The sequence below is a fragment of the Canis lupus genome, chromosome 6 (genome assembly GCF_048164855.1).
Source record: "Canis lupus baileyi chromosome 6, mCanLup2.hap1, whole genome shotgun sequence".
Lineage (NCBI taxonomy): Eukaryota > Metazoa > Chordata > Mammalia > Carnivora > Canidae > Canis > Canis lupus.
In genome coordinates, this window is record NC_132843.1 from 29,923,142 (window position 1) to 29,995,230 (window position 72,089).

At 37.5% G+C, this 72,089-nt stretch overlaps 1 long non-coding RNA gene across 1 annotated transcript; it reads right to left on the reverse strand.

The window, feature by feature from the left end:
* Window positions 1-4,628: 4,628 nt before the first annotated feature.
* On the reverse strand, window positions 4,629-50,446 carry LOC140635176 (uncharacterized). Its single transcript, XR_012032511.1, has 5 exons — window positions 50,265-50,446; window positions 37,113-37,264; window positions 36,487-36,613; window positions 28,764-28,846; window positions 4,629-5,020 (listed from the first exon to the last, which is right to left on the reverse strand). It is a non-coding gene; the product is annotated as an uncharacterized lncRNA (long non-coding RNA).
* Between the last annotated feature and the right edge of the window lie 21,643 nt (window positions 50,447-72,089).

Genomic DNA, 72,089 nt, shown 5'->3' on the forward strand with positions numbered 1-72,089 from the left:
AGAATTTGTATGTTGAAAACTATACAGTGTTGATGAACAGAAAGATCCAAATAGGGAGACATGCTGTGTTCATGAATTGAAAGAAGGACTCAGCATACTAAAGATTTCACTTCTTCTCAAATATATATACAGGTTTAGCAAAATTGCTTTCAAAATTCCAGCAAGATTTTTTTTTTTGTAGATACACACAAGATTATTCTAAGATTTCTATGGAATGGCCAAGAAGTTGAAATAGTTAAAAATTTTTGATAATGAAGTACAAAGTAGGAGGAATCAATTTACTCAAGTACAAGTCTTCCATAGCTACAATAATCAATATTACATGGTATTATTAGAGAGATAAACATAGCAAAACAGTCAAGTGAAGAAAAAAATGGTACTGGAGAAACTGGACATACATAGGCAAAAAAATAGTAAATCTCAATTGAGGTCTCTTACTTCATACAAAAATTAACTAAAAATGGATCACAGACTTAAATATAAGTTGTAGAACTAAAAAAATTTTTACCAAAAAAGAATGCATCTGCATGATTTAGAGCTAGGCAAAGAGTTCTTAGACTTGACACTAAAAGCATAAATTGTAAAAAGAAACATTTATTAATTTTACTTCATCAAAATTGAAATCCTTTGTTCTATGTAAGATCCTATTAAAAGGATGAAAAAGACAGGTTGTAGATTGGAGAAAATATTTGTAAACCAAATAATCTGATAAAGAGCTACCTACTATCTGGAATATATAAAGAACCCTCAAATTTCAACAGTGAATAAAGAATCCATCAGAAAATGGACAAAGAAACAGATATTTCATAAAGAGGACATGAAGATGGCAAATAAGCACATCAAAATAATTTCAGCATTAGAGAAATGCAACTGAAAACCCCCATGAGATATCACTACACACACACACACACACACACACACACACACACAAAGATATCACTACACACCTGTCAGAATGAAAAAAAAAATCACAACAAGGAATGTTGGGAAATATGCAGAGACACTGGATCATTCAAACATTACCTGATGAGAATGTAAAATGGTATAGCTGCTCTGAAAAAGTTTGATACTTTCTAAAAAAAAAACCTGACTACCTTAAGACTAAGCAATTGTAATTGCGTTCATCGACATTTATCTAAGAGAAATGAGTATTTCCGTATAAAAACTTATGTGGAAATGTTTTTAACATGTTTATTTGTAATGTCTTAAAACTGAAGCGAACCCAAGTGTCTTTCAAGGAAAGAACAGTTACATATTACAGAATACTATTCAGCAATGAAAAGGAATGAGCTACTCATACACAAAGCAACCTGAATGAATCTCCAGAGAATTTTGCTGTTTGAAAAAAAAAAAAAAAAAAAAAAGTTGCATAAAATAACATGCTGTGTGAACATTCATTTATTGAACTTTCATGAAATGACATAATTATAAAAGAACTGGTGATAGGTTTTTAGGAATCAAGGAAGGGGGTGGGGTGGGAGAAAGTGAGTGTGACTATAAGAAGGCAACATAATAGACACTCACTGTGATGGAAATGTTCTGTTTCTTGATTGTGTGGTTAATATCTTGGTTGTGATATTATAATAATTTTGCAGGACGTTATCATTAAAGGAAACTGAGTAAAGAGCACAAGAGCTCTTGCTGTATCATTTTTTACTCTTTCTTATATCTAAAGTTGTCTTAAAATGTCTGATTAAAAATATAGGGTGTCCAATTGAAAATGAAAATTGTATGGAACATACTTTTAATAAAAGTATATTGTTTATCTGAAATTCAAATTTAACTGGGAACTCTATATTTTCTCTGGCATCCTTGGGGCAGAAGAAATCTGTTCAGTGTTTCAGTGGCATGGAGACCATGGTATGTTAAGAAGTGAAAACGTGGACATGTCCAGGGTACAACAGACAAATAGGGTGTGTTTAGCTGAGTTGTTTAGTTTCACCTAAACGCAATATCTGTTTTGAGACTGGAGTATGTGAGTTAGAGCACATACCTAATAAATACTCTTTTTGTGACATTTCTTCACAGAAAAGTGCGATACCCGTGTAGGTTTGTGCAAAAGTATTTCTTTTAAAATTATTATATATTTATATTATAATGAATATATTTTATAGATTTATATGTTCCATACTTTTATATCGTAGTATGTATAATTTAATTTTTAATATTAAATTATTAAATTATTTCGTGCACAGACTTCTTGGTCATTTTTTATTTTGTTTCTTCCTAATAATTCTCTAAAGCTAGTGCTTTATGCCAGCAGAATGTAGAATTGAAGTAAAAGCTGGGTTAAAAAAATAATAATTTCTGTTTTATTCCAGCTTGTGCCTTATGAATTATATATTCCTGCTTTAATATTCCAAGAGTTTTCTCTTTCCCCAATTGTTTGTAAATCTCTTTCAGAACTTTAGCTTGACCCTAGCATTCTGGAAGATGAGTCATCTAAACTCATTTTCTAGCTGTTTGCACAGAGGTCTCCTGATCACAAACCTATCCTTGCAGTCTGGGAATTCTAGAAACGGTATAGTTGAGGGCAGCCAGCCCCTTGAAGGCCCTACAGCAATGGCTTTTACTTTGAGAAATGGAGCAAGTACGTCTTACCAGAGAGTGCTAAGGCACATGTGGGAATGAATGCAGAGGCATCTTCAGCTGCTGTTCATGTTGGAGGTGGTTGGAGTATTCCTGCCCTCCCAGAAGTGCAAGGCACAAAATGTCATGTAGACATCATCAGAATGAGACCTTGGTTTATCAGATATCTTTGACACTACCGAGTCTTCTGAGTACTCTGTGCATTGGGTATCTCTCCTATCTATTCAGCTGGGCCTTTCTTTTGTAAAAGCAACTTTCTTTTCTTTGAGCTATTGCTTGCGTAAAATTTTCATAATAAACTTGAATCAAAATGAACCGTCTGCAAAGAATAGAATGACAGTGCATTGTACCTTCTCATATTTGAGTCACACAAATAATGAAGAGTGGGCGATAACATAGTGCACATTGTTACAGAGCTGTACAAAGGAGCCTCATAGAACTTGTGAAGAAGGGGACCGGTGAGAGTTGTGAACACTTTGTGCTGTTCTGTACCGTGGCTATTATGAAAAATTTATAGCAGGATGACCAGATCCTATAGTATGTGCCTGCAAAGAAACAGTGAATAGAAACATGTTTCTCTCTTCACTTTGCTAGCTGGCCACAAGGAACAAATCTTCTATCCTCATTACCTCTGTGGTATTGACCTTATGGAGTATATTTTTAACTGAGTAGAAAAGCCTTTACCTGGAAGTAGCAATTTTTTTATTAAACTAAAACTTCTGCATTAATTTATTATCTAGCGGGTAGAAGGCATTGATGGTAAAGAAATTGAGGGACACCCGGGTGGCTCAGCGGTTGAGCATCTGCCTTCTGCTCAGGGTGTGATCCTGAGCCCTGGTATCAAGTCCCATATCGATCTCCCTGCGGGGAGCCTGCTTCTCCCTCTGCTTATGTCTCTGCCTCTCTCTCTCTCTGTCTCTCATGAATAAATAAATAAAATCTTAAAAAAAAAAAAAAAACTTGAAAGAAAACTGAGTACATTTTGAGGCTTGGTCAGAAGAGCCAGTGCATTGCCAAAAATAATGAGGGTGATGTCTGATACTGGCATTGGCACATGGTATAGATCCTCAATGTTTGCTGAGTGAGTAAGTCAGAAAAAAGTATAACTCTGAAGATACACTTCCCCCACTCTGTGATTTTGCTGCCACCAAGCTTACATGAAATTGTAAACACTTCTGACTAAAAACAATGTTTTGCAGCATCTGTAACATTACATTATTAGCATCTGCATTATTGATACCTGAATTCCCTTATGTCCAATACCATATTATTTTTTATCTGCATGACTTGATAATTTCCTAGAAATGCCCCTCATTCCATTTTTCCATTTTTTTCCCCGTTTTGAGCTATTCATTCTGGAGTTGACTTTCACAAAGCCCAACTTTTTTACTTCTCATACAATTTTGCATAAACATCAATGACTTTCACAACTGCCTTGGGGACTCTGCTTCATAACTTTTTTGACTTTCACAAAGCCCAACTTTTTACTTCTCATAGAATTTTGCATAAACATCAATGACTCCTATTTGCCTACAGGAAATGGTCTTTAGGATAATCTTTATATGCCCTGTAAACATCTGACTCAAACTACACTACTAACTATACAATTGTTCACACATTGCTTCTAAACCAAATTTACCTTTCCCATCCCTGTTTAAAATCCTAAACTTTCTATAAATTTCATCTCTCACTCATCTCTCTTCTCCATTAGATCTTTTCCACTTCCAGTTCTCAGTACTTTGTGATCACTTTCCTTTAGAACTTCTGTAGTGTTTACAGTTGCACTGCTGATGTGGCATATTTTACACCTTATCTTCCACTGCCATGTATCTTTAAAATTCTGAATTATGGTGCCTCAACTAATTTATAAGCACCTGCCTTGGGGATTCTGCTTCATAACTTTTTTTAGCTCAGCATAATTTTACTCATTTAATAGGGTCCCCTTTTCTTACCCCCTCCCCCTTTTTATAGCTCATGATTCAGTAAGACACATTCCCAGAAACATCATTGAAAATGCATGGCCCACTGGTGACAAGAAAATGATTTTATCTTTGGATGTGCTGACAGGTGGTCAGCTCTCTGGACCTGCCACATCTGTTACCAACTGATAGTCAGGAATCCCATTTCTTGTGCCTGCCTGCGCTTTAGGGACATGGAAGAAGAGGTACCAGCTCAGAGATGCCTAAGACTCCATGTGCCGAATCATATCTTAAGTGTTGCAGTGAGCAACAGGGCTCAGCAGGGGGATTTTGTTCCCAACTGAAAGCTTGACAGCAAAGAAATCCTTCATGCTTGTGCATGCGATGCAGACCAGTGAAGCCTCAGTCAAGGTATTTATTTTCCCCTTGGAAGCCACTGCCGCTAGATTGAATAATGTAGGAGCGTCTCGGTGGTCTCCATACTGATAGGAAAGTATGCTGTTGTCTGTATTCTGTAACAGAAAATAAGAAAAGGGTGTGGGAAAGTCGTGGCTAAAATCTCAGATTTTTTTTTCTTTTCGTTACTATCGTTTTAGACTTTTACATGAATTACATAATTTTTTTATGTGCTGAGATATTCAGTAGACCAATATATGTCCCAGATAGTGTATATGTAGGGCTGTATGCTAGACAATAGGGATGGGGGAAGATCTGGAGGGAAGAAATATCTTCTACATTTAAAACAAACAAAAAACACTTGTCAATACATATAGAGAAGTATGAGACAGATTTTATAGAGAACTGAAATGGGAGCCCACAGTTCTATGCTCTAGAATCAAGAGTCTAAATTATGTTCTGCCTTGAACTTACTGGGAGGCCTTAGAAGAACCAATGACCTTTCCTGAGCTCAGTTTCCTTAGTTCTGAAACAGAAATGTTATTAACCTCCTTTACAAACACATAGGGTTGACAGAATTTGATGCAAGAATAGTTTTTGAACTATTACAAGTAATGTGAAAGTAAGATCTTATATTTGCTGCTGTTTTGCTAAGTACTAAGGGTCTAAACTAGGGGTTGTCCAAGCTGGGAAGCTTTAGAAATGAAAAGCTCTTTGAAGCAACAATATTTAGGAAGAATTTCTGAAAATACAAATGTTTACTATGTCCGTAAAGAAGAGGAAGAAAGACATTTTAAGCTGTAATTCCCATCACAGAATTGTCCTGAAATGGTACATTTAATTTAACGAAGGTTATGGTGATGATTCTTAGGTATCAGAAAACAATCAACAAATAACTTTATATGGTTTCAGTTTATTGCTGGGTGCTAACAAACATGCTGATGAACCAAGCATCATTTGGCCTCAAGGAGTTTACAGAGAGAAGGAAATCATTACACTAAATGAGATAGTTAGTCTAAGTTTGACCAGAGGGGTGAAAATTTGAGGATGTGCACATTTGAACTTCTCATTTCATCCTGCTTATATTTAAATACCAAATATTTCCAATTTAATTTAGATTTAGTTTAATTAATATATAATTATATTTAATGCATATTCTATATAACAATATATAATACATAATTCAATTTAATAATTTACTTGAATTCCAGTTGTATTTTTCTCAGTTTCCTTTTTTTTTTTTAAATCCATAGATCTCAAAGACTATTCAGGCAACGTGAATTTTTCACGTTGATCAGTAAATGATTATTATAAAAAAGCCTTTACCAGAACCTGGAATCTAAAACGTAATTTTGAGTTTTATAAAATATACTCACAAATATTACTGCCAGACTTTGGATCATACCAGAGTGAACTTTAGCGCTATGGAGTAGATTGGAAAAGATCAAGATCTGAAATAAATGTGCCCCTGAGGTTAGAGAGGTTCTGCCAAAAAAGATATTCTATACTCAACATCTGAATGGTCTGTTAGAAGGCATGGGCATACCCAAATAAGTTAGTAGAGAACCATATTGGACATTCTGGCAGATTTTTCTCAACATTTTGAGAGTCAAATGGAATAGCAGTTTGGTACAGTGGGTAGAATCAATGTCTATCATTAGGAAACTCCACCAGGCAAGGCAGGCCCAAAAGCTGGAAGAGCCAAGGTGCCAGGCAGGTCATCTGGACCCAGGCCAGGGGATAAGTTAGAGTGAACTTTTTGCCTTTCAGATTAAAGTCTCATTCTGTGCCTTTTCTTGTGCTATTTTCTCTACTATCTGCCACACTGTTGTTGACCTTCTACTTCCGCCCTGCCCAAATCATTGTCCAAGAAGTTTCTCAGAGCATCTGCCAGGCTGACTCAAGGCCTCTTTTCTGTGGCCTCATAACATCTTGTAAATGTACCACTTTATTTTGTCTTTTTCACTTGACTATATCTCCCCCCTCTGCATCCCAGGACCTAACACAGTGTCTAGCACACAGTGCCACTTAACTTTTAAAGAATGAGATACATGAGTAGATGGGTGGATGAGGGGGTGGGAGGATGGACAGAGGAAACTAACTGAAGAGGACTGGAAAATAAAGCTGGGCATAAAGGCAAAATCAGAATTGGAATTCAAGGTTAAGCCCAGTAGTCCCCAAAAGTGGTGTTACAGTGACTTTCAAAATACTGTGGCAAGGCTCAGTAAATGTATTATTCTCAGATCAGGATGAGTCTAAAGGGCACAGCTGACAAAGTTAAGTGAGTTTTCAAGGTCCTAGAGCTGGTAGGTGGCAGAGAAGTATTCAAATGCAAGTCAACCTAACTCCACATATTCATATTATCCATTCCCATGCCATGTAATTTCTCTAGGACAGAGGAAGCATAGCACATTCATGATTATCAACACCAAAAACCTCAAATTATACAAATTTGTAATTTATAATGCCAAAAATCATCATTTTAAGGAATATTCCTTTTTGAAAATATTAAGGAAGCATACTAGTCAAAATAAGCCAAGTAACCAAAATATCCTTCACTAGATTAATGAGTAAATAAACTGATACATGAGACATGGGTGATACATGAGACATGAGACATATTATTCATTGGGGTGATAATACTGGAAAATTTGATCAAATGAGACAGTTCAGGGCCAAGTATCTTGATATTGGAGAAGTTCTAATTATTGAAATAGAGAAGACATATGAATTCTAGTTACTAGACTTGGAGGTAACAGTGCAATATAAAGGAGATGAGAGAGAGATACAGTTAGGGGGAGTGGAGATGTGTGCACACAAGTGTGTGTAGGGGAGATGTATGTGAATTTCCTGGCTGTATCCAGTGAAATGACCTGGGAAAAGCAATAATGCCAGTATCATGGAGAGCCAGTATCTTGGCTTCTAACTACTATTCTCCAACCAAAAGAATCAGGAATCTTTGTAGAAATGCCTGATTCTAGGACTGGGGCAAGGGAAGTACAGAAGGAGGCTGAACAATCTTCTTGCACAAGGAGAAGATGTCCTCAAAGAATGATGACAGGTGAAAAAGGTAGAGAAGCCAACTCCAGTGAGCATCCACTGGGCAATCTGGGGCAAGTTAAGTATCAAAATAAGTGATAGTAAGAGATTATAATCTCTTAAGTAAAACCGATGACCATGAGTCTGTAGTGGTATAAATTAATTAATAAAAAGATTAGTGTAGGATGCGATACTAGTATAGTTTCAAATAATCTCCCTTCAAAATACTTATTTACAATGGGAGAATATTATCTTCATAGTGGAAAAGCTTGGCCTAGTCTAATTAAGGGGTCAACATGAATATCATCATTATTGGTACAAAGTATGCTACCTGATAGGTTGCTAAGAGAACACTGCATCACTTTCTTTTAGTCCAGTCAATGATACATAACCTCATCTAATCATGACATGAGGAAGCCTCACATCTACTCTGAGGAATATACTATAAAATACCTGCTCCTATAGTCTTAAAATTGTGAAGTTCACAAATGTCTGGGCTAAAGTAAGGAACTATTTCAGACACAAGTAGTTAAAGAGACATGAAAACTAATGCAGTGTGATTCTGGACTAGATCTTTTAGCTATGAAGGACATTAGGGCGATTCATGAAAGTTGAATGAGGTCAATATGAAATAGCATTGTATCAATGTTAATTCTCTGATTTTAATTGCTGTGTTTTGGTTATGTAGGAGAATTTCCTTGTTGGAGGAAATAAATACCGACATATTTGGGGCTGATGTATCGTCTGTTTGGCAACCCATTTTGAAATGGTTCGGGAAGAAAGTTCTTTGTACTCTACTTGCAAATTTCAGTTAGTTTGAAATTATCTTAAAAAAATTTTTTTTTAAATATTTTATTTATTTATTCATGAGAGACACAGAGAGAGAGAGAGAGGCAGAGTGGAGAAGCAGGCTCCACGCAGGGATCCTGACGTGGGACTCGATCCTGGGTTTCCAGGATCAGGCCCTGGGCTGAAGGTGGCGCTAAACCGCTGAGCCAAGCGGGCTGCCCTAAAAAAATTTTTTTTTTAAAGCAAATTGCCTTCAGTCTCCAAACCCAGACACATTTAAAACCTTGATAGGTGTGAAAAGTTGATGAGCCTTTTAACTGGCTCTGGTCTACATTTCTAAAAGTTTGTGTTTTGATCTGGAACTTTGTATTAGTACCTGATATTTTAGGATTTTGGGAGAAATTATATGTTATCATATTTTTACATTCAAATAGTAAATCCAAAACTTAATAAATCCAAACAGAAATGGAAATCATTAAGCATTTTAAAATATCAATTTAGGCTTGATCAGTCACTTGTTGGACTTTTCCCTGGCAACTGTGTGTTCAATTTTGAGTTAATAGAACAAAATAAAGAATGTGTACAAAATACTGGGAATATAGCATTAACTGATCAGTGCTCAGGGTGGTATTGTTAATCAGAATGCACAATCTGCTGAGTTTTTATACACACACATACACACACACACACACACACACACCTGTGAAACTTATACCACAGTCAAGATAATGAATTTATCCATCTCCCCAAAATTTCTTCTTTCCCCTTTGTAATGCGTCCCTCCTACCCTTCCATACTCTCACTCTTTTTGGGTGGCTGTGACTTGAACACAAGAGAAGTGGAGGATAAAGTTGGGAAAATAATGAGCAATTAGCAGGTAAGGCAACAGGAGTTTTCTTGGCTGGTATGCTTGAGTGTGCCAGTCTCAAATTAATTTTTCCTCAGTTTTTGGGGGTGTGAGAAATGGAGTGAGGTGGAAAAGGTCCATCTTAGTTCTTAAATGTAAACCTTGAGGTCCAAAGTAACAATTGCCCATAGAGACCAGTGCTCAGAGTAGTGTTGTGATTCCCATTCTTCTACCCATCATTGTTCAGGAAACTTGATTGGGTTAATGGTGATTGAAACTGAATACAGGCATTTCTAGGTTCCAAGTAGTATCATCAGAACAAACATAAAACCTAAACTGTATTTCCTAGTATGTGTTGTACACCTGGAGAGCAAACTGATCACTAAATCAAAGTTCATTGATTTGGTTTTCAAGTTTTCATTTAGGATTATAAAACTTCAACATCAATCTATAGGTAGATTATAAAGGGATTACCCATTTATATATAACACATTATGATTATATACTTAAAATTTTTCTTTTGAACAAAAGATTGCCTGGTTTCATTGAAAAATTATATGCTTCTTGTGGTTCTTGCCAAAGGAGGAGACATCTTTAAATCATATAAACAAATGTATCTATATGCTGAGACATCTGGAAGGAAACAGCTTGAGAGTCGTTTTGCCCAGAAATCTAGTAGGGACTTTGGATATGTAGAATAGGCATTGGAGTCTTACAATTGCCTTTATTCTTGAAATGGGTCATGTTCTGGTATCTTTCTGGTATATTTTAGCACAGATGGGGAATTATGGAAACCCATATCATAACAGACATCACAGTGCCCAAACTGATATATTACGATATTGGCAGAAGAGTTTATGAATTGTTTTATTGTTTATTCCCATCTAGATAAATTTAAGTATATGTCACAAATTGTACTTTGCCTTTTCTAATTCTTATCAATATTGCTTTGCTTCGAAAACTCAATATTTTAGACTCCTAGCTTTTCCCATTATATGAAACCTTAGAGACTACCAAGGCCCAGTTACTCATTTTATAGATGCTCTTTGCCTTGTATTTTGTAAATGAAGTTAAATTGCATGTTTGTTTCTTCCTAATCTTAATATAGCAAGTTTCTAAAGGGAGCAGCTAGGTCAGAGCTTGAAATTCCAGGGTGTTCCATAATGTGTATTGTTGTCAGCAAGTCTTCTTACTCAACTATAGACCCCAACAGTAAACCAGAAATAGGCAAGACCACTTAATTCTTGCTCTAAAACCTATTATGCTTATTTATCACACTTTCTTGAGATATTAAAGACTGTTTAGAATGACTGGAACATTCCAACCAGCAGAACAGAAGAGTCCTGATAACAGAATTCCTAGAAGACCATACCCCACATATCGCCTTCCTTGCCCAAGATCTTGGGCTGAGCACATACCAGCAACTCCTACTCTAGATCATGTGCTCTCTTGCACATTCCCCTCTGAACCTCTCCTTATAAAACTCTTAGGTGTCCATCTTGTGTGTGGACAGGTTGGTTGTTAAGGCTTGAGCCTGCCACCTTCCCCATCTGCTGTCACCTTAAATAAATTTCTCTTTCTCTTTTCCAAACCCTCATCTTACTGAGTTACTGGCTTCTCTTGTGATGAGTTTTTCCCAGGTTGTTCAGCAACAGCTTGAGCAAACCCAGCTATGAAGTATGCTTTCAATTTGCCCATCCCCCTGGGGATTCCCTGGGACGGAGCAGTTGGCTGTGGTAGCACACTGCCTGACCTGTTCCTTTCTGTAGTTAGTGACTATGGCTCTGATAGGTTGATCTATAACATTGTCAGGGAGCCAGAATATCCTGTCCCTTTTTTGCAGAGCAAGAATCCCTGTCTCCTTCAAGGTCCTTCTAACTGGGCTAAAAATAAGATTGACATGGCACTGATTAATAGGCAAAAGTCAAATTTAATAGTGTTCATACAGGGAACCCATACAGATGCGGAAATTCCAGACAATCAGGCAAACCGAGGTATATATGTCATTCTGAACTAAGGAAAAGGTAATAGGGATCTGGGACTTCAAAAGGAAGGATTGCAATTCACAGGAAGATTAAAAAAGTAATGTTGGTAAACAGATGTTTGCTCTGCCATATAGATGGCTTACTCAGATCAATTTTATCTCTTGTCATAAGCCTTATTTTGGAAAGACCCTCCAATTTAGATCCTTTCGTGTAGTTAAGGGAGGACAAAAGTTTCTGTTGAGCCAGCAGGGTCTCAGTTGCCTTCAGTTCAAAATAATCCACATGCCAAAATGGCCCATCTCGGAGCAGCCTGCCCTTAGATGCTACAGTATAATATAGGAGATTGGAAGAATGACCTAAAGAAGGCTTAGCAATATGGCCGAGAAGTTTACGGAGATGATTCATAGTAAAATTCAGCTTGTAAGTGGTTTAACAGTTTTGCAGAAACTTCTCCCCATCCTTGGGTTAATATAGTTCCATGTCTTTTTATGATTCCTACTGTAACCAAACTAATGTGAGTTTGCCCCTTGTTGAGTCACAGATAGAAGCTAAACCAAGTTGAATCACACAAAGTAAACATTATTTGCAACAAATAAGGAGGTCATGGAGAATAGCTCACCAAGCAAGGGTGAACGGGTTCCTTTTATTTAGGATTAAGGGGAATGTTTAGATAGAGAAGCCTAGTCATCAAACAAGGGGGATGGGATAAGATTGCTCATGGTCTTAAGGAAACATGTTTATGCATATATTGCATATTATGTAAATAAGGCTTGTGCTCCTCCTTGGGTAGACATTTTAGATGATAATGAGGTCAAGGTAATTATTTACCTTTTTTTTTTTTTTTTTTTTTAATCTCAGTAAGATTATTCCAGAGGTTACTCTATGGTCCATCTGTACAAGTGCAAGTTGGGGGTTGAGCTTAAACTGGGTTGTCTGGGCTGCAGGAGCTCTTCCTTTGGGCAGTCTTTATTGCTTTAGGGGTAGTTTTGATTTCCATTATGGGATGTTATGCTCACAGGGTCTTTTTGCCTGAGTTAAGGAACTTAGAGAAAAATGTGGGACTGAGGTCATTGGGTACAAGCAGGTGAGCAGTGCAAGTCAGCTCTTGAGGTCTAGCTAGTCACATTACCATTCAAGTTTGAGGAACCTTCAGTCCTTCAGTTATCTTTCAAAATAGTATGTCCAGGACTGAACCACACTATTGAAGTTTTAGAATATAGGTGAGGTCAGAGCCAACAACCAAGAAAGAATTCTTTGGTGCAAAATGGTGGTTTTATTAAAAGCACAGGGGGACAGGAACTGCAGGCAGGAAGAGCTGCTGCCCCAGGCTTATGAGGGGTGGCTGATTATATACCTGCAGAGTTGGGGGAGATAAGGAAAAGGGAGATTTCAAAAGGATTTTCATATGGTAAGGAGGACCTACAAAATATTGGAGGCCTTGCCATTGTCAAGTTAAAGATTGTTTCTCCCTCTGCAATGCACCCAACATTAAGACAATTGGAAACTTCCTGAGGAATGTCACACATATCCCACCCTGGGCAGGGGTCCTTTGTGGTTTATCAGCTTGTGCTTTGTCCCTTAGCTAGCCCTGTTCTGGCTTGATTGGGTCTAAAAGGAAAAGGTTGGTACTGTGCTTACTTACCTCCCTTCTAAGAAGCCTCTCCTTTTGTTCCCTGCCCCAGAATCATTAATAAACAACTCTACAAAAATTCACTTCTACTTGGAAAGGACCTCTCGTTCCTGGTATGATGCTCAAGGTCCAGAGTGACAGTGGTTAGAAGATTTGAAAATGGTTTTTTATTTTTTAGTGAAGTATGTTTCCTAGCTGGTTTGTTTTGCATGTATAGGGGAGCAAAATTTGCCACCCCAAAATATATCTTTTTGGCATAAGATTATGTTAGACTGATTATTTCTAAGAAACTGCAAGCATAGAATAAACTCAAAAAACAAGAAATTATTCTTTTGTAAGAGACATTTACAAGTATAAGGGCAATCTTTGTAAGGGTGGTTCCTTAGCTATACCAGGAAGAGGGAAGAGGGTGACTCTGAATCTCCAGAAATTCTTATCAAAGGAAAAGATAATAGCTTAAATCTGCATAACAACCTTATCCATGTTTACTGTCTTTTCTTAGTAACCTCCCTCAACTAACCTTCTACCCCCAACATATTTTGTCTTTAGCTGAAAGTGGTATTTAAGGCAATGACTTAGCCATTTTGGAAAGTGACTCAGTTTTCCCGGGATTCTTTCTTGTATACAGTATATATACATATTATTAGACTTTTGTTTGGTTTTCTTCTGTTAATCTGTCTTCTATTAATTTAAGTATTAGATCAGCCATAGAACCCTCCAAGGAAAGAAGAAAGAACTTTTGCACCCCTACATGTTTTTTTATAGATTGTTTCAGCAGCAGCAAAGGGGCTTGTCAACTTGGGTAGAAAATTTCATATAAGACAAAGACTTCCAAAAAAAAAAAAAGACAAAGACTTCCAGAGCATTCTCATCTTCATTCTAGTCCGGAATTTGTTTATAAATTGATGTGATCAGCTTTTACAACTTTGTCCTCTTAGATATCAACATAAAATGATTAAGGCCCAAACCTCCAAAGGTACATCTTCCATTATCAACCCGGAGAGTGGCCATCATGACTGATTTTGTATGAATCTTTCTAGGAACTAAGTGTATTTTCCTTTGCCTGCCTTTCCCCAGTGTTGGAGTTTAGTGCCCCTTGAGTTTTTAACGTAGATCTTCATTTGATTTGACAAAAAAACAAAAAAAACAAAACAAAAAAAACTACTTCTTTCACATTTCAACAGGTTCCTCTGAGACCTAGTATTAGAGATTTGTTGAACAAGCCTGTGCTTAATCTTCTGCCCCTTTTCTGATATTTTAGATTTTAATTTTAGATTCTACTCCTTTTTCCAATTTTGCTTCCCACCCTTTCTTTCTGTTTCTCACTGTCTCTTTCGTTTTTTGTTTTTTTGTTTTTTTGTTTTTTTTTAGCCCCTCTCTGTCTCTATTTCATTCCATCTAAAGGGCACTGCACATAACATTATAGGAGCAGACACACAGTTTTAATCCAACATATATTCACCTGCCCACTTCTGGATTAAGGAAGTTCCCTGGGTCTCAGACTCCCTCAGGCTGCCAGAAGTAGGGGACTTGTTTACTGCTTTCTGGCTCACGAGCATGGAGGGTTTGTTAAGTGAAATTGGAGTTGGACTCACTTTAAGCCTTGACAACTTCTTCACCTATGACCAAATATAATCTGTGATATTAAAAAGCATGCTCTATGGAATCTTGACAAAGATAATTTGAGAAATAAAAATCTTTGACAGCTTTCTCTTTGTCCTTGTGGTTATTTGCAATCTCTAAGACTTGTGAGTGAGTCAGATGAATCTATTGTCTTGTTTTTTAATAAGTGTACTCTGAGACCTTCCCCTCTTCCACACTTTTTTTTTTCAGCCCCACTCCTCATGCGTGCTTAATGTCTTCTCCTAGGGAGTATTTCTTGTCTTTCTCATGTTTCAGAGTTTCAGAGGGGAAAGTTCTTTTTCCCAAACCCCTAACACCACAGGTTCTAATATTTCCATGGGTACATGTTTATCGTCCTCTCGGCGAGCCACTGCTCTCAGCTAAGAATTTTTGCTCTTAAAAACCACAAAATACTAAGGTATTAGGAAGTATTCAAAAAACTGTATCTTTTGATATTTTCATCCTGCAGGAGCTTATATTCTTTCTATATATTGCTAAGATGAAATAAAAAGTGATTTTAGGGGTAGCTGGGGTAGCTAAGTTGTTGAGCATCTGCCTTTAGCTCAGGTGGTGCCCCCAAGGTTCTGGAATTGTCCTGCATTGGGCTCCCCACAGGGATCCTGCTTCTCCCTTTGCCTATGTCTCTGCTGCTCTCTGTGTGTCTCTCATGAATAAATAAACAAAATCTTTAAAAATAACTATTTTTGATTTTGTAATTTACAATCCTTAACGATTTTTAAGATCAATTTATAAATTAGAGTCTTTGTTATGAGTGGACCCTTTCCATTAATGTAGAAGTTTAGAAAGACTTTCAAGAGACTGAGAAATAAACATTTTCTCATTTCCATGTAAGGAATGGTAAACATGGACTCAAGTGTATGATCATCATTAGGAATTTCTGAAAAACTTCTATTTCTGTACTATTTGCTTTTGTTCTGTCCTCAACTAAAAGACAAAATTTCAGACTTCATTCCTAGAAGAAAAGGATAGTTAGACTAGAAGGAGCCTTAAAATTTAACTGAATTTCACAAGTGATAATGAGCCTGAGACCCCAAAGCACGTCCCCACCGCCCACCCCACCAAGGTCACATATCACTCTAACAAGGTCTCCTTTTTCCAGACTCCTGGGCTTCCATTCTGTACACTACTTTTCTGCCCTGGAGAAAGTGGCCTGGTGAAGGAAGAGTATCACTTTTCATTGTGACTTCAGCTAATTCTCTGCTTCTCGGCTACCTTTGTTTTGTAAAGGAAGGTGGAACAAATAAGCAAAGAGTTATCTCAGTATTTCAGAAGCTTATAAAAAGTTTGGGGTCAAGCATAGTTATAAAAATGGATTAACATTTGAGTGCTTTCTTATGTAAACCTTTCCTGTTTTTGCAGTCCTTGCCTGCTGACAGTGGTACAAAAGATGGGTTTTGCTTTGTGGTGGTGTTGTTCCAGCCCAGCAAAAGGTCTTATGCCTCAAAATTGCACAGACTAGATCTGTGCGTGGCATTTTTCATTGCCAGCAAAACAGCAGATCATGCTTGGGAGATGTCACTTGAAAGAGAAAAGGCACAATAGGTTTAACTTTTCCTATCAAAATTCCCTTGGAAATGAAAGCCGAGTTTTTAGAGACAGATCCAGTTTGTTTTGGGTAACGGTGAGACTGCTTAGTGTGAAGTCACACTGAGCATATGGCTTCGTACTTATTGGACATTTGGTCATTTCTTTTTAAGCTCCTTTGCTTGTCAGTCATCTCTCTCCAACCCTAACCTACCCCATTCCATTCTGCACAGGTGTATAATCAAGAGGGGATGAAGAAAGAGAGCTAGCAGGGCAGGATGAATAATGCAGTTTTGGGGAATAGGACAGAAAGGAGGGAGGATCTGAGTACTGAGGCAGTAACTGAGGAGGTCACATACACATAAGGTCAGAACAGGAAGAAGGGTGCCAGCAAGCAGCAGGATCTCAACACCCTTGTGGAAATGAAACTGATGGGAGTTCTGATTTATCTGCTTTAAAGCTTTTATTTTATTTTAGAGAGAGAGAGAGTGCTCATGGGATGGGGGAGGGTGAGGGTCAGAGGGAGAGAACCTCAGGCAGACTCCACACTGAGCATGGAGCCCAATGTGGGGCTCAATCTCAAGACCCTGAGATCATTACCTGAGCTGAAACCAAGGGTCAGATGCTTAACTGATGGAGTCATGCAGGTACCCGTACTCTGATTTATCTGCTTTATATTAGAGTACAGGTAGGGCTGAATGACTCATACAGATAAGCTTGAGCCAGTGTAATGGACAAAATTAAATAATGCAGAGGTGATTCAGTTGCTCACAATCATGTGGCTTTTCATCTAGAACACAGGTGCTTTTTTTCATTAGATTGCTTAGCAGGGGAGGAAAAATTTTTTGTCTACCCTTATAGGTTCTTTGGCTGATCTAATAATTAAATTGACATAAGACAGATTAATAGGAGAAAAATTTAATTTCATATGTTTGAAAATATGAGACCCAGGGGCAAGTCAGGCATTTGAGGGTTATATGCCATTTTGAATTAAGGAATAGCTTAACTGGGGGATTCAAAGTTTGGGTGGTGGTGGTGGTGTTAATTTATAGGACAATAAGAAGAGTAGATGTTGGTAATTAGATGTTTGTCCTGCCATACAAATAGGTCATTCTAGTAATAGTTCTTTTTCTAGCCCTGGCCACCTACCTAAATTCTTTTAGGTAATTTAGGGAGAGGTAATTTTTTTTTTTTTTTTTTTTTTTTGTCTACTGGGTTTTGTTTACCTTAAGCTCAAAATAATGCACATGCTAAGGTGGTATATTTTGAGGTCACCTATTCTGATCCTTTCAGTTTTCATACATTTAAACATCTGTAAATGCATATGAAAATGGCTTTGCTAAAGAAAGAGTTTTAAAATATTTTCTTTAGTATGTTGTATGAAGTGTATTGTATTATGCAATGAGGTGGACAATTGTTTATGATAACTCTGCAGGCATAATTGGATATGAACAAACAAAACTTAATAAAAAATACACACATCTAAGCAATTTTTATATGCAAGAAAAATACCATTTATTTTGGATTACCTCGCAATCATAATGTCTGCATAATTAGAGGGACTTGTTATAAAGTGAGAATAAAATAATAAGGGAGATGCAGCCAAGGGAAATTGAAATAAATAATGGATAGTTTATATAACTTGTAGTTCATGGACTAGCAGCATTGACATAATTTGGGAACTTCTTAGAATCTTTGGCTTCACTTCAGACTCAGTGAATAGGAATCTGCATTTTAACAAGATCCCAACTCATGCATATGCACATTAAAGCTTAAGAAGCATTTGTCTAAATGGCCAAGTGAATCAAAGAAATGCTGAGGTGATAAAGTTATTTGGTCTTTTTTAATAAGAGAATTTTATTATGACTCTATTCTAGCTGCATTATGTCCCTGAGGTTAGAGAGCTATGTATAGATCCACCCTGGATAAAGTGTTAAGGATAGACAGTGCCACTGGGAGTTGGGGTAGTGATGACATGGGGAAGGGATTGTCTGAAAAGCTGTTCATAGTATCATGATAAACAATGACTATATTAAAAAAAAAAAAGAATTTTAGATTGGTGGTCAGTAGTACTAAGCAAATCACAGGCTAAAATGGAGGGGTTCAGGAATGCAGTAGGTGGTAGTTGTACAGTTGATTATTCAGGGGGATCCTAGAATTAACATGAAGTTTAGGGTGGATAAATTTAGTCTAGGTTGCTATGCTCATCTTTGAAATCCAGACACATGGTGGGGTCTTTACTGGTAAAAGACTGGTTCCAGAATGTGGCCAAATAGATAGATCCAAGATCATCAGACAGTTGTCTAATTCCCATCTATGGATGCTGTGTTCTATGTCTGTGGGATAAGAATAAGTAACATTTGTGATTCAGGTCAACAAATAATATTGTCCAGCTTTGTGATTCAAAGCTGAATCTAAAGTTCATGCTGCAAAGTCTGTGGTAGAAAATTTATTTGGAGACCAAATTGCTTATTCCAGAACTAGAGTTTTGAGGTAGAATTTATTATGGTAGAAATTTACACAGTAAAGCCTTTCTAGGTCTCACTGTTTATACCAAAAAACCCAGAATGACAAGGTTGCGGGAAACAGAAGAATAGTAGGGAGTTAAGAACTCTTCCTGGGATGGGCTGTAAAAGTTGGTGAGGCTTAGAATGAAGTGGAAAATAAGAGGGAGAGTTTAGAGAACCATGGGATTAATACTGAGGGATTAACCCTTCTTTCTGAGACTATCAAGGAGAAAGCATCAGGGAAGAGCCTTACATTAAAAATGAAACAGGCAAACAGATTGGAAGGGCATGTGGGCTGTCTTGGGAGAGAGAGAAGGAAAGAGGAAAGAGGAGGAAGGTGAGAGAGAGACAAAGAGAGAGAGGGAGATACAGATTTGGTTATCAAAGCTGAGTCATCTTTGGCACTTGAGAGCATGGAGAATATGTACGGAAGTATCAGTGAACCTATCATGAGAGTTTAAGGAAGCTGAGACCTGAGTCTCTGCCATGATATATGGGGAGAGGGCTTCTTAGAATGGACTGAAGGAAGAAGCCAGGCCTCAGAAGATGAGCAGCAAGAGACAAACTATATGGATAAATCAGCTGCCCCAAGCTTCACTCTTAAGAAATTCCCAGGTATGACACATGCTGAAAAACCAGTGCATATGCATAGGACTCTTAGCAGTACCAACCAGTATAGCAGTGATCAGAGGTACATGGCCCTCCCCGTAAAACACCTACCCTCCAATCTAAGAAAAAGGGAAGTGAAGGAATAAGCAAAATTGAGCTGGAAAATGAAAATTTCCACCATTTTCATGGATGAGGCTCAAGAGCAAAATTAGTGTTGATTGTAGAGAAATAAATAAATTTTAATTTTTATACCAATGACTTTTATTACTATATATATATGTATATGTATTGAGCCTGCTACAAGTGTATTTTGGGGATATAAAAGTTATTACAATTCTATATTAGTGAGGTTCTCCAGAAAAACAGAACTGATATAATACATGAGAAGATTTTATTATAGAAATTGGCTCATGTGCTTATGGAGGACAAAAAATCCCACAATCTGCCATCTACAATCTGGAGAACCAGGAAATCTGGTAGTAAAATTCAGTCTAAGTGCAAAGTCCTATAAACCAAGAGCTCCACTATGTCAGACCAGGAAAAAAGGGACATTCTAACTCAAGAGAAAAGAGAATTTGCCCTTTCTCTGTATTTTTCTTTTTTTTCCCATTTGGGCCCTAGATACACTGAAGGATGCCTACCCACATTGGTGAGAGCAGATCTCTTTAGTCAGTCTACTGAATCAAATGCTAATCTCTTCCAGAAATACCCTCACAGACATACTCAGAAATAATGTTTTCTCAGATAGTGGGGCATCCCTTAACCCAGTAAAGTTGACACATAAAATTAGCCATCACAGACCTCTTGAACACTCTGTAATCTTTTGATTTTCAAGCTATGTTCATGGACATTTAGAGCTCCATGGGATGATCACCGTAAGCAAAGAGGTAGGCCAAACAATTGGGATGCTGCCCAATCTTCTTCCTCAAATCTTATAATAACTCTACTTCCTAATACTGGAAAACTTCTAATCTTCCATAAGTACTAGCTTGTTTGAAGATAGTGTGTTCACCCATGGCTGATAGTTCTTAAGTGTCAGAAGTGTACCCAATAGCTGTGTTTCTCTCCCCTTTAGCCAGTGCTCTCCTTACTTTACTCTTTGCTAGACTTGGCTCCTGTTGGAAATGCCTAGGACACCACCATTTTTCAGAGCTATTCTTGAGAGTCTTACATCTTCATATAGATAACTCCACATGTTGCAAGCTGACTATGTTCCTTATTCTGACCCAGTCCTCTGACCCATACCACCACCATTCTAAGTGTGTGACTGCTTGGCTGACCCCCTTCGCCCAGGATCTAAATTCTGGTTCTCCCAGGGATATAGGCTTATTGGAAATCAACTTACTCTGAACTGCTGAGTATCTCTACCCCTCAAAAAAGGAACCAGTGACAGTTCAAAAATAGAGCCCAATGACATTGAAAGGAATGTGTCCAGATAATTTAAAATTCTTTCATTGACTCTAATGCATCATCTTCTGCTCCTTAAGACCTTAGGTCTCTATGGAGTCTGCAAAGACAATAGGTCTGTTTGTCTTGGTGACTAGAATGGAAGTTAAAACGCAAATTGTAAAGGGATAGAGGGGTATATACAGGGAATGAGTAAAAGAAAGAACAAGATGAAGTTGAAGTCATGGGAATTAATTTTATAGGAAGGTTGTTATTGCCCCCTTTAGCAGCTAAAATTCACATACAGGCACATCTTAAGTAATGTGTCGAGCTGTCCGAAAGATAATTTGAATCCTGTCAAGGCAAACAAGAATATGCTCACAAATTCAAGAGCAATATATGTGCAATTTGCACAACATCAATTTCTTTGGTTGTTTTTGGATGGAGCCATCACCATCAATTAAGTTAGTGACTCTTTGATTCAAATTACTTTTTGACATGTAGTCAACTAAATGGCTCACACAAGCATTATTTTCTGCAGGGTTCCCTAGGCAGCCATATAGTAAATGTAAACAGGTGGGAAGGCAAAAAAACACTGCTGCAAAAGCAGCCTCCTCCCACTGCAGCAGGGAGAATAATAACATGAAAAAATATAGGGACATTATTAGATGGCCTGGAATAAGGCTTCTGAAAGGAGAGTTTTGCATATTTACTATATTTTGCTTCTGATTTAATATTTCTCCAATTGAGTTTGTGTCCTTAGCCTTGCACTGGACTGTCATAATCAGGTATCAGAGGTTAAGAAAGGGTAAGGTCACCTCTTGGACCATAGCAGGATGGCATTCCATGGTATAGACTTGGATTTGGTAGGAGTGTTGATGGAGAAGAGTGATATTATTGACAGTATCACTGAAACAGCTTCAGGAGTCAACATGTTTTTAGGGACGCGGCAGTTAGAGAGCATTCTTTTAGAGGATAATGATATTTAATGTTCAATGAAGAAATATACAGAATTGGAAATTGGCCTCCACCATGATTTTCATTATTACAGTCAATATCAGCATCGTAATCAAGGCCAGTTTTATCCATATTTTGGACAGGCCTGGTTGAGGATTCTAAAAGATGGAACAAGTTCTCAGATATTTGGAATTACTCAGTCCCATGCTAAGCTGTCTCCATATTGAGATGAGGGCAGGAATTCGTTTATTTCGTTCATAGCGCTATTCCCACAACCTATAACATATCTGGCACGTACAGATGAGAAAGTATACCACAAACAAAACTGTTGCATAAGTGTATGAAAGAATCAAGTAATGAAATAACTTTACATCTGGTGATCAGCATGAACGAAACCTAAATTCTGGTTATGGCTTCCTATTAACCAGCTGCATGACCTTTGGAATCGCTTCAGTTCTGTGGGAACTCTTTTGTACCTCTCTATAATATGATATCTAACACAAACCTTGACCACTGTGGACCACTGGAAAGATAACATGATAGAATCCATGATAGAATCCATAGCTAGTTGGCTGGACAATCGGGACACTAAACAAAGTAAATCACTGTTTTTGTTTTATCATCACTTTCCACAGACATTGGTTCTTAAATAAGAACATTTCTAAAGGGAGGAAACAGCACAAATCCCTTAGCTGCCTATGCCACAGTCCAATTTGATATTTCTTATGCACAAGATAAAATGTTTCATGCTAAGATATACAATTCCAATACCTTTGTGTTTACTGGTTTATAAAATTCAGGAGCATAAAATCCCAAGTTTCCCTGGGTTTTTGCCAAGCACAGAATACAGATGGAAAGCTGAACATTAAGCCTGTTATGCCAAACTTAAATTTGGCCATAAATTGCCAGATAGTTTCAGTTCAAAGAAACATGGCAGTATTATCTTTAGAGCAAATTACAGCTGAAAACCAGAAACCAGGGCAGGAAAAAACTGACAGGAAGGAGAGAAGTGTTTTCAAAGGAAACAAGGACAAAGCAGGGTCCATTTTCAGCTCAATCTGAATGCTCATTTATGTTATCTTATCTGTCCTCTTCTACTAAAATCACTTTTATTCATTCACTCATTAAATAAACATTTATACAATGCTCCGTAGGCCCAAGGCCTGTAGAGGTCATAATTAAAAAGGCATACTTCTCGCTTTGTATCAGTTAGAGTCTCTTTGTTGTGAGCAAACAAAAATAAGGAACACAACCCAGCTAACTTACACAAGAAGAGAACTTGCTGTTAGGCTACACGAAAGTTCTAGAATTTGCTTAAAGACTATAAGGAAACTCTAGATTTTAGAGAGGATACAGAATGTGTGTAAAACAGATGAGAATCTGGAAGTCAAGTCTAGTAGTTGCTCTCCATTTGCATCCAGATCCTATTGGAATGAACAAACATGTCACAACCATGGCCTGCCTCCATTTTTGTGGTATTCTTTTTAAGATCTAAGATCATGAATAAAAGAGACCAACTAAAAGCTTCAATGTCTTTACTCCTTGACTAAACCTGGACAATGAGCAGGGTGGGATCTGGTGGAAGGGTGCAGTAGGAATATCAGCTTTTATAGCTGAAAGGTAGCCTTTGGATGGACACATGTGCTGAGTGTTCACATGAAAGCAAAATGGTGATTCCTTAAGAAAACTAATGTGCGGGATCCCTGGATGGCGCAGCGGTTTGGCGCCTGCCTTTGGCCCAGGGCGCGATCCTGGAGACCCGGGATCGAATCCCACGTCAGGCTCCTGGTACATGGAGCCTGCCTCTCCCTCTGCCTGTGTCTCTGCCTCTCTCTCTCTCTCTCTGTGTGACTATCATAAATAATAAATAAAAATTAAAAAAAAAAAGAAAACTAATGTGCTGTCAGGACAAGGGGAGGTGCCTACGCAGTGAAGGTACTGCCTGCCCTCACAGACCCTGTGCCTTCCTCAAACAGGTGACTCCAATAACATAGACAGGTATAGGCATGAGTAGAACAGATCAAAAACAGTGAGTCTTAGAGCAGAATGGGATGCTGGAGTTTAGAGAATAGAGAAAGAAAGCTTCATTGTGAAGGGTGATATTTAACATCAGAAAATTTTAGTCTCAACATTAAAAATCATCATTGTTTATTCTCATTTTGTTGGTTTTGTGTGTTCTGACAGTCTGTGGAGATGATTTTATTCACAGTCAGAAGCAACTCATTCCTAACCTGTCAGATGGAAAACAGGCCCCTTTTGGTGCTGTGTCCTAGACAGCTCTCCCCTTACAGATTGCTTTTGTTGGGGTTCTAGAGTGGGACTGCTGTCCAGTCGAGTCTAACATGCTAAAAAGTAGTCTCAGAATTGAAGTACATGAGGTGATGAGAAATGCTCATGTTATTTTAATTTTACTTTGTTTTCCCTTAAATTTGAGGACAAATGTTACATACCTTCAGAGCATTTTAAAATTCAGGATGTTTAGTTGGACCAATGCCCTTTGAGATATGTGAGGTAGAAATAGACTGGAAGTGATGGCCTTTAAAAGCCAGTGAAATCAAATAATATAGCTAAGGAGTAAAGAGGAGTCCCTAATATAAATTCTGATACCACCCAAAATGAACTCAAAGACTTTAAATAATATTAAGATCCATTTATTCAGCAAATGTGTAGTGACCGCCTGCTAGTGCAAAGCCTGTGAGGAAAAATGAAGGGGGGCAATTGATAACATCTAGAGTCACTCTACTTAGGGATAAAGATTTAATGTGCTGAATGAAGGCATTAATGAAAGTGGTAGTGGCTTCTGGGGGTTGCTGGCCAGCAGCAAAGAATGTTGGGAATGTGAGGTGTCCTGAAGTAAATTCTTTTTTTTTTTTTTTTTTTTTTAAGATTTTATTTATTTATTCATGAGAGACACAGAGAGAGAGAGAGGCAGAGAGGCAGAGACACAGAAGGAGAAGCAGGCTCCATGCAGGGAGCCCGATGCGGGACTCCATCCCAGGACCCCGGGGTCATGACCTGAGTCAAAGGCAGATGCTCAACCGTTGAGCCACCCAGGCGTCCCCTGAAGTAAATTCTTAAGAAATGATGATTACTTCAGAATAAGTGATAGACTGAATCCCTTTTGTTTGGGGGACTGCAAAAGAGTGATGTGGATTACAGAATGGCTCTAGAGAAGTGGCAGTATCAGAGGCAGGCCTGGTTTCACATGTAGCAGGGAAGCAGAGAGAGAGTCTGCATGCAGAACTTAGAAGTGGGTAAGCAAAGCATAGAGATTGGGGGTACTGCTCCAGATAGGTGTGGGAGATGGAAAGGGTATGGAGGGGTGAGGAAAAAATGCATTTCTGAGAATAGGCAGAAGTGAGAGGATGAGTGATGGGTGTTATAAGCATGTAAGATTTTTTTTTTAAATGTTATTTTTTACATTTTACAAATGAGAAAACTGAGACTCAGAAGTTTATTAAAATGTCTAGGCTCCTCCTACCTAGAGTGGATAAATAGTATTTGCTCATTTGGGGCTATGTGGCATCTTTTTTCATTCTACTGTCATTGCATTTTTATTCTCCCCTAATAGATATGATCTCCTTAAGGAAACTATTTATGTTTTACTGTTACTCATGTATTTAGAATATAGTATAACATTTTGGATTTTTCCCAAGAGTTGTTTTTGTAATGGTGTAAGAGAGCTCTGAGTTTTCTTCCGAACTTATTCTGAAACTTTTGCCCTACATTTTACCCTTAACCATCTGTAGCCATCTTTACCTTTCTTGGTCTTACCATACTCGGTCAGTCCATCATGGCCTCTATCACCGTCTGGTACAATGTATTACCACCATCCTCCCAGAGCTTCCAAACTGGTCTCCTATTGTCTCTGTATAGTCTAGTCTCAACTCAGCATCATTCATTAGGAATGATCAAATGAAATATGTCAGAAAAATATGTCAGATACCTCTCTGCTCAAAATCCTTCAGTGTCTCCTCAAGTCCCTTAGGTTCAAAGCCCAATCATTGGCTTAGAAGGCCTTATATCATTGACCCCATTTCCAGCTTTTCTTTCTCATCATTAAGTGTTTCCTCATGCTAAAAGGTAAATACCCACAGGGAAGGAATTTTTATTTTATTTTTTTTCCTACTATAATCCAAGTGCCTAGATTTTGCTTGGTGCATATTAGGTGATCACGAATTTCAAATGAATGAATGAATGGGTTCTTTCTTTGGAATAAATTAAAATAAATTTCTACTCTCTTCCAAATGACAATTTATGGATTCTAAAGAAGGCATCATAGACTTATCACTGTCTAAGCACTTCTCTCTTCTCCCTTATTCTTCATATGAGTTGGTTTTCAGGCATTCTTGTCTGAAGATTCACTCCACATTTCTCATGCCCCCTCAAAGAGTGGCTCTTCAAACTGAACACAGCAGGTATGACATAACCATTTTAGAACTGATCAGAGTTTGGCAAAGTGACTTAAAAAAATCAGTTGTGGGGATCCCTTGGTGGCTCAGCAGTTTAGTGCCTGCCTTCGGCCCAGGGCATGGTCCTGGAGTCCCCGGTATTGAGTCCCGCCTTGGGCTCCCTGCATGAAGCCTGCTTCTCCCTCTGCCTGTGTCTCTGCCTCTCTCTCTCTCACTCTCTCTGTGTCTCATGAATAAATAAATAAAATCTTTTTTTTTTTTTTTTATGATAGTCACAGAGAGAGAGAGAGAGAGAGGGAGAGAGAGGCAGAGACACAGGCATAGGGAGAAGCAGGCTCCATGCACCGGGAGCCCGACGTGGGATTCGATCCCGGGTCTCCAGGATCACGACCTGGGCCAAAGGCAGGCGCCAAACTGCTGCACCACCCAGGGATCCCAAGTAAATAAAATCTTAAAAAAAAAAAAAAATCAGTTGTATGCCAGAGTAATCATCACCTGGATTAAAAATTGAAATTTTTAACTAATTTTTGAATCCATTGTTTATTAATTCTACATGATTATTATTGTAATTTTTTAGAAATTGTTTAATTGCCTCCAAATGCTGACTAGAGCCTGTTTGCTGTAAAGGTTTTACCTCTGACTCTGTGAGGAGGAAGGCCTTATATATAGATACCTATTCACATATATCAGTCTTTTACTCCTCATTGCAATGTGCTGTATTTATCACTAACATACTTCAACAAAGCAGTATCTGCATGAGGATCCAGGACAGGCTTGGTGGGGTTAGTGTAAATATTTGAAGATTCTGTGGAGTAAAGGTGTGGAGGCTGAGAAAAATTAAGGCCATCCCACCTAAAGTTTAGCATTAGCACAAGTACAGCCATCTTAGGTCCCTGTGAATAAGAGCTGAACTTTAAAGGGAAAAACTGCAGAATGTCCTCAATGTCCTCGGCAGGTAATCCCATATCAGAAAGACAACAAAGCTCAGAATTGTCCTCGGCAGAGAATCCCATATCAGAAAGACAACAGAGCCCACGCCCATGGTAGAAAATCCCCTAGACCAGCCTAATTCTTCCATCCCTTCTGGAAATCCCCTAGACCAGCCTATAAAAAACCCAGCTGTAACCCACTTCGGGGTCCAAGTCCCTGCTCTGCTGTGTCAGGTATACTTGGACCCAAGCTCGAGCTTGTAAATAAACCCTTGTGTGTTTGCATCGGTGTCGACTCCTCGGTGGTTTCTCGGATTCGCAATCTTGGGCACAAAAAAGGCCCTTAGGGAAACCTAGACACTGTTAGAGGGTCCACTCAGCAACCAAACCTTTTGACAGGTGACTGACAGGTCATGTTACTAAAAGGAAGATACATACGGTACACAAATGTGTGCTGATTGATTAGAATCAAATGGATGAGAAAGGGCATGATGTATGTAAAGCAAAAATGCAGTTCTACCCCTCCCCCAAAGATGGCCTTGATTAAAGTAAATGATAGGTATGGAAATGATAAGTGATCATAGACCATTGACATGAGGCTGTGTACCTGAGATTTAGATGAGATGAAAACCTTTTTAGTTTTTTCCCCAGCCAAGATGAATTAATCAAAGCAGAGAACATTAATTAAAAAAGAAATGTAAATTGCCTTCATAAGGACAGCGCACCACATATGGAATCACTGGGGCACAGTACACACATGTGAAAGAATACCTGCTTTTATATCTGGCTCTTTTTTTTTTTTTTAAGATTTTATTTTTTTAATTCATGAGAGACACTGAGACAGAGAGAGGCAGAGACATAGGCAGAGAGAGAAGTACGCTCCCCATGGGGATCCCAATATGGCCTTGATCCCGGGCCCCAGGATCACACCTTGAGCCAGAAGCAAATTGCTCAACCATTGAGCCCCCGAGGCATCCCTACATCTAATTCTTAATAATCACAGAAGGCAGAAATTATTCCAGACCTTGTTGGGGATGGATCTAAGTCTTAACGTGTGCGAAAGAAACTGGCAAATGTCAAAGATGGGTTGATCATAATATATTCAGATAAGAAATGTTATTTAAGGTATATGTGGATAAACAGCATCTCAAAAAGTTAGTGCACTTCTTAAAAAGTTTAGTTTTAAGAATGCAAAATATGCCATAAGTTGAAGCAAGTAGAACAATATCAACAGTCATGAAAACCTACTACCATGAAAAACTAGAAAATATTGCAGCTGTGAGAAATGCATGCTAACTAAAATCATCCTATTAAAATTACAGAATTCAAAACCACACAAAGACAGGAGATGGCAGAGTGCGAAGAAGGTGTACTCTCAAGTACTTGAAAAGTTCAAAGGATGTGGGTGGGCTGGAAATACAAGAAAAGTATCTAATGCTTGCAGAAATAAATGGAATGAAATTACTTAAAAAATAATTCTCCCATTACCACACTTCTTGATGTCTTTACACAATTGAAAATCATATGATGAAGTTGATAATGAACATGATGTATATTCTCTATGGTTTCAATGGTAATGCAGATAGATTATGGTTTATTACCTAAATATATTCTCCTTTGGTAGAAGTTTGGTCTCTTCCAGAGGAATCACATCACGGAAACATGGAGTGACTAAATTTCTTGACTATGATGTGTTTCATATTAAATGGGAAAGAAAGAGAATGACATTAAGGATTTATGTTTAACAATGAGTCTGTTATCTTGCCTTGTCTTATCCCTCTATTCAAATTATAATTCAAATACACATCCAAAACTTTACTTCCTTTGAAAAGCCTTCCTAATATAACTCTTGTGGTTTATGTTCATAGACATATGTGTGTATACAATACAATGCATCCACACATACTAATAAGTATACTCCTTATGTGTTTCTCATCCCCATCATTCACTTACTGTTCATTTTTCATGCCTCATGTAATAATGCATTCTCATGAGAACTTCTGCTGACATCGTTAAAACATAATTTTTTCCACATAACCCCTCCAGTGGTTTCTCATTTCACTCAGAGGAAAACTCTTCCAGTGACTCACAACACCCTATTCAATCTTCACACTTATCATTCTGTGTCCCCTTATCCTTTCTGATCTTCTCTGTTTCCTACTCTGGCCTTTGTATTTGTCAAATGTCCTAGACATGTACTTGTCTCAGCTTCTGCCAGTAGCACTCTTTTCCCAGATATTTACAAATTTTCTTCTCTTTTTTTTAGGTCTTTGTTCAAATGTCACCTTCTCAGTGATAGCATTCCTGACAAAATAATTTAATGTATTCTTTCTCCCAACACTCTAACTCTGGCTTTGTTGCCTCATCTCTCTCCTTAGCTCTTACCTAATATTCCATATATGTTTCTTATATATAGTTGTAGTTTATTTTTTGCTTATTCTCTTTTCTTATCTTCTCTCACCCACCCTTTCCCCTTTGTGCCACTAGAATGCACCTCCATAATGACATGCATTTTTGTCTACTGTGCTGACTATGTATCTCCACTGCCTAGATGAGTACATATTCATTGAGTTAGTTAAACCCATCTCCCTGCTCATACACACATACAACATTGTAAGAAGGTGGTATAACCTGCTTTTCACAGATTAAGAAAGGCGACCTAGAATATAAATAACTGGCCTCAGATCACAAGGGGGTGAATTGAGATTGAAGCCAGGAAAGTCTAACTTAGAAATTGTACTTACATGTTTGCCAACATACATATTCTAGAATGCTCATAATGATGATATTTGTAGTAACTCCAAACTGGATATTCAAGTGCTTATCAACAGTAGAGTGAAAATATTCATACAATAGAATACTATAACAGTGATGAGCTTATTTTGAAGAGAAGAAGCTAGAAACAGAGCCCATATTGAATGATTCAAATTATATATGTATTTATATGTATAAATCTAAAAAAAAAAAAAAAAGCAAGAGAGAGGGAAAAGGCAAAGCCAGTTTCTTTTATTAGAGGTCAGGATGGCAGTTACTTACCTTGGAAGGAGGGTAGTGCTGCTAGAGAACAAAAGGAAACAAGAGACAAGTTTCTGGGGGTGCTGCTCCTTTTTTGAAGCGGATGTCAGTACATGTGTGTTTAGTTTGTAAAATTTATTGATTTGTGCCCTTATGATATATGCACAGTACTGTGTGTATTTGTCACAGGAAGAATTCTAAGATGTTTCCCAAGATTCCAGACCCTTGTTGCACACACCCTGTATAACTTTCTCCCCTTGAGTTTCGTGGGACCTGTGATTATGAAAAGATAGTCATTCACTTGTTTGGGTTAAGCTAGGTTAAGATACCTGACAAAGATGATGGGATAGTTAATCTCATGATTGTGTTTCCTTATATAAGACTTTGTTATATCTGATTGGAGAAAGATTCTTCAGCAGACTTTGAAGAAGTAGCTGTAGCTGCCATACTGTTGCTAGTACCTAGGAACTGAGAATGGTATCAAAGAGCTAAGAGTGAGTCCTAGCCACTAGTCAGCAAGAAATTGGGATTCTCAGTCCTCTAGCTATAAGTAACTTAATCTTGCCAACAACCAGAATGAGTGATAATAGTAGTAGCTCAGGCCTATGAGAGTCAGGTACTAATGCTGGGAAAACAAACATCACTGATCCTTTCTCTCCCACATTGGAATTTTTTGCATAAGATCTTTGTATTTAGATAAAATGAGTCACTTGAATATGAGAGTGTAAGTGAAGCTGATTCATGGAGAAAAAAAAATAGGGATTTTTCCTGATAAATAAAATTGGATTTGATGTTATTACTTAAGACTTACTAAGAATTCTGACTTTATTTTGTATTCCAGATTATTGAATGGAAACACATACAGATTATTAAATTATATTCATTAATATAATACCTCCATGACCCAATAAAACATTCTGAGAATTCTATGTAGTTGATGAGAGTCTGATTTAAACTTTGAATTAAGAAATGGTATGGCCCATTACAAGCTTCATGGATCCAGTGACAAATTAATGAGGTCATTAATGTGAGCCAGTTGGGCTTTATCCTGATGTTCAGAATCATGAAAATTTAGACTAGGACTGATAAGAGCCCTAGCTAGTTAAAGAGAGAGATGTGTATGTTCTTTCCTGACCCCTCAAACTGAAATTTTGGGTCTTTCTACTTCACATTGCCTTGTGTTAATTCTCTAACTATGTAACATTATCTAAGATTATTTGTGCATCTTTCCTTACTTTCCCTTCCCTTTCTTTTCTTTTCCTGTTTCATTTTTTTCTTATTTGCTCTTTTTTTTTCTCTTTCCTCAGCATTTCTTATCAAACCCAGTAGAATGGGGGTGTTGCAAGGGAAGCTCCTAATGCATGGATTCCTTTTCTGTCTCATCCTCTGTTGTATGGTTAGGACCTGACACTTGGCTATCTGTGGAAGAGACAAAGGAAGCGGTGAATAAATGAATGAATGTATGACCTATCTCCTCTGCTAGTAAGACTTGGGCCTGTTTAGAGGGATAGCAGCTCCATCCAGTGCTGCCCATCTGTTCAGATTCCAGGTGGCTGACAGGTCTCCCTTCCTGATTGCCTTACCTCAGCCCCCCTGGTGACAGTGATAGAGTTGACAAGATGTCAGCCGACCCTTATTGATTATGCATGATCTCATTAGTAAAACCTCGGCCCAGTGTGACCTAATCCTTGCTGGGAAAGACTGTGATATATGAGGACCAGCACTTTGTCACTTGAGGTTAGGCAAACGGGAAGATCACTTACTACCAGTGGTACCCAAAGACATATGCCCTCATGCTTTGGGAAAGCAGCTAGGAGAGCAAAGCACACTGAAGCTATGTGGGTCAGACAAGTCACTGAGAGCCCATCCTGGCTGTGAAGCTAGTTATTTATTTATGTTTTGTTGGCTGAAAATGCATCTGCTCTGGTAGTCCTGGGACACTTGTCCCAGTAAATAGCAAAGTTAGAATTGGGGCAGAAAGAGGCATGCTTGGACCAATCCTGATGATTTCCTTGAGGTCTGAGACTTTTATTCTCTTCAATAAAAAAAAGCATGTTCTAACCTGCCCTTTTCCTGCTCCTGTTCTCTGCCCCTCAGAAAAGCAACCTTGCCACCATGGGCTGGTGAGAGAAATCACTTAACACATGAGACCTCTGAGGACTATGGAACAGGAGGAGTAGCATAGAGGTCTCTGACTGACCAGATATCAGAGCCACTGCTAGCACCTACAGTGCTATTGTATGAATTATAAAAAGGAAATCCTTCTTCCTCCATCTGGAAGATCTGTAAAAAGATACTCCTTTCTCTAGACTGAAGCAACTCATTGGTCTGCCCCATTTGCACTATTTTGTGGAGCAGCTTTGTGCATTGCATAGACTGTGCAACCGTGGTCTTGAGTTCTGAGTTCTGAGCACAGTGTGCCTGGTCCAATCTTATCCTGGGGAACTTAGAGTTCCCCATCTGAATGAATGGCAGGGCATGCTGATCCACTGTAGACAGTGACTATGGAAACATAGTGTCTTGAAACTGGAATATTTCATCTGGAAGCAGACATTTGGTGCCATCCCTGCTGTTTGAGGCAACAGTCTTGGAGGGAAACAGTCTTAGAGAAAGCAATTGCCCCATTTAAGTTATTCAAAGAGGAATAGGGTAGCCTGAACAAAACAAATTCACCTCGAAAGTGCTTAGCTAAAGAAAAAAAAAGTGTGTCCAGGAATAAGGTGGCTTTCCCACTCTAACCACAATCATTTAATGTTATTAGAAAAAAACATTCCTCCCTTGTTTCTGTCATCCTCTTTATTAGTACTCTTCCCTAACTGACTCAGGGAAGAATCATAACTAAATATTGCTTATTAAATGCTTGGGTCAGGTTGTCTGCATGTCAAGTGGAAGGGGTGGGCGTGCATTGGGGCCATTGTTGCTGAGTGAGCATTCTTGACTTTTCTGTGTATACCTCTGCAACACCCAGCCTTTAATAAGCATTGTGTTTGGTGCGCTTTTTAAAATGATTGAATTATGGCTTTTTATGGCTCTATAAAAGCCTTTATTAATTTTGGGAAGCTGCTGTATCTTCTGATCCTGTCCAGTCCCTGCCGGGAGGTTAAATTATTCATGTGGCTTCCAATTGGCTATGTTGATTGTGTTCTTTTTTTTTTTTTTTTTTTTTTTAATTTTTTTTTATTTATTTATGATAGTCACAGAGAGAGAGAGAGAGAGGCAGAGACATAGGCAGAGGGAGAAGCAGGCTCCATGCACCGGGAGCCTGACGTGGGATTCGATCCCGGGTCTCCAGGATCGCGCCCTGGGCCAAAGGCAGGCGCTAAACCACTGCGCCACCCAGGGATCCCTGTTGATTGTGTTCTGAAAGGACCAACAAGCAGGACTCTTTGTTTTCCATGAAGGCTGGTGGGGAGGGTTATAGGGGGATGCAAGAAGAGTATGGGTATCCTGAAGGGCTTCACTGGAAGGGCCTCCTGGGGTGAGATGAGGAAGAGACCTCATGGTGGTCAAGGGGATTTTTGGATCAACTTCTCAGCCTATGGGAAAGGGACAATGAACTTCAACAGTGTCCCTTCTGGAGATGTGTCCACATGTGTATACTCATGTATATGCATGTGTGCTAGTTTTTCCTCTGTGGTTTTCTGTTGATGGTTCTGAATATGAGAATAAAATCTTGTTTTTATAGTGTTCTTTCTAACTTATAGTATGCTTTCAAAACATACTATCTCATTTTCATATTGAACCCCCTTAAATTATATGCACTGCCGAAATAACTATTTTTTCAATATTTATATCATAGATCATACAGTCTGTCAAGACAGTGGTATGGCCAAATGCTGCATAGCTTCTAAGAGGCTACTCTGAAAAGCAACTAGATCTTTGGTTCCAATGCTAGTGCTATTTCCATGATAGCTCTGTCCTCTTTGCTGCCAATTGAAGAGTTTGTGGAAGGAATGCTGTTTTGGGACACTTCCCAATGTCATTCCTCACTAAATTCTCCCCCACTTCCTATACATGTGCACACACACATGCACAAATGCACTTAGAGGTTAAATTTATCCATCTTCATCTCTTCTCACTTCTCTTACAATCCCAAACTCCTAAAAGGTTGCCCTGCCCTCATACATGTTATTCTTAGACCCTGTATCATGCTAATTACTCCCTTTTCTTTCTGTGCTGCAATCCTGCTGTTCTATTGATTCCTTCAAGGACCTGCTTGAAAGTCACCTCTCCCATGTTCCTTCCCTAAGTAACCTCATCTCATGCTGTGACCCTTCTTGAATCAGAAGAGATAGAGTAGAGCAGGATCAGAAAACCCATGTGTTAAAGTTGACTAAGTCTCTTCCCCACTATGAGGCTATAATCCATGAATCAGGACTACCCAGTCTGCTTCCCAACATTGTTATTAGGGGCAAATGAGATTACATTGAGAAAGGACTATAGGAACTACAAACCATTATGTACATTTTATACAATTATGACCCTTTGCTATGAGAAATAGAAAATAAATAACAGGGAGATCTAGAAGTTAGATTGTGTCATCAAAGACCCTAATAGTTCTGCTGGCTTTGGAAGAATGAAGGGCTGTGAAGATATTCTAGACAAGGGGAAGGCTGTGAGGGAAGGAGCAGAGGTGGGGGCTAGCATGGGAGATTGGTTTTGCTGAGAGACTGGCAGTTAACAGGAGATGCAGTGATGAGTTTCAAGACTGTTGGGAAGCTACAGGTGACTCTTCAAAGAAGCTTCTGAGTATAGGGTTTGAGTAAGAACAAAAAAACAAGGATCTAGGTAGAGTAAATTGGAAGAGCCCTTGGCTGGGGGACTAGGAGAAATCTTCTTATCAGGACTAACATAAAGCAGGTAAGGCTGGTTTGGTGCTGAGTTGAGCATCCTGATAATTTAGGGCTCCTCAGATATTCTACCAAGCTAGGAGGAGGGTTGGTTTTAGATGGGAGCAAAGCCGTATAAGTGGGGTAGTTCTATAATGTATGGGCTGCAGAATGACCATGGGGCAAAGCCAGGCCCTCCATCAGTGCAGTTCCATGAAGATCACAGTACAGAGAGAGCCATTTTCCCTGAGTGTGGTCTCCCTAACTCTCCACAAGCACATGCACATGCACATACACACACTGAATAGAGATAGCTCCATAGAGTGAAAGGAAACCTGGAGACAGGGCTTTGGAGAACACAAGGTCAGTTTAAAAATGACATTTTCAGTGCTTACTAGGTGCTAGTTCTAAAAATTTCCAGCTTTATTTTCAGCTACTCTATAGAACAACTGCTTTAGAGAGACTGTAGTTTCTTCCAATACTGCCAAGCCCTGTGTTTCTTCCTCCTGTTTCCATTTTGTCTCCTCTCACTCTTTCCCCACTTAGTTCTTGGTTATACTTGCTCTGTTACTTCCTATGTATAACATTTCAATTGGGCTACCTGCTTTTTAACCCCTAACCCTTTATGTGACCCAAATACTACTCAAAAGCTACTGCCTTCCTTAGTAACACTGAGAAGCTGGTCACTCTATCTCTGCAATCTGTCACTTGCTTGTGACCCATAGCCCTTTTCCCAGCATCCAACTTTATCCTGTGGCAACAGCCCTGGTTTTACCTGCAGAGATGAAAGATATGGAACACACCTTTTCACATTAGAATATTTGGTACAAATGAGTGTTGTTCAGGAATAATTAACATATGAAAAAAGAACCTAAATTTTTTTCCCTCCAGTACTCACTGAAGTCTAAATTATGCCAGGCAATAGGGACATGGAAATGTTGCAAAGCTCACATTTTCCTGGTGTTTAGATTCTAGTATGAGAAGACAGACAGTAAAATGACAAATATATCAGTTCTCAAATGATGGTATTTGTGACATCAGGGCAGAAATCAAATATTTCTAGCTTGGGTAGAAATCCTTTTTGTTTGGTTATAGCATTCTTCGCATGGGCAAGGTTGAGTGAGAAAGTGAAGGGATTATTGGGCAAGGAACTTTTCTGAGATTGAGAACATAAATTACACCATCATCTTCTTGCTCCTTACCCAGTTCTGCTGGTTACTCGTTTATAGATGTGTTTTATGTCAAATTGAGCCCTGAGAGAAAGCTAAAGCTTCAGCATAAAATGTGTATGTCAAATCGCAGTAAAAAGGTGCTTTGAGATTATGAATTCTAGAATGACTGTATGTAGAACTGGTCAGGTACAGGGTAAAGTTGTCTAGTCAGTGACTGCTTAGAGGGTTCCCTTTACGTCCTTCCCATGTTTCTGAAATTTAGAAAATAATAGGGTGTTTGGCAAGTCAAATATTTTGAGTCTGCTTACCAAATTCTTGTTCTAGGTCCTTTTATGAGGCAGTCATGCAGGAGAACATGGAACTGTAAAGGTCAGTTTGAGACTTGAAGGACAAGGAGGCCGCGCTGGCTCTACATGAACACTGAACATCTGCCAACTAAAACCAAAAGAAAATATTTCTTTCTAAAATGATCTAAGTCCTTAGGGGAAAAGGAGATTCATTTAAAGTCATTTCATTCAAAATACTCAATTTCAAAATTAATAGACACTGTGAGATAACACTTCTAAGTCACTCTCTTCGTCCTCTAGAAAGTCTTAGTGTGGACACAACAGAGCCAGTGAGAGCTGTTCTGCAAGTGCAGAAGTCCAGAGCTGGACAAGGTCTACTGGCAACACCTTTCAGAAGAGACACCAGAAGGAAAGGCACATTGAGAGAGAGCAAAGGACACAACCCCTTTTTCTTTACGCATGGCAAATCAATTCAGTGTCTTTCATTACCACCTGAAAACCGAATGCACATGCGAACAATAAACTTTAATCTGGTTGACAACAGTTTTTTAAAAAACGCACTGAAAGCAAGTTTCAGCAGCCTGACATACTTTATGACACTTATTAAAAAGACACACTTGTAAGTCAATTAACCTGGCCAATGGTACCTTTTAACTTGTTTTCTAAGAGGAAAGGCAGCAGCAAAAGGGCAAAGTTTCCATCTAGAAGGTTCTAAGTTGATTTCTTTCCTCTTAAAGTAAAGCCGGCTGGCCTGAGTTCCAACTAATATATAGGTCTGCAGTTCATCTGCCTCCAACACCTAAAAAGTTAAAAGGAAAAGCTTATGGGTACTTTTCTTGGTGTTCACATTTTATTCAAAGAAAAATTGAGGCCTTACCAAGAAAGAAAGAAATGTATGGTAAAATAGGTAAAATATGGGAGTTAAAATAGAAGTATGATGTACATTAGTCAGGAAACATTTGTACTAGAGTTTACAAATGTTTATATTGTATTAGAAATGCTTATATTGGGGGGGGGAAATCTATGTACTTTTAAAAATTGCTTCTAAAAACATGACCCGCCTCCTCCCAACCCCTAAAAAGTAACTAAATAAGATCTTTTCTGATTTCTTGTACTTTTTTGTTTTGTTTTTCACTTCCTTAAATTTTATGACACATGAAATATTACAAATTTATTGCTTCATGCTTTCTGAAAATGATTTTAAGTGCAATTATCTTAAAAGACCAATTTATTAAATTATTTAAATTCCATAGATCTGGCACCACAAAAGTAGTAGCTTCCCAGAAATGCTTGCTAAGAGTATTTTAGTTGCATGCAGTTTTTAAACACAAAATCAAATAAATTTTGGCCTTAGGGGAGCACTGTCTATATCTATCTGTCTAGCTAGGTAGCTACCTAGCTATCTAATTTTTTTTTTTTTTTTGTACAAAAATGAGAACAAGGGTTTCAGTATATTCTTTGTAGTGAACTTCATGTTCTTGACTTTTGATCTAGTCTTGTCCTTCTGACTAAACTTTTAGGAGTTGGAATTGGAAAGGCTCTGGCAGAAGTGGCTTATTCCTACAGAGATTAAAAACAAGGGGAGGATTGGCCTATTTATTTAATAGGCCTAAAGGAGGACTAAAAAAGGATAAGAATGAGTTTAAAGAATTGAGCATTTAAAGATGAATTGGGTGCTACCTCATGGCCCTGTGATCAGAAACAGATGTCAAAATACACACTAGTTGACCATAGGCCATTGTGTCTATAAGCCCGGACCCCCAGCTACATTTACATTTATCTGAATTGAGGATGTAAAACACAAACATTCACATTTTTTTTTTCACATAGCCTTTGTAAACTATAATTGAATTCTTACTAATATAAGGTTTTGTGACAAAATCAGTTGCCTGCTGGGATGCAGTGTGGTGGACAGTTAACCCTGAAGAGTAGCCAACACTAAATGTGTTCATCTCATAGCCTAATGTTTATATTCCAGCCAGCCACTGAACCAGGTTTCCCTTTTCTCTCCTCCTATCAGCAAAATAGTGGAATTGTTGCTGGGTCAAGCAGTATTTCAGTTACAAGTTATTTTCAGTTTTTAGTGTATAGAAATACATTCTTGTAGACTTCAAGTTATCGTGGAAAAGAAAAAAAAAAAAGCAATTCTCAAAATCCTGCCTATTGAAATGTATATTTTTAACTATTGCTAGGATGACCTCTATTTCTAAGTTGTCTACAGAAGCCATAAAGGAAAAGATTGACAAATACAAATAGAAACTTTAGAATGGCAACAGTAAAAGCAAAGTTCAACAACAAATGACAGATTTGGAAAAAATGCATGCAACAGTTTTCAATAGTTTTAAATGATGAATATCTCTAATATGCACAAGCTTACACAAATGAATTATAAAAAAGGAAAAAACTTAAGGAATAAAAGTAATATGAAGAGATAGAAGTACCAACGTGCATTAAGTGCATGGCTAAGATAATCACAAAACAAAAATAATAAGATAGGATTTTAAATCTTATATTGGCAAAAATTAAAAGAACAATAATATTTAATCTCATCAAATAAACCTCTTTTCCATTATCGGCAGGACAGTAAGTTGTCAAACTTTTTTTGAAAGCCATTTGTAGTGTCTGTAAAAGTCTTAAATACATGTAAAAATTGGCCATATAATTGTACTTTCAGATGCCTGTCTTATATAAATTATCTGTAGAAATGGGTAAGATTTTTCAACTTCACATTCTTTGAAATAATGCACAATTAGAGACAACCTATTTGTCCATCAGTATGGGAAAGGAAAGCTGCATTAGAGCACATCTCTAGATGTGCTAGATGGTCTAGAGCCACCTAACAAAAGGAGGACAGTTCCATGTGCCATAGTGAAAGATTTTCATTATATTCTGCCAATTCTGAAGGTTAAAAAGACATTTTTCTCAATAGTATGCATTATATGAGCTCTTTCTTTTGGAAAACTATGAGTGAATAAGTGTATCTGTCTTTTCAAATAATCAGGGTTGTAAATGGGAATTTCTGCAGGGTGATGGGAGATTACTTTTTCTTTATCGTTTGAATGTTTTCTTGAGTCCCTACTACATTTGTAATTAAAAAAAAAACACTATTAAACTTCTCTTTTCTCAGGGATATGTAAACTACTGTGAAAAAAAATCCAAATTACTAACTCCATTGTTCTTAAATCCAGATATCTCTTTCTAAAACTGCTTTTATTTTAGCAGCACAAATATCTACTCAGTCAACACTCTCCAATGCTCAGATATCATCCAATATGCTCTTGGTAGATCTCTCATTATTTTCGTATAGAGAAAATATGATACCTGAAGATGAAAATAAAAAACTCATACAGCTCTTGGAGTACTGTAGGTTTTGGAATATCCCAATAAATAACTGAGTTATAAACTAAACAAGTTTCTATAACTCTATGAGCATTCTTACCATTTTCTAGCAGACACACTGTACGTCATGCTCTTTTAGATACAAAATATGAATAGGTTAAGGAATCTGCACGAGAAACACAGTACAGTACTGCATCCTATACTCTTTAAGGATGGATGAACAGATGTCCAGTGAAAAAAAATTATAACCTGGGATAAATGTCCCCTGAGGTTTTAACAGAAAAATTGACTCAGGAGAGAGTGAAAATTCTGTAATGTTGTAATGAAATTCTGCTCCAACATCTGATATATTTTAATCAAAATATCTGGTGTTTTATTGAATAGTGATAGTGATAAAACATTTGTTTTGCTGACTAACTCAGGCAAAGAAGCATGAAAGAACTCTCATAGATAATAATAAATGTCTGTGTGCTTTTACGAAAAAAGAGTTTACAAGTACTTCTTTGTGATATTCCATTAGACACCTTTTCAAGGAGTTGCAGGAAAGTTAAAAAGCAAGGCATCTAGTATTGAAGCTGCTACTTTAAAGAAGCAGACAGAAACTAAGGATAGTGAAGTTGAAACTATAGAAATACTGGATAGGATGGAGTGATGTCTTTTGAAAATTTATTTTTAAAAAATCTACAGAATTGATTGTTAACAAAAGAAATGAAAAATGTCCAGAGTTTTAGATAACATTATACATACCCTACAGAAATCCCCAATAATGAAAAGCCAAGTTCTGGTTCAGACAATATATAAACTCTTTCTCCCCCCTCAGAATGTTTACTTACAACTACAGAAGAAAATAAATTGGAAATCTTTACTTTAAAATAGAAAGAATTTTGTTGTCAGTCAGTTCATGCTGCTGCATATATTCAGATCAGAAAGCAAAAAAAGTCTACGAGCTAGGGGCACTATTACAGTATTTGACTAAACTGAAAAATAAAGTGCTCAGTTAGAATTGGATGTCAGGAAAGATTTCAGAAATGCTGCAGCATGCAGACTGTTAATAGGATTGGGTCCAAGCAGCCACTGTTTTAAGGCTCCCTGTGTAGCTCCCAGTAAGAGGTCATTTATTTTGACCTACTCTATGTTTCTTTTTATAAAGTTTTGATTTCTCTGTTTGTTTTAATTTTACTTGTGTATCTTTTTTGCTATATTGATTAAAGTTGAATTGAGAGCTTTTTACTGATTGTGAGGCTGTGGTCCCTCCATGCCTGGATAGTGTTAGTGTCACTAGTCATTCTCTGATGCTGATGGGTCCTGTCTTCCTGCTCTAATGATGCTGGAACTGCATGTTTTGTGAGATCATCTAGTGAGCCAGAGGCAGATGGTGGGCTTTGAATCACTTTGAAAGGGTAGGGGTGACTCTCTATGACAGTCTTTCCAAGAGCAGAAACTTAAAACACATTAACAAATGAATTTGTATACATATTTAAATACTTTTGTTTGAGTCTCAACACTAACTACTTGCCAGATGCTAAATTAGCCTATAGTGACTGGAACCTCTGACCTTTGGGAACAGGAAAATCAGGGATCACACAGTTTCAGAAGCACTTCAACTAAATTTATTGCTGGAAAAAATAAGTGGTGATGTCATTCAGAACCAAACAAGGCCACTGAAGAAGAATGGTTGGAGCAGGCCTGGAGCAGGTGTGAAGAAAAAATGACAGTTCTGATTTCTAACTCCTAAGCTTAGAGAGCTGAATTTCTCCCTTTAGAAACAAGAAACAGCTCACCAGGTGGATTTTCTAAGCCCTAGTTTAAGGGGGGAAATAACCACAAACAAATAGCACCAAGCATTTCTGACAAATGGATGGCTCTGGCGCCTGAGGTACACAGGAAGGGAAGGGAAGGATAAAAATGGACACAAAAGTAGAAAGGGACCCAAAATGAATAATGAAGAATGAAAGCAATCTGAAAAGAACACCTGCTAGACTGACAACAGAAGAGGAACAGGAGAGCAAAGTAAGATAAATGCTCATCTTGGAGATATGTAAGATCGAAGGAAGGGAAGAAGAGGCAGGTATGAGCCAGTGATATAAATGAATTACACAGTAGCAGCCTTGTTTCAACACACACTTGAATCAATGCTATGCAAAGATCTATGATAACAGCCCCACCGTTTTGTCGATGTTCAAAATAAGCAAGAGTAATCAGGAGGAGTGATGGTAAGGCCTAGAAGTTGGGTCCATCTGTCTTTTCCTTTGCCAGCACTGTGGTTATTATTATTTCAGTAAAGCTGTCACTATTCAAAGTCCACAGACATGTGTCATTCTGTATAGCTGAGTTTCCTGATAGATGAATGTTCATCAATTTAAGGACTGAGACTTTATGTTAAATCTTTAAACTGATCCTTTGTTTTTAATAGATTACACGGTACTTTCTGGTTACTTATACTAATCACTTTTCTTCGGGCCCTGGCCAAATTAGACCCCAAAGTAAACCCCTAATATGTAGGTCTGTTTTAGACGCTCACTATATTGCTGTAGATTCTGTGCCTTTTTGTTTTATCTTTCATTCAATGCTAACTCAAGACTCTTCTGTTCTCATTTTTATTTTTCTTCTTTTTTTTATGGCATTTTAAAAAAGATTCTACTTATTTAAAGAGAGTGAGAGCATGATTGGGGGGGTGGGTTGCAGAGGGAGAGGGTGAGAGAGAATCTCAAGCAGATGCCCCAGTGAGCGCAAAGTCTGACTCAGGGCTCCATTGCATGGCCCTGAGATCATGACCTGAGCCGGAATCAAGAATCAGACGCCCAACCCACTGAGCCACACAGGCACCCTTCATTTTTATTTTTCAAATCACTTCACTTATCCTAGATCTCTTTGTGATTTTAGTTTCAAAAGCTCTTTTTTTTTTTTTTTTTTTTTAGTTTCAAAAGCTCTTATTAGCCCTTTTTTATATAGTAAATTGTTATTGTTATTTCTTTGCTATCTTTGCTAAGCCATCCATCTCTTAATAGTTCATTGCATCTTTGAGGAGAGAGATCACTAATTCATGGAATTTTACTAAAAAAGAGGAATTTAGCAGTTGTCTAATAGAACTGGATTGTTTTACAAATGAGGAAAATGGGCTCATTTGCTAATTTGCTGAATGCCACACAGCTAATTAAAGGCAGACCAGAAACTAATATATAGATATCCTGAAAGCTTCTGTAGTGGGTACTTTCTACTGTAAAATATCAGTTGATAACCTGCAACTTTTCTGTTTTACTTTAGAAGAAAGGCAGTATACAGTATAAGAATGATCTTAAGCTGTGGAGATATATTCAGAGACTTAATTATCCCTATTTGTAAGATGAAGACTATAGTATATGACTCCTGAGATTTGTTATGATTGTGTCGTGAGCTTATTTTGAGCCTAATACATATTTGCCCTTAAGACTTTTCTAGAGGTTTGGAAAGGGACACAGTTGCTTTAAAAGGAGTGAGAATTTTTTTTTTTTTCTTTTTAAAGTAGGCTCCACACCCAGTATGGAGCCCAACACAGAGCTTGAACTCAGGACTGTGAGATCAAGACCTAAACTGAGAGGGAGAGTCAGATGCTTAACCAACTGAGCCACCTAGGCACTCCTGATAGGAGTGAGAATTTATTTCCACTTGGTAATAAATCTGGTATCTTCAAAGTAAAAACTCATTTTTGGAAGAAAAAGATGAGGCCTTCAAGAGAGATACAAGTATTACCAAGAAGAGAAATGATCTGCAAATTAATTATTTTATATCTGTCACTCTGCTGTTCTCTATTCCACCTTCCATTGACCCATTTCTGAATGATAAGGAGAAGGGGAAAAAGAAATAAAATTTAAAAGTTCTGTTTAAAGTTCTTCTGAGGCAGGTCTGGGGTGTGCTAGGCAATGTGAGCAGATTCCCAGCTCAGTGTTCACCACAGTGGTGGTGAGGACATCAGCTGCTCTTGCAAGTGATGCACATTCAACTTTGGGTATCAGTGTTCCTAGTGCCATTAGGAACTAATGTTGTGGCATTATTGCCCTCTATAGAAACATCATTTCCATTGGTAGAGGCACTGGCAGCCTTGGTCACAGATACCGCTACTTTATATCGCTCATTCATTCTTCTGAAATCAACTGAGTATCCTTTATAGGCCAGGCACTCTCAAGATATTAATGATGACTTCTGCCTCATTATTTTATGTGAGGTACACAGAGCCAAGTAAGCAGTTGCTGATGGTGCAGTGCAGGTACTGGTAATGGATGTACCAGGTGCCATGGAGGCCCATCTTATAGGCTTGGGAGTGGGCTATAAGGGTAGAGCATCTTCAGTGAGGTGAAATAACCTCATTGAAGGTGAACCTTAGGATGGTTGGAGACAGTCCATAGGGAAGGCTATTCTGATGGAGGAAAGAAATGTATACTGATGCAAAAAAAAAAAAAAAATAGAATATAGCATCTGTAGATAACTTAAGGAAGCATAGTATGCTTAGCAAATGGTGGTATGATGAAAGATAAGGCTAGAATAGTCAAGGGCAAATTTTTGAACTCTATTCTGAGAAAAACCAGGGCATCACTAAAAAGCTTTAAGGGAAAGCAAGGCATAATCAGATTTATGTTTTTTAAAAATTAGTATTAATATCATGTGGCTAAAATAGATTAGAAAACTATATATTAGGAACTGCTCTAGTCATCAAATTGAGAGATGCCCATTTAGGAAGCCTTAGCTGTGATTCAGAACATAGAAAATGGTGATGTGGGGCACAGTTGTGGTAGTGAGGTTTTGAGGAGATAGTTATGTATATATTTTAAAGTCATAGTAAGATTGGTTGATCCATTGGATGCAGAGTATGAAGGGAAGCTAGGAGTCAAAGAAGATACTGAAGATGGAATTGACCTCTTAGATAAGGTTATTGAGAAGATAAGACGTGGAATGATGGACTAAGAGTATAAACCAGATAAAGAGGGAAGTAATGTCAAGAGAGTGATTGTAGATAAAGAGCTTAAAATAATCAGAAGTCTTATTGTGAAGAGGCATTTAAAAGTAGAAAAGAAACTGAGAAGACAGAAGGCTGTGACCTTCTGGTTTGTGGGGCCAAAGTGGGGTGATAGGCAAAGTGAAAGGTGATTGCCCAGGAGACAAGTCACTATGAGAAATTCTCAAAACTACCTGGGAGTACAATTTAAGGGAAGAGATTTGAGTTCTTCTGCTTATGTACTGAGGTAGGGCCAGAGAAAATTGATGTGTGTTATCATGGCCTTATCTTAACCCTCTTCTAGAATGGCCCATAGGACAGTTAACCAAAAGTAAACTTTCTGGTGTAAGTGTTTAATAACTGTTAGCCTCTTTCCTCTCTTCCCACTCCTTACCTCAAGAAACAAAGTTCAAGGCTAAAATTTCAATAGACAGTCAATAGATTGTTTTGATTTATGATTCATTGGTTGATTTAGAGACAGAAATGAATCTATGCTTCTATGGCTTAAAAAAAGTGATGAATTTTCTTAGTCTGGAATTTTGGTTGGTTATTTTGTGTCAAAGTAGTTTGATAAATTTTTTTTAGTCTTTTCTGGAAGTCTCACTTTTTTGGGGGTGAGTTAAAAACAGTCTTGGTAAGATATAGAAAGCTGAATAGATCTTGATTCTTCATTTGGAGATTTTCATGTCAAAGGTGTTTGTGTAGATTAAATGATAAGGCATTTGGAACAGAAGCCAACTCAAACTTCCTCCTGCTACACCTTAAGTAATACAGAATGATTAAGAAAACAATTCAAAACAAATAAAACAAGGAGAAAACACTAAGCCATGTTTTAAGATTCTAGGAAGCAAAAGAAATGCTGACACACGTGCATACACCATACACATGCGTATGCGCATATCCTTTCTGAAATGCGTAAGAGAAAACTTTATATAGAACTCCAATCTCAAATGCTCTTTGGAAGTTCAGCAAAAAGGGAATCCATTTTCATCTCCAGTCTTTTTGTCAGATTCACTAGGGGTGGGAGTTGAACACAGATATAGACTCTGAGGTGTTGTTCAGTAGTTTTTAAATTTTTGTTTTCTATGCCTGGGTCTTTCACTCTCAGATCCTCCAGCAAACACTGCCATGCCACTTTATGACATTTCTTCCTTATAGAAAAGTTATTGAGGGATAGATGATGGCCTATTAAATTTCTCCATTGCATAAAGAATGGGAATGTCTCCAAAGGCCAGAGAATGATGATAATAGTTAATATTTTTGATCACTTATCTGTCAGTCACGGTTCTAGGTGCTTCACATAAATCTTCCCATTTAATCCTCATAACAAAAATAATAGGCATTATTATTTTATCCATTTTATAGATGAAAATCTGAGGCATGGAACATGTAAATCCCTTACCCAAAGTCTTATAATTGCAATGGGATAGAGTCAGAGTTGGACTCAGATTGTCAGCATTTAGAGCCAGAGAGTACTCTCTGATTCACTAAAAGAACATCTCTAGTTTAAGAAGCCACTAACCTAGCTCAGATGTGTTTGAAGTATGGTTTCTTAAAGTCCCAGTTACTTCTGGGTGGACTAATGATAGAGTTATTCATTATAAGATTCAGTTGTCAAATTCAAACTCAGTCACTCTGAGGAGTACCAACATATAAGAGGCATTGACTCTAACATCAAAGGATTCACAATCTAGCTGTGGAGGCTCCAGAGCTCAGTAGTTCCGAACACATACTTTTGAACTCATGGATATATTACCTTTAAGCTTGTTGAGCCCATTCCTTTTACTTATTAAGCCAGGTTTTTTTGTTTTGGCTTTTTAAGATTTATTTATTTATTTTAAGGGGGAGGGAGGGACAGAGAATCTCAAGCAGACTCCTCACTGAGCACAGAGCTCAATCCCACAACCCTGAGTTCATGACCTGAGCTGAAACCAAGAGTTGGGGCTTTTAAGTGACTGAGCCACTCAGTCTTACTAAGCCAAATTTCTTTTAAGGTTTGAGAAAAACAAACCTCAAAATATTGATGCAAGATTAAATGAGATGATATATAAAGAACCTTTTGCATAATGTCCGGCTTTTATAAACTATAGCTATTATTAGCTATTATTGTTGCTGTTGTATTATTTACACTTCTAAAAATATAAGCAATAGCACAAGGCATTCTATGATAAATTGCAAGCTGGTGGTTTGTACAGTACATGTTCTAGGGATCTGAGCTCTAATCCTCTCTCTTCCATAAAGTTTTCCCCCAGGGAGTACATGGAATAATTTTAAGAAATACTTGCAAAGGGTGAATGGATTGAACATTCTCCATCTGAAATGATTTTTCAAACCTCTACACTTGCATCTGTTTAGTGCCCATAGTATCTTGTTCTCTACGCCTTAGAGTCATATTGTGCTTTGTAACTTATCTTTTATAGGTAATCTTTTGATACTATTTAACTGTTAACCAATTTAGGTCCAGTCTCCCAAGTGATTTATTCATTCCCAATGAAAAGGACTGTAAATTCATATTTGTATATTTTACAATGTTTATTACATGGCACTGCACATTGTAGGTACTAAAAATATATTTGTTACTTTTTTCTATTTAATTAATTTGCCTGAATTTGATTTTATAATAGATCTAGGAGGATTTTCATAGGCAGATAATGCCTTCATTCTTTTATGAATATAATTATACAATTCCATCATAATTTTCCCAATGGAGATTTAGAGGGAGCGAATTGTTCTAGAATGGATGAGCTGCCCTTTAAAATAGAAATGTGCAACTTAACATAGGTGATTACTTACTACTAAAAGAAAAAGAAAAAAAAAACTTAGAAAAATCTAACATTTAAAAATCTTTACTTTTTCTCTAAAATAGCGTAAGATACTATTAAGAGAAACAGTTTTTAAGCATTTTTTTTTTTAAGATTTATTTATTAGAGAGTGAGTGCGTGCATGCAGTGGAGGGACAGAGAGAGAATCTTCAGACTCTCTGCTGAGTGCAGAGCCTGATGCTTTCCTCCATCTCATGACCCATGAGATCATGGCCTGAGCTGAAATCAAGAGGCAGGTGCTTAGCTGACTGAGCCACCCAGGTGTCCCTAATTTTGAAGACTTAAAACTTCTTATATAAAATCAGTGGTAGAAGTAAATGTTTTATGCTTTGTTCACCATTAAACCTTTGAAATTGGCTGTTCTGGGAGAAAAAGCATATCAGTATGTTTATATATTGAATGGAAAAGTCTTGAGGCTCTGTCTCTATAAGGAAGAAACAATGAAAAAGAAATTAGCCAGCAAGATAATAGTGCAGACTGCTCATCTCTATCAGTTAAGCCCAGATAAACTTAGTTTTATTTTATTGTTTTTATAACTAGTATTATTTTGGCGTTAGCAATCATTTAACAAATATTTTTCATCATTAATATCTATAATAACTCTATCAAAGACAGTGAAGTGGAGAGTGGCAGAGAGTAGCTATAGGAGACATGGAACCCTGAACTGACTCTTGAGTTTACAGGCATATCGGAAAGGTGACTTTTGGGATAGAGCCATGTATGCTTATGATTGATGAGGAAATAGTGCTGGTGTGGATTAAGCAAGCAGTGGTTTATTGGAATATCTACTTAGAACAGCTAAAACATAAACTGAGCTTCACTAAATAATTTGTCAGCTTGTTTGACTAATTTCTTTACTTGATTTGTCAAAAGAGACTGAAATCAAACAAACCAGACCAAAAGATCGCTCCATTTCTTATATAGTCCATGGGCAGAGCTTTTGCCATTTATTTGCCATTAACACAGCCTACAACAAATTGGATAGAAAGGAAATTTTAATTCTTTACCTAATTTATCCAAACTATATAGACACTTAGCTTTTCAGAGTAATAGTTTCTTAGTCTATTTCTTAATTCCGAAGGGTGCTGAACTGTTTCAGGATAAACCTGGGGAGAAATTGTGCTGCTTATGGGGATTTTCTGTTGTTCTGTAAACAGAATACACAAGAGGGACCAAACTCAATGGTGATTGATGATATCAGAGATACCACAGGTCCATGCTAGTGAAAGTGCTTTGTGGCAAGGGTTCTAGTGTCTTTGCTATACATAATCATACTACAAAGGGTTTAGATATTTCCCACTCTGTTAGTAAGGAAAGTTTTCCAAGAATTAGTGTTTTGAATGGGAACAACATATTCAATCGTAGAGAATGCATCCATGTACGCAAATATGCAAAAGATGATTTATTTAAAATTACACTTTTTGAGACACTTGGGTGGCTCAGTGTGTTAAGTGTCTGCCTTTAGCTTAGTTTGTGATCCTGAGTCCTGGGATCAAGCCCCATGTTAGGATCTCTGCTCAGCTTCTGCTCTACCTCTGCCCCTCCATCCTGCTTATGCTCTCTGTGTTGCTCTCTTTCTCTCTAATATATTTTAAAAACCTTAAAAAATAGGGGAACCTGGGTGGCTCAGTGGTTGAATGTCTCTCTTTGGCTTAGGTTGTGATCCTGGGGTCCTAGGATTGAATCCCACATCAGGCTCCCTACAGGGAACCTGCTTCTCCTTCTGCCTATGTCTCTGCCTCTCTCTGTGTGTCTTTCATGAATAAATAAAATCTTAAAAAAAAAATCTCAAAAAAATTTAAAAAAAATACATATATATTTTTAGAGAGAACATACTTGGGTGTGGGGGTTAGGGGTGGGGTGGGGTTACATTGGGCCAGAGGGAGCAGGAGAGAGAGAATTCTTAAGCAGGCTCCATGCCCAGTGCAGAGCCTGAGATGGGGCTTGATTTCACAACCCTGAGATCATGACCTGAGCTGAAACCAAGAGTCAGACACTTAACCAAATGAGACACCCAAGTGCCCCCAGATACAAGGTTTTTTTTTTTCTTCTTTAAAGGTATCATTTATTTTTTTGAGAGAGAGAGTGAGAGAGCATGAGGAGGGGGAAGGGGCAGAGGGAGAGGGAGAAGCAGATTCCCTGCTGAGCAGGGAGCCCAATTCCGGACTTGATTCTAGCACCCTGGGGTCATAACCTGAGCCAAAGGCAAATGCTTAACCTACCAAGGCACCCAGGTGCCCCAGATGTAAGTTTTAATGAGCATTTACCTTATGGTGATTCTAAGATACTAACTCTGGCTCTGGGGATAAATTTCCATGCTTGTTTTAGACTCAGCCAAGAACTAACTAGCATCTTAGCATCTTAGTATTAGATTTGAAGTTTGGACCTAACTGATCCGTACTCTTTCTATATTTCTCAGATTACTTAGAATTAAAGTGAGGAGGTTAAATGCAATCAAAATACAAATAACAATAAATCATGTCATGACTTAGTCTGTTAAAAAGCAAGAGAAGGGTATATAATTTGATACAGAGGTGTTTAAGTGTGTGATGAAGGCTTAGATTTTTAAACCAGATCCTACAATAGGCCAGAATACCAGAAAATGTAATTTTTTGTCTCTTCTCACTTTTTTGGGCATGATTAGCAATTGTAGAATTTATCGTACATACCATAAGTGCTTGGCCATTAAGTGAATTACTTGTGGAAAAGACAAATGTGAATATAAATTAGGATAGGAGAAGTCAATGGGAATTTGGAAACTGGAATCAGCATTTTATCCTTTCTCCATTGAGATCACATAAAAATGAGTAAGCACATCCTACTTTCCCCTTTCTCTGCATCCTGTCTTAGCAACATAAATACTAATTGGTTGCTATGGTGATCTCAAGCTTGTAACTAAAACTGAGGTATCTAGGTAACAGTGTCTGAAGGTGAGAATGATGAATGCTTCAACTCTGGAGTTTTGTAGGGAGATGGTGCTGAAGTATAAAAACTGGCAAATGTAGCCTCAGCTCCAAAAGATTGGTAAATTTGTTAATTTTATCCCCATCATTTCTGACTACATCAATTCATCTACCTACAGAGGCTGGATTGCCTTCATATAAGTTGGTCTCTGAAGTTGACAACTTCCATAAACTTGCAGTCAATGAGAAATACCAGTTATGGGCAGAATTTAGCACTTAATACACTTTTTATTTTATTGCTGAAAAGGGTTCAGCGGCACTAAGATGATTTAAGCCATCAATGAGATGCAGTGGAAACAGCCTAGTAAAATCATAGTCAGTCTGTGCCTCTTCTCCATGACTCATGGGCTTATTAAGAAATCTCATTCTTTAGGGCCCAAAGGATGAACAACATTCCTGCAAGTCACGACCTCTATGCTCTAAGCAGTGGCTGCCACCAATCAGTTGCATACGATGCCATGCAACCTTTCCAGGTTTCTGCTTCCTCTTTCATGAAGGGGATGATAACTGGGTCCTCCTACTAGGGCTGTTATGGAGATTAGGGGTTGAATTTTTCTAAAGCATTTTGCAAATACAAGTGTTCTATCAATTCTAAATGCTAACCATGGCTTTTTTATTTCATTAGCTCTTCACATTTGAAAGTTATAAGGACAGCTCAATAGTTTGAACAGCTCAAAAGAGAACTTGCAAAAAAAATGTATATGCCTAAGTATAGGTGTGTGTATATATATATATATATATATATATATATATATATGATGTAATGTTTACTTGTTTATTTAGTGAGCATCAGAATGTTGAGTAAGACTTTCTATGATTTTAGAATTGGCAGGCAGTTTAAAGAGGACTGACACAGTCACCATGTAACAATTATGTGGCTGGAAAATTTTTTAGATCTGTTTAGAAGCAGAACAAGTTCAGCTACCCCCATCATGCTGCCTCCCCTCTCCTCCCTTAGCCTATGAGAGGAAGACATGGGGATTATCTCAGACATAAGGAAGAGAGTGCCGTCATTCTTCTGTTTTTACCTGAAATCAAGGGAAATGGGGAGGACATGCATCTGCCCCAATGGAATTTTAGTATGAAGCTCAGTAGCTCAAAGGGAATTGCTTCCAGTGGCACACAATGGGAAAAGACTGCCCTTTCTTTTTAACTTGTTGGACATATGTGTGAGCTGGGTCTTCTATGACTATTTTAACAAGGAAAAATAGAATTGGAGAGGACAGAAAGGAGAAAAGGGCCTCAGTGAACAGTCTCTATCTCTCGTCCTACTGTTTGACTTGACAAAGGTATAGAAGTTTACCTTGGCAAAACTGGAGGAATGAAAGCTACTTATATTTCAGCTATTCTGCCAGTAAAAGAGCTGACCACTGGGCAGGGGGGTTCTAGCAGCAAGAGGCTGTGCGGTAGACTTACATGGCTTATACAAGAGAGGTCTGGTGAGGGGCACCTGGGTGGCTCAGTCAGTTAAGTGGCTGCCTTAGGCTCAGGTCATGATCTCAGGGTCCTGGGATCCAGCCCTGCTTTGGGCTCCCTTCTCCTCCCTCTGCCTCCTTTTCCTCTCATGCTCTGTCTCTCTGTCTCTTTCTCTCTTAAGTAAATACATAAAATCTTTAAAAAAAGACAGAGGAGGTCTGGTGATATTACATCACCCTGGCTCATTTATAGCAGAGATCTCTACAGTGAGGAGTTCAAATGGGATCCACCAGAGATAGAAGGAGAAAACTCCAAATAAAAAGTTGATCCCATTTTTCAAATCAGAATATACATTACAGGACACAAGAAACAAACATGTATATATGCTGTGATAGCTAGGATATAGTTATCAGTTGGACTTAGGTAAAGTAAGGGATGGTCAAAATGATAAGAAGTCAGAGTGAAATATGACCCGGAAACTTAAAAGACGGACTTAACTGAGTTTAGCAAAGAAATGTCAAAACTCAGTAAATCAGCTATATATTCCTAGTACAATGAATATTTTGCAATGGATATTTTGAACATGCTTCTGACCCAGTTATTTAAACTGGCACTCTCATCTTTTAGTGTTTAACCAGTTTGATAATCTTCATTGTATCTCTGAGAAATAAAACAGCCAGTGGTCTGTGTGTAAATAAAAAAATTTCTTTTGAAAAGTGGTAATGATACATGCTTAATATATAAGAGGTACCACAGTCAGACGTTTACAGAGTTTATGTTATTTAATGCTCACAGAAATCATATGAGATTAGTACTATTGTTCCCATGTCATACTGGAAGAAACTGAAGCCCTGAAAATTTAAGTGACTCCTTAAGATCACGGTTAGAATGATAGATTTACTTGTTTTGTTGTCTAATTGAATAGATCTTTTTGAATTCCATTGTTTAAGAGCAGATCATTAAAATGGAGATATCATTTTGCTTTTTCCTAAGATGTATGCCTGTGGAACTTGCTCACAATATGTGGCTTATCTTGTTTCCTTAATTTTGAGGCAACTGATGCTACCAATTAAGACAAAAATAACAGGGATGCCTGGATGGCTCAGTGGTTGAGCATCTGCCTTTGGTTCAGGTCATGACCCTGGGGTCCTGGGATTGAGTCCTGCATCAGGCTCCCTGCAGGGAGCCTACTCCTCTGTTTGCCTATGTCTCTGCCTCTCTCTTGTCTCTCATGAATAAATAAAATCTTAAAAAAAAAATCAAAATAACACATCAAGGTAGATTGATACCATTATAAATTTGTGCTCATGGAACCTCATCCAGGCTTTCAATGCTGCCAGAAAGTCCTATTTCTTTTTTTTTCTGAATAACTTTATAATCCTTAGAAAAATACTATCTTTTTTTAAAACTGGTATGTAGCGTTTAACGTTTTTTAAAAATTTTCTGCCCTGCAGAACTTGAAAAGATCTGACCAGTTGGTTTGCCAAAGGGGTAATCATTTGCTATGTGCTGATATCTCTTTGTATCAATGTTAGGGATTGTGAGCAGGGTTATTCAAGAGAGATGGATACAAGGCACGGGAAAAAGCTATGTAGCACCATCCTTCTAGGATTGGAGTCATTCTACTCTTTTGTATGCCATATAATGTGTATGGATAACTCTAAATCCACAGCCTTAATTTATTATATACATAAAGGTAGAAGATACTCACTTGGTGTTTAATGATTTTAAAAAAGTGTATATTAATTGTGGAGAATAAAACAAAAACATGTAAAACAATAAAAACTACTTTTATAAGCCTTGTATGGAGATGACCATTATTGGAGCTATAGAGAGCAAGTGTCTCTTCCTTTAAGGAGAGACATTCGGTAGTAAATGGATCATGGGGCTAATAGAAAGCCACATGGACAAACAACTATAATCGACACTTTCAACTTTGTGATTGATATAAGCATTGTGTTTCAAATGATCATAAGATAAGTAAATTTCTTCTTTAGTATGTGTGTGTTTGTGTATTATGTGTCCAAAGATATTTCAGACTATGAAAATCTGTCCGTAGGTGTACCCTTTCCTAGGAACAGGGCTTTATTAAAGTACTGCTTCTAGTGTCAATAGAGGGAGAAAGCCATATGAATAGTGAAGGCAATATCTAAAGCATTTGCAAAAGGCCTAGTTCTGAGGAATCACCAACTAGATAACTCATGATATCCTAAACATGCCAATTTGGACTATAACTTTTCTTATTGGAAAAAAATTATATATGTAAATCTATATATAAATATTCCAAGTGAATAGAAGCAATTTTTTCAGGAAACCAAAATAATATCATACCACAACTGAAAAAATACTCTTAAGATTTTTTCCAGTGTGCTTCCCTGAAGTACAATCAGGAAAAATTCATTTGGTCATACCAAGTTTAGGCAAACTAAGTAGGCTCCTTTACTGCAGGCCTTCTCAGGGCATTTAAAATGCTAATGTGAATTTCAAGTCTTCTACAAAGGATATGATGCTTTTCAATGTGCTTCTTGTTCTGTTATTATTCATTCAGCAGACATGTGGAATGCCCATTACACGCTACGTGCCACTCTGTGCTTTGGGGTACAGCATGATACAAGACAGACGGACTGCCTCATGAAACCCACTCTAGTGGTAAGAAAGATGCCTGACCTACAGAAAAGGGAATTGGACAGCTGCTTATCTTTCTGTATTGTTTCAAGCCAAGGAAAATGTTAACTAGAGAAACATTTGTGAGATGAAGAGTGGGATTATCAGCAGGAAGCCAGGCATCTGCCTACCTTTCTCCTTTCTGATAATTAACCATCATCTCTGCACTTTCTCATCTTCTTTGTATTGATCTTTCATCATATAATGGCCACAAATAGCAAAAGGAAGGCTTAATAACAAACATTAAAATGAATAAATAATTACAGCCACTTATCTTCCTCAACCAACTGATTATTTGTTCAGTGACACTATTACATAAAATGAGGTTTACATAATTTAAAAGGACATTGTCATGCCGTTTTTATAGCTTTTTTTCTATTTGTCCTTGCTTCGGATATCCTTTAAGAGCAATATAAAGATATAATTATTGCTGCATATGTAGGGACAGAGGTAATGGTTTTACCCAGACAGAGGAATAATTTAAACCAAAATACACATCAATTCAGACTATCAGATGTAATTTTTACACTTTAAATGTCAATATTTTAACCCATTTTATAGTGAGTGTGATACTGTTTCTTTAATAAGTCTCATCATAAAACACCTCATTTTTGTCTACATTTGATGCTACTTTATAATTTATTCTTAGTCATTTTATGGATGCTTGATACCCATTCACTGTACACTTCATCTCTAATGTTATCTATTATTATTATTATTTTTTTTTGGTATTGTGAGGTCTAAATTTTTTACCATGTTATTGCAGTCTATTTTCAAAAAATAATTTCTGACCATTGTCCTTCAAGGATTGTTTGTGTTCCTAATGTAGAACCTGAGTGGACAGAAATGTAGCCCTGTAACTCCTACACTCAGATTGAACTGGTCATGATTACCTAAGGAGGATCAAGAAGACTACTGCTAATCTGGGGACTACTTTTAAAAATACTTGGTAAGGCAAAATAGGAATCAAATCATTGAAACAGCTGTCTTAAGATTCCAGAGTTCACTTTTGTAATATACATATCATGGACTGTGAAAAAAGGGGTAAACCAGTGACATTCGACATTAAAAATCAACACATCTGTTGAGTACCTACAATGTGCCAGGCACTTTTTCTATGTCATATGTTTCTCTCCCTGTGTGTTCCCTCTATTTTACTCTCTCTCCCTCTATTGGCTAGCCACCATTGATTTTTCAGTCTATAATTTCATGTAACTTTAGTGTGAATGAAGGCCATTTCACTCTCTTAACCCCAAATTTGCATGACATTTCAGCTGAAACTCATAGCCCAACATCCTGATTTTCCCAATTCTAAGTTCCTAGAGGAATTTGGTTGGAAGAACACATTTTTTAAAATTCTGTTCACCATCACTGAGGATGGTGCCATATATATATGACCACTGATGATGTCTGGGGAGCTCTGAGCAGGAATTCTCCCAGAGAATGATGGGAGGAGAATTAACAGGAGTCAACTAGGATGCTTAGACTGCAAATAACAAAAAGACTAGTGGCAAATTAGCTATGCCCTTAGGCACATAGCAAAATGGCTTATCCAGCCTTTAAAGCTAGAACCAATAAGGAGAGAGATTATGTTTTTTTATATAACTCTATTTTAGGAGCAAGGACAACTTTGCCAATTTCTTGTCCGGGGGTCATTGGATTTCCTCTCATGTGTCATTGACCAGAGGTGGGTCAGAAGCACATTTTCCCCCTGACCACTGATATGAAAATATCAGTTAAGTTGCCAAATAACAAGTCAGTGTGTATGTTCTTGGGCTGACAAAGAGGTTCCATTCCCCTTGTTACTTTAGGAAGGGATGGATATAAATAGTAGTGGAATGCTGTTAGAATACACAGGTTAGGGATCCCTGGGTGGCGCAGCGGTTTGGCGTCTGCCTTTGGCCCAGGGCGCGATCCTAGAGACCCGGGATCGAATCCCACATCGGGCTCCCTGCATGGAGCCTGCTTCTCCCTCTGCCTGTGTCTCTGCCTCTCTCTCTCTCTGTGTGACTATCATGAATAAATAAATAAAATCTTAAAAAAAAAAAAAAAAAAGAATACACAGGTTAAAGTAAATCTAGTGCATCTTCACTATGTTATTTTACTATCAGCTTTTCTCTTTCTAGGACTTTTTTTTTTTTTTTTAAGATTTTATTTACTTATTCATGAGAGACACAGAGAGAGACGGAGAGAGGCAGAGACACAGGCAGAGGCAGAAGCAGGCTCCATGCAGGGAGCACGACGTGGGCCTCAATCCCTGGTCTCCAGGATCACCCCCTGGGCTGAAGGCAGCGCTAAACTGATGAGCCACCCAGGCTGCCCTCTTCCTAGGACTTAACACAAAATACTACTTGAATTCCTCAAGTGGACTGACAGCTATGGAAAGCTGGCCCAATAAGAGATAGCCCAAGCTTCCTAATATTTAGCTAATATTCGTAGTAAATAGATTCATAACTAGATTCATAGTAAATAGTACTTTTTGGGAGTGTGTGTGAATTTGTGTATGCATAAGTGCATGTACTTATTTAACAACCGGGAGACCTTGGGAAGCTCACTTTATCCCTTTTGAAAGACTCAGTGGCCAAATGGGGAGGGAAAGGTCACAGGATTTATCTAGTACCCTCACTGGACTCTTATAGGAGAAATGAAACTTGTAGAAGGATTTTGAAGCTGTGAAGGAGTATGCAAATACAGGGCATTATCATGCCCCTTTCTCATTAACACTCTAAAATCCCTCATGCGGCTACAAAATATCCACAGGAAAAATATTTTCATATAAATAAATAAAAATATGTAAAAGAATGGTTTGCATAAAAACTAGATGGCTTGAGATTTGTTCTTATTTTGAAATGAGGTCAGCCTGGTTGGGTTTTGAATTTCAATAGAGAAATTTTGCATGGCTCTCTGAGTTATACAAAGATATTTTAAATGTTGGGAAGAAGAAAGCCCCTTACAGATAGCAGCAGGAATCACACTGGTAGAGTTGAAGGAAGTAGAGAAACAAATGCAAAATGAGGAGAACAAATACATATTTTCTCTCAGTGTGTTCAAAGAGCAAGGAGAATAAAAGAAACAAAGGGAGATGGCCATAGAAGGCGGCTAATATGGCACCTCCAGAGACAGCAGGGCTCCTGTTGAAATGTAAGAGAAGGGAGCAGGCATAGGAAGGGTGCTCAGGTGCTCATGGGGACCATGTGGAGCAGTGACAAGGACAAAGTGCTGAGAATCTGATCTCCTGGGGTTTTGTCCTGGCCTGATTATCTATGACTCTTTTGACTTTCGAGTATGTTATGGTATATATAGTAGGACTCAGGTTTTTTCAGTTGTGAAATGAGGTATTTGAGTGAGAGTAGGATGTCTCAGAGCAAGCCTGGTTCATGACACAGATTGGGTCAAGGATTATGTATGCCTCACTCACCATGCATACCAGAGTTGCCACTGAGGTTTTAACAATACATATAATGTGGTCATGCATGTGAAGTTGTCTTACTGATAGGAGTGTCCACAAAAAAATATCTATATTTGGAAACCAAGGTCTTTGATAAGCAAATAGAGCATCATACCGTAACACACATACAAAGTTTATATGTTCACACTCAATGGCAGCTGGAGAGAAATATGTACTTTTATAACTACTTTATTGGAAAGCGGGTCTTCAGAAATGCCTAGAAAGATTCATGAAGTTGCAGAAGCATGACCCTTACTAAAAGTTGTGATTCAGTGGGGTCTAGACTAGAGCCCTGAATTTACAAAGATCTCCCCATTCAAGTTTTCTCTTTTTATTTTATTTTTTTAAGTATAGACTCCACACTCAGCAAGGAGCACAACATGGGGCTTGAACTCAGGACCCTGAGATCAAGACCTGAACTGAGATTGAGAGTTGAACACTTAACCAACTAAGCCACTGAGGTGCCCCTCTCCATGCAGTTCTTAAGTGCTCCTCAGATGAGAATCACATCCTAAAGCAAGAGAGGATTAGTGTGATCAGTTCTCCAAACATTTGTCATCATCGATATTTTATCACTTTGCTCTGTAAAGGCACAGTGAAGATTCTTTTAAAATTCAAGACTATGTTACCAAGCATTCACTATAACTTTAACTATTACCCTATCTACTATACAGAGTTAGACATTATATAGTTAAAAAACAGACACCAGTATTTTAAAACTGCGTTTCATTGGTATTATGAGTGATGTAATTTTTTTTCATATGTACGTTAGTATCTCAAAGTCAAATTTGACCTCAGCCATGGCAACTATATAGAAAAGTTTGGCTTCATATTTTGTCTTTCATCTTTGAGACTGATTTGTTATTAGGATATTATTATTTCACATTTACATTTTACTATATATTTCTTTGTTGCCTTAGTGACAAACGTGGGGGAGAAAAGGAAGAAGAAAAGGCGTAAGGGCAATGCATGAAGTGAAAGATGCATTCAAAAAGGAGAGGGAGAAGGAAAGAGGAGAGGAAGATAGAAGAGGAAGAAGAAATAGATAGGTAAACTCATTTGAAGAGAAATTCCTCTAAGCCTGGTGCTCCAGTGAATTTGGAAACACATCTGTTTGGAAGGAAAGGGACAAGTCATTTTTGGGAAAATGAAAGGAGCTTCATGGATGAGAACTGCAGAATATGGGGTCAGAGGATCTTTCATGTTCTAAGTTATGAAATTACCAACACAGTTTTTCATAATGTTTATTGAACAGGCATGCTCAGATTTCTCTAGAGTAAGCATTCCAATCAATTGCGATAGCTACTAATTCCAGATAAGGCAAAGCTTAAGAAATACATAGGTTGGTATGACTGAGCAGTTGTTAGCTAGAAATGTACCTTCCATTTACTGAAATGATTATGAATTAAGCCTGGCAGCTGCTTATCAACTAAATTTTTTGAAGTACCACATCAGTATTGCTTTATTCATTAAAAAAAATTAGGGAGATAAAAGTCAAAAATCAGATTTTCTGCTATTATGTAAGTAATGAGTGCAAAGCAGCCTGAATTGTAAGATGGCAAACCATGGAAACTTTTCTAACACCTCTCACTTGTGTAGTTTCCCCAAACCAATTTTACATAAAGATATGAAATCCACTAGTTAATATTAATGTGCTCATTTGTGGGTGTGTTGAAATAATATGACACATATGGGACTGGCCTCATTGACCCCTTTGGTAGTAGTGATTCATTAAGTGGTCACTTCTTGAGACAGCAATATCTGCTTGAACAACTATTAACATTTTGAGACCTTACCTAGGTATTTATTGCTTTTGAGTAGAAATCTGCATCATGGTTAATGAAAGGTTGTGTGCGTGTGCGTGTGTGTGTGAAGGGTATAAATGTGGTGACGAGCTGAAATAAGTAAATCTGGAATCATCCAGCTTATGTAAGAATGTAGGAGGGTTTGATTTGAGGGTAAGGTAGGTTTTTAGATAAATTGTTAATGGCATCCTTGTGGAGAGTTTAAAATCTACCCCACATTCACTCTGTTCAACACATTTTGGGGATCACACACCATATTCCAAGTACTATTTTAGATATTGGTACAATAATGCAGAAAACAAAAGAAAACAATCTCTGTTGTCTTAGAGGCAGACGTTAAAGAGGTGAGACAGTAAGTGCATAGAGTACCAAGGCATGACCATGTGTTGAATAAAGGGGGATAGAATGAGACAAAGGTGACTTGGGTACTTTAGACAGGGTGGTTAAGGTAGATACCTGATCATGGAATTCTGAGAGAGACCTAAGAAAGTGAGATAATAAGTGATGCACTTATCTGAAGAAGAAAATTCCTGGAGAAAAAGCAGTAAGGGAGTAGCCCTGGAGGAAGAATGTATTAGACTCTTTTCTTGAGGAAAAGCAAGAAGGCCCAGCTTAGGGTAGAGAAAAGTATGTGTGTGCATGTGTGTTGGGGGTGGGAGGGTGAAAAGATTGGGAGGGAATCTCCTAGGCCCTGATAGACTACTGTAAGTACCTTGGCATTGTCCCTTTAGGCAGTTTTGAGAGGAAAATGGACCAATTCTGAGTTTTGTTTTTGGAAGGCCACTTTGCTGTTGTGCGAAGGACAGTTTTAGGGGTCAAAGAAAAACATGCACAGGGCAATTAGAGAAAGCATTAAAATAAAATACTGGTATTGGAGAAGAGTGGAGGTAGGGAGCATGGATGGGTTTTGGACATATTTTAAGGATAATGCCAAAAGATTTTCTGATAGATTAGATTGAAGATATGAGATAAAAAGAGAAGACAAGAGTAATTGGATAACTCTCAAATTTTTGCCTTTATTTTTCCTGCCTCAACTGCTAAATAAACAATCAATAGATCAAAACTTCCTCCTGTTAGGCTGTTTTAGAATCGGCATATAGGTAACTTTTCATGTTCTATGTGAGCATTGTTTTCCTTATGAAATAACTTGATGATCTTTTGAATACATTTCTACCCAACACAGGAATCCTCATTCACACACTCCTGATAGATGTTCATCCAAGCATGTCTTTGACTACAACAGCAGGTTTAATAATTAAGGAAGGAAGTCTAGATTTTACCCATCTTTTAGCTGGTACCTTAACTCACCTCTTTTCCCCTTTTATTTTCACAAATATGAAATACTCAAAAGCATGGAGTATTTGCCATGTGTCAGGTAATTTATCTCATTCGCATCTCCTAAAAACCATAGTAGTAGTCCTTATTACCACCGTATTATGTAGGAGAAATCCAAGGTTTACAGAGCCTTCTACCATATAGAGGTTTTAGATTTTTTCTTCTTCTTGTGTTTGTGTAAATTATAATAGATACACAGAAAGTCATTCAAAACATGAATAGTTTTATCACAATGATAGATTTATCATGATGTAAACATCCATGGGACTACCGCACAGATCAAGTCAAGAAATAAAACAGTACTTGTACCCCAGAGCCCCTATATCCCTCCCAGTCACCTTGCCTTTCCTCTTCTGAGGTTACCGTTAGTCTGATATCACATAGTCATTTTATCTTTATCATTTTAATCACACGAGCTTAGACCAGTAAACACTAAAGCTAAGTTCTGTATGTTTATGTTTTAATATTTCCATGGATCATATCTTACAACATGAACTCTTTTGTGTCTGGTGTCTGTGCTTCAGCATTATATTTGTTAGGTTCACTCATGTTGTTGGATGTAGCTATGGTCCGTTTATCTTCTGTGCTGCCTATTATTCCATTGTGTGACTTTATCACCAGATAATTGTCCATTAACCATTAAAGAATGTTTGGGTTCTTTCCTGTTTTCAACTATTGTGAAAATGCTCCTCCGAACATGTTTTATACATGTATTTTGTTGCAAGCATGAACTGATTTCTGCTGGGCTAATAGCTAGTAGTGGAATTGCCAAGTTGCAGGGAATGTGCATTTTCAGTTTTACTAAATGATGCCAGAAAATTTGACAAAGGATTTGTACTAATTTACACTCTCCCACTAGTGCTATAGGAGAATTCTATGTGCATTAGATCTCTTTTTCATTTTAGATATTATATAAGAGCATGGTAGTATTTCATTTTGATTTTAATGCTTATTTTCCTGACATTAATGAGTTCAGCCCTTTTTAAAAAAAATTCTATATTCTCTTTTCTGAAATATCAATTTAAATCCCTAGTAACCTTTCTTTTAGGTTGTTAGTATTTTTCTTACTGATTTGTAGAATATATTTTGGATTTTTGAATATATTAGTATTTTTCTTACTGATTTGTAGAATATATTTTGGATTTTTTAATATATTCTAAAAGTCAAGATCTTCAGTTAACATCTTCCATGCAGCAACTTGCCTTTTAAACTTTTAATAATGTCTTTTAATCAAATTTATCGATAGTTTCCTTTAGGGTAGAGCTTTTTGAATCCTGTTAAGAAGTCAGACATTATTTCTTTATTAAGTGTTTGGTAGAATTAAATTATGAGGCAATCTGAATTTTGAGTTTTCTTTCTTTTTTTTTTAATATTTTATTTATTTATTCATGAGAGACCAGGCAAAGAGAGAGGCAGAGAAACAGGCAGAGGGAGAAGCAGGTTCCATGCAGGGGGTCTGATGTGGGACTTGATCCCAGGTCTCCAGAATCAGGCCCTGGGCCAAAGCAGTGCTAAACTGCTGAGCCACCGGGCTGCCCTGAATTTTGAGTTTTCTTAAAGTACTTCTTGTATCCATTGGATCAGTTGTATTTTTCTGATTTTTTTTCTATTTCGTCTAAATTTTAAAATATATTGTCATAAATGTATTTGTAATATTTTAATATTTTTGGAATCTATATTAGTGGTCTCTTTTATTTCTGATATTGATTATTGATTTTTTCCCTCTTTTTTTCCTTGATCAAATTCTCAAGATATTTTTAGGTTAGTTTTGTCCTTTACACACACGCATATAGATAGTCCTGCTTTTTGCTCTCCTGAGAAGTTGTCAGAAGTTTAGCTTTACTTCTCAACCTTTTTGTCATTCCTTCCAGAACTGGAAAATGGCTTTACTGGAAGAAGGTATCTAAATGCCAGGACTAGCACACTTCTTATTCTGTCTGGTAATTCTGCAATTTCTTATTCACATCCCACTACTTTCAAACACACACACACACAGTTGAAGTAATATAGTTATTCTTGTGCTTCCCAGAACAACTATTGAGAGCAAATATTTAATTCTAAATTTGTTTATTCCAAAACTTGTTCACTTTCTATCCTCTACCCCACACACTCAACCAATGCCAAGAACAAATCAATATTTATTTTATTTTATTATTTATGTTATTATTTTATCTCCCAATGTGTTCCTTGTAATCCTGTGGGTGATGTCAGTCTTATTTTGTAGGACCACTCCCAAACCCTTGAGCTCAAACCAACAGACACTGATGCAGAGCTGCACATAGTAGTCAGTAGCCCTTACTGAATAAAAATGGATCAAACTTAATAAAGAAGGAAATATTTTAAAGATTTTTTTTTCTAGTTTAGGAAGCCATTCAACTGTTTCATAGCCTGGGCCTCCAATAGTCAACTGATTTTTACTGTGTGAACACTGCTTCAAATCCAGAGTCTGAGGAAATCCTTTACATTGGACATTTGAAAATTGCGTCTAGCCTAAATCCACAGCATCCCCCCCAAACATCAGTCTGAACAACCCCGAATGAATGGAAAATGCAGATTGGGAGAGAGCCCCATTCTGCTCTGTAACATTCTTTGCAAAAGTTGTGTGAATATTATCAGTTAAGAGCAGTCCTAAATGTCCTCCTTTTAATAAACAGTTCCTTTTTTACCCCCATATTACATCCTTTCTGACTAGGTTTCTAAGCTACAGCTTTGGCTTCTGATGATTATTCATATCATCATTATTCCAGACTAAAAGCCTTTAAGTAAATAACCAAGACTTGAAACATTGTAGAGGATAATTCTTACATAACACCAACTTCATTATGTGGTTCTGTCATCCTCCCCTCCCTCCTCCAATCCCTTTTACTCTCTTTTTTTTTTCTTTTTTGTCTACTTAGTAACATTATTTTTTGTGTACTTTTACACCATGTTCAGTATAAATGGTATAATTAGTGGTGGAAAATATTTTGTTGTCTTCCTGCATTTATTTATGTTCAAAGGATCATGTAAAGTTCTGCTACATTAAAATTTAATTCGAAAGAAAACGAGTTTTGTTCATTTCTCAATGTAATGCCCATTTCTGTTCAGCTTGTATGAATGATAAAATATTATCAGCCCATGTTTTTCTATTTGGTTTCTAGGCATTTGTGTAAACTAGTTAGGAAAAGCAAGTGTTGCTTTGTTAGGCATGTGTTCAAAGGAGTATTGTAGAGACATATTTTATTCTGGGCACCCTGTCACCATGTCGACAGGGTCCAATCTATTATTTAGCAGTTAATTTGTTAATCGATTGACCAATTGGTTCAGAGATTTTTTTTTACTCTTAGATTACCAAAAAGAAAAAAAAAAAAAGAAAAGAAAGAAAAGGAAAGAAGGAAACAACAACAAAAAAGCCTCTTTTGTAGGGTAAATTTAAGGAAATTGCATCAGAATCGAAAATGTACTGGTGTTTACAGATCTAGATTAAATCTGACACAGATTGGCAAACAATGAAAAAGGTTCTCTTGCTTGGAGCATAAACATTTTGAATCTCACCAGCCTGATGTTAAATCTCAGAAAATAAGTAAACTGAATTGCCCTTCTGGGGTGGATGTAGGGGCACTAGGAGGGAGGGAGATGTAACCCTAGGTTTGCTGAAAGTCCAGATTTTTCTCTCCAAAGCCAAGGAAAGGGCAGGATGGTTTCTACTCTTTTGTCTCAGTTCCCTCTTCTTTTTCCCAGTCTGTGTAGCTTGGAAGTAGAAACAAGGGGAGAAATGCACTATGAATATATACACGCTGATAAACAAGGGTGTCCATAGTATCTTAAGAAGGGGGGAGGATTGTGAAATTCACAATTACAATTAATTTCTATGGGTAATCAGATGATTGTGTATGCAAAGCAATAAATCAATTGATTGCAATTGTCATTAATGAATATTTTAATAGAGAAATATGAGCCAAGCCAATTAATTTTTAGGTAGCAAGTTCACTTTTCTCTCTAGGTTAACCTATATTTATTTTCAACTATATTGTTTCAAGTATGTATTAGGGATATGTGTGCATGTGTACGTGTGTGTATGTGTGTGTATGTGTGTGTAAGAGAGAATACTGTTCTTTTCTTCCCTCATTTATTTTTCCATCAATTCTTCCTGATACATTGTGTCTTTTATATTCCATTTCTTCCTTGTCTGCCTTGGTAGTTGGAGGGAGTCTTATTTGTAAAATACACTGTTACCTTTTCTCAAGGTTGTGATCTCATATCATGCCAAAGATAAAATTTGAAACCTAACTACTTGAAAAAATCTCATATGTTCTATTCGCCCATGGTGCTTTTCTAGGTAGTCACCTCTGTGCTGATTTGTTCTTCACCCATTTCTCTCTATAAAGACATCGGTAAGCCTGAGTCCACCTCCACATTCAGACTCCATCTGCAATACTGCCTGCAGGGGATGCCTGCAGAAAGCTTTTCCAGAAATATAAGAGTTCAGTACTTGCCTCCTCTCTCTTAAATCATAATTCACCCAAGGGAATAGAAGTTACTGAGTTTATGCTAAGTGGAAGCACACATTTACTCATTGTTCCATTGAGTTCTAAATACCCTCAGGGCCAAGAACAGTCCCTTCTCCTGCAGTTGCACTACTAATCTCTGTTAAGAATGGTGCCGAGTAAATACTTTAAGAAGTATGACTGGTATGGCAGTGCAGGGCATCCTGTCCAAGAGAAAAGCAAAAGCATGCTTAGCATAATCATCTAAGGGTGATGGGGGCAAGCCCTTTGTCATTTGAGCCCAAGAATGTCAGCAGTTTCCTCTCTTGAAACATTATTTGCCCTAGCTCTCAAATGCCATTTTAAAACTTGTATTCCTCTGTTCACTCTGTTCGGTTTTCCAACATGCTGCTCTCTCCCTGACATCATTTTGACCTCTGCTCACTGCTCTCTACTGCTCAGATGCCAACTCTTATGGGAAGACTTTCTGAACTACTTCTTTGTTATAAGCATTTCTAATATTGCCAGAATTAAGCTGTAATTTAGTTGTTATTATCTAGGTCTCTTGTCCCGTCTCTTTATCATTTGTCTCACAACACCAAACTTAGGAGCTCTTTGAGGCTAGGCCTCCAATATTTTATCCTTTTAGCTCCAGCCTCTCTGAATTCCTGGTACACAGTAGAGACAAATGTCTGCAGAGAGAAATGATGAAGTTCAGAATTATTTCAGGAATTCCATGAAATCAGTAAAGAATACATACATTTGCAAATGCCCTGTGACCAAAGTTGCCCTCTTCCCCCAAGTTCAGGACATCCATTTAAACCCTGCTCTTTTCTTGGTACTATTCAAATTTCTTTAGTTAACTTGCATTTCAGGACCAAGTTGAAAAAGCAAAGAAACAAATAAACAATACTCTAGATTCTAGACTCTAGAGGAGTGGTGATCAAAGTTCTGCGTGTATCAGAGTCTCCTAAAAAGCTTGCTATATAAATAAAGCACAGGTCGCTGGGTCCAGCACCAGAGATTCTCATTCTGTAATTTGAGGTTAGGGTCTAAGAATTTGCATTTCAGATGATGCAAGAGATCCTGATCCTGCCTGTCCAGGGATTCCTGTTGAGAATCGCTTTTCTAGAATGCAGTTAGCTGCAGCTTCTAGTTATAGGCAGACATTAGGGATATGCCTGTGCCTCATTGCTAGGCAGAGTCTGGAGATTTTAATTTACTCTTCACACTCTGGTTTGGTGATGCTCCCAATCATTGTCTCATTTTGCTAAGGCACATCAGAGGTGAAGTAGGCAAACGGCTCAAGTAGTGGGATAGGGTTTGTGTTTTGTTAGCCCTCTGTAAGTTATGTTCAGAATAGATTTGTTTCTGTAGGCTTATTTTTCCCTTAGGACTTCATCCATCAACCCTAATCCACAAGGTTATAGCAGAAGGTCTCCTGGTGGCTCTTTTTGTAACAAAGGACATCATACCCATGAACATACTTGATTGGTCCAGGAGTGAACATCTGGTTAAAGCTAGAGTTGAATAATCTTTTTGTTCTGAGAGGATCTAAAATTAGCCTGTGACACTTCTGTGTCCATGTGACTTTATTTTGAGCAGAGAAGATAAAACCATAGAGCTATTATCAGCCATTTTCTGTTAGGTGGACTGGGATACAAACCAGACAGTCTAGGGTAAGAAAGGTAAGGAAGGCAAATTATAGCAGAGCAGATATGAGAGAGGGCCAGAGAGTAGTGATAAAGTCTCAGGCCCTCGGCCTAGTACATTTTTGGGACCCAACTCTGTGCCTGCCCTTGTGTCCCATGGTGCCTTCTGTGCATTTAAAAAGGAACTCTACTTTTTGCTTAATCAACCTTAATCTCGTTATTTTTCAATGAACATAGTTAATAATATATCATCCCAGGACATACTTAACTCATAAATTAGAATATACAAGAATTGTTAACTGATGTATAGAAACCTGTGGACAAGGTATCTGTTGGTTTCTTTTTAATTTTAATTTTAATTTTTTAATTGGTTTTATTTAATTTTTTAATTGGTTTTATTTTATTATTTTATTTTATAGGGGAACTCTGTGATGTTCATGAATTTTCTTCAAAATTCCTTAGGACTTTCTCATGATTCCACTGTTGGAATTTTTACTGCATAATAATAGATGATAAGACTATGTCCAAATAAATAATGTCTTATTCCTAACATTTCACCCTAAGAAAGAATATTTTGACATAAAGTCTGAATTGAACTATAGGAACAAAGAAACATGAAAGAATTGGAGACAATGTAATTCATTTAGAATAAGAACAGGAGAAAGAGGATAAAAGATTGAAGGACTTAAAGAAATTATCAATGGCAATTAAGGAAAGTGGGAGCAGAGAGGTGTATGGATACCATCCTGAGTTTGCAACCCAGTGATGTGTAGGTGACATAGTCCATCTCTCAAAATTGCACTAGAGTGGGTTTTCAAAACTAAGAGATAGTACAAAGCATGTCTCCTCCTGTGGCCCATTCCATTTGATATTCAAAACTTAGCTTCCTTCTCACTTCCTCTAAGAAATAGTCCCTAATTTTCCCAGTTTGGTCTGATTACAATCTCAAATATCTGCAGTTGTTATTGCACATTTCTGCCATTAGGCTGGGAATTCTAGCCATGTCATAACATTTCCATTATTGTTTTCTGCTATCATTTGGTGTTTTGTTTGAGAGTTACTTGTTATTGTCTGCTCAATGAGACAGCAAATACTTAAAAGTCGATGTCTCAGTATTTTATTACTATCATTGCAAATTTCACAGATACCCCCAACACAGAAGCAAAAATATATGAATTATAGAAGTATTACAATGATGTATGTAATCTTAGAATTTGGTGTCAAAAGTTAAGGTCATCCTCTGTAACACGTCACCTCCAAAATGGACCAGGATAATGTCATTGTTGGCTAGTTATTTTGAAAATATGTTATTCTCAAAATACTCAAACTAGTAATAGTAATTAATAGTTCTCTGAATTCTGAGCTTTCTGAATTTAACACATAATGAGCATATATGTGTATGTGTAGATATGTATATATAAATAATTAGGACTGAGTCCTATTAGACACACATACAAACATGCACACATACAAGGATGGGGCAAATTTAGAGCATTATTTTCATATTAAATATATATAGGTATGTGTATATATATGAGCATATATGTGTATATACACATATAGATATGTAGAGAAAGAGATGCATTACTTAGGGGACTTTAAGTCAAATATGCACACAATATCTTACACAAACATACACACATTCTCTCACTATGTTGAAATTCTTAGATTATGCAATTTCACATGTCCCCCATATATAGATGATGCAGCACAGCAAATACAATTATAATTACCTGCAATCAATACAACCAATTCCAAATGGTGAATACAATCTATGAAAAATGGTGATTTAAGATACTCCCACAAACCACAATTACAGAGACATAAAACCCTTCAGGAAAGAAACATTTATCCCAACAACCTGTTTATTACCACAGAGGAAACCTGAATTGAGTTTCATAAACTTTGCATCAAAATTGAGTCTCCTATATAAAGTGAAAGGAAAACAGTAGTTAATCCTTATTTAGCTTTAGCTCCTGGGAAGTCAAAATTATAATGACAGTTTTCAGCTGGGCCAACTGGGCCCCACAGAGTACACCCATTATTGTAATGCCATGTTGAGCCAAGAATTGACCTCCTTCTTGACCTAGGCCCTTGACTTTTCCTTCAGGGTAAATGGAGAGTCTGCCAGACTCATGAAGCATGATTTCTTCTTCTAACAGTCTTTCAATCTAGGCTGTATTTTACTTAGCATCCACACACAGGGGAAAGCAGCGGCTCAGTGCCCCACTAGAAATGAGCAATAACATTCAAACGAAAATTGGAAGCTGAAGATCTAATCATTAACAACAGATGGTTCAACTTGAATCCGATAAACAAGTTTTGTTGTTTGCTTTCCTTTCCCGCCTCATCCACTTGAACTTCGTGTGAGCATGCTCGGATGTAAAAGTGCTGGACCTTAAGTTAGCAACATGGATGGCTCACGTGATAGAAAGCAAGCTTTTATGGCCAAGTTGGAATCTTTTCAACTTGAAACATACTTGCTAGTCTGATGTTGAAAGTAAATCCAAGTCAGTAGCATGCCTGCCCTATTTGTTTTCTTTGTGAGAGTTTAGTGACAATCGTGTCATTTAATGTGCTTCAACAAAGCCTTTTCATCTGGTCATATTGCTGTTCTTTGTGTGGTCTTCAGCCAGAGAACTTGCCTTCCTAAAATCACAAACCCAAAGGGTATTTGTTATGCCTGCCTTAAATCTTCCTCTTCTTTGTGTTCTGTTTTCAAGAAGAACTAGAGGATGGCACGCGAAGAACACCCCACTAGAGAATATAATGAGCACTGGGTGTCTCTATCAGAAAGCTTCATAGGCTTAAGAAACATGCATATACTCCCCAAGTTGTAGCTCCTGAGAAGCAGATAATCAAGCTTTAGAATTTTCTTCACTGTCTGTAGGGGGTATATATTTAATAATTCACAGAATGAAATCCTAAATCTTTCAGTTGCCCACTGGTCATGCAGCCAGAACCCCTTATGACACCTGTTTTTATTGTGGAGTTGTTCTCAGTTCATTACTTATGCAGAGGACATAGGGGATTTTTCAAACTCCTGTGCTATCTCTCTTTTCTTCCATGGACTTTAGCCCTAATTGTCAAGCATTTATTTACAGAAAGTTTTTCTTTCTGTAAAGCCATAAAGGTACATGAGGCACCAAAACTGTCTTTGTCAAGCCTCATGATCTTAACAAATATGAAATACTTTGCATTGCCAGATTTAGTATAATGTTTCCCTTGTATTATTCAGAAGGATGTGTGGTCATTGTCTTCCTCTTCTTTTTTTTAGCTTTAGTCCCATTGCAAAAGAGTAAATTCTGCACGCAGCAAACTGGATGGGGATCCTCATAATATAAATATCTAAAAAAGGACTCCTATTCAGAATATATATATGTATGTATATATAAAATATTATAATACATTGTATGTGTATCTATATCTATCTATCTCTCTATCTATATACACACAGAGAGAGATCTTCAGTTTATCAAACAACCCAATTAAAATTATGCAAAGACATGAAGAAGCATTTGACTAAATAAATATAGTAATAAAAAATCCAATAAGTATATGAAATAAATCAATAGGGAAGTCCATTTTAAAGCCGTATTTATGAAAGGACTAAAATTAAAGACTGACAACATCAAGGGTTGACAAAGATATGAAGCAAATGAAAATTGTTGACATTGCTAGTGTATCAATTAAACAAACACTTTGGAAGATTGGTAATATCTACCAAAGCTAAATGCATGCCTCCTTGTATCCCATTTCTAGGTATGTTTTATTTTTATATATTTGTACTTTTAGGTATCCTTACCCATTTCTAGGTATATTTCTAGGTATTCAAAGAGAAGTTAGAATTTATGGTGCATTTCTTTCAGGGATTGTGTGTCAGTGTCTGCACAGTCCTAGACTGAGACATTCTTAGAGCTCTGATTTTAAAGAAGTAATAATATAGGTCATTGGGTAATATGGGGAAAGGAAGAAGAGAACTGATTTGGACAGAGACCTCATTTAATCTAAATAATCAAGTGGATCTAGCTTAGATGTGGGAAGGTAGGAAATAGTAGTCATTCCAGTCCAGTGTCAAAAGCCAAGGGCAACATTGTTTGGCAGTAGTGGAAAGCACAGGCCCAGTTTGGGTAGTTCTCATTATCAAAAAGTCTTCTTAGCCCTGTTTCAGGGAAATGCACCAAAGTCAAGGTCCATTCCCAAAGAAAAGAAATTAAGAGAAATAACACAGGTTATTTTAAGGTCAAGATGTGTTAGCTTCAGAGAGATAAGCTCTGATGGTAGCAAGTTGCTAGTATGGTTTTGATGGTCAGAGGTAGAAGCTCCTGAGAAGATAACAATGTTTAGCCAAATGGTCATTTGGGATCCATGGGAGGGAGTTTACCTGATACTTTACAGAACCCAGGAGTGGAAATAGCAGAATACCATCCCCACTAACAGGGAAGAAACATTTATCAAATATAGCCAGACTGAGTTCTTCTAATTAGTTTGCGGATTGAGCAAAGCTCAGTCAGTAGATGGTAGGCTTTCAATAGACAGACTTGGCAAGGAAAGCAGGGACAGTTGGGAGCAAACACTGAGGAAAAAAGTCTTTTCTCTATCTCCATGCAGAGTTAATACAGTAGATTAAAAGTATCTCCCAGAGGTTGGTCTGCTTTTTTGTTTACTGGTTGTATGCAACTCCAATTGATTGACTTGAATGCACTGACCTTTGTGGGGCTAGATTAAGTTATCAACCAGTACTG